At 42.3% G+C, this 72,089-nt stretch overlaps 1 protein-coding gene across 1 annotated transcript; it reads right to left on the bottom strand.

Moving 5' to 3' along the window:
- Window positions 1–25,008: 25,008 nt before the first annotated feature.
- On the bottom strand, window positions 25,009–47,466 carry LOC117517805. The gene is made up of 4 exons (XM_034178960.1): window positions 47,362–47,466; window positions 42,107–42,343; window positions 33,136–33,450; window positions 25,009–25,225 (listed from the first exon to the last, which is right to left on the bottom strand). The coding sequence occupies exons 2-4, from the start codon at window positions 42,339–42,341 to the stop codon at window positions 25,083–25,085; spliced, it is 693 nt and encodes a 230-aa protein (XP_034034851.1). The 5' UTR covers window positions 42,342–42,343; window positions 47,362–47,466; the 3' UTR covers window positions 25,009–25,082.
- Window positions 47,467–72,089: the final 24,623 nt, after the last annotated feature.

The following is a 72,089-nucleotide window of genomic DNA, read 5'->3' as shown; positions in this document are numbered from 1 at the left end:
CAGGACGCTCTTTAGTGTAAATCTTTGACTACACTGAGAACAGCCAAATGCTTTTTGTCCTGTCTGAATGTTAATGTGTTTTTTCAGAGTACCCTTCTGTTTCTGTCTTTTACTCCAATCAGAACAACTAAATGGTTTTCTGCTTGCTTGCCCCTCTTTTTGTTGCTCTGAGTTGTTCATGTGACTGGATACTTTTCCATATTTAGAGCCTTTAAATTGTTTTTCATCAGTGTTGCCTGAACGAACAATACTGGTATTTTTTTGACAGTTAAAAAGTGACAGAAGTTTTCTGGTCTGTTCCCAGTCAAAACTGTCATCAGTCTCAGTTCCAGAACTGTCTGAACTCCTGCCACTGGTATCTGGTTGTAAATGTCTGTTTGGGCCTGAGTGGCTGGCTGGTTGTGGTCCTCCATCAACTTCTGCTGTCAGTGTTCTGTGTACAGATGAGCTGCTGGCTACAGGCTCAGCCTCTGTGCTCTCATCACTTCGGCTTTGATGAAGCTGTGATGACTCTGGTTTGTCATCATTTTCACTCTTCACAGGGACGGCAGTGAAACCAAACTTGGTGAGATCTGCCTCCTCCAGCTGCTGAAGCTGTTCTCTCTGCTGACTTATCCACAGCTTCTATTCTTCTTTAATGTCCCATTCCTGGCGTTCAGGGGGAATTTCTTCTTTAATCACCAACAATGGCTGCATGTCTGCAAAGAAAGAAATTAACAATAAATGTTTGGACAACAGTCATTAAAATAAAAGTAGCAGAGTGGTGAGTTTGACCTGGTGCCAGTAATACCCCCAACACACATAGTAAGAATGTGCACAAAGCAGGCCAACACGGCAAAAATGGCCACAATCCGGATGCAGTCAGGAGGAACGAGACGTGGTCAGCCGTGTCAGAACGCAGCCAGACTGCCTCGTGCACACCTGCATGATGCAGCCCAAAGCATATTTAGACAACAGTCAGATGACACAGACTTCTGTCAGGCGCCACCAACATCATAAAGTGTCCAGTCTGCCAGACTGACGTGGCTGAGTACCACCTGATGTCCAAATATCTGGATGGCAAACACAGGGCCAGCGCGGAAGCCAGCACTGTGTTTGCCCTTTGCACAGGAGCTGTTGGTACTGGACACTGGAGTACAACCAACATTAAAGGTAAGTCCCTTCGGCTGCTCCCTTGTTTGCACTCGGGGTCGCCCCAGCAAATCCATGTTGAATTGGCACAGGTTTTACGCCGAATGCCCGTCCTGATGCAACGCCACATTACATGGAGAAATGTGGCAGGGGTGGGATTTGAACCCGGAACCTTCTGCACTGAAACCAAGTGCATTAACCACTTGGCCACCACCCCTGCGCTGGAGTACATCCAACATATGGACTGAATTTACGCCATGTGTGTCAAAGCCGGCACTGGTACTCAATCACTCACTCATTCACGCCATCACATCTTTGCTTGTCCTCACAGTCCCAGCACTCACTGGCCTGTCATCACGAGGAGGGTGCACTGCCAGGAGTGTTTGTGTGTGTGTGTGTGTCTCTCTCACATGAAGGAGTGCGCGCGTGTGCGTGCGTAGAACCAATGTGTGAGTGTGAAATGGTGACTCAGCTGCATATGTTTATGTTTGTAATGGCAGAATGAGCTGTACGCACACACAAAGGCTGACAATTGTCAGTGACCACCTGCTGTTGTACAGTCCGGCAAAAAAAATCTCTTTTGGTGATTGATCAGTATGCACTGTTAGATTTTATTCATCCGGCTGGACTCTATCAATCAATCAATCAAGTTTATTTCTATAGCACTTTACAACAGTTTTCACTGAACCAAAGTGCTTTCCAATAGCACCAGCTAGAGATAAAATAAAAAGTACGAAAAACACAATAAAACACAATAAGAGCATCCAAAATAGAATAAAAATAGACAAAAAAGTGTCAAAGCAATTATGTGCAAAACGTTGCCCTGAACAAGTATGTTTTTAACTTAGCTTAAAACAGAGGCAAACTATTAATGGACCTCAGTTCAGGAGGTAATGCATTCCACAACTTAGGACCTGCTACTGCAAAATAATGGTCACCCCATTGTTTGGACCTGGACCTGGGAACCTCAAGAAAGTTTTGGTCAGCAGACCGAAGTGCTCTGACAGGGTTGTGTGTTTTTAACAGGTCACATAAATAAGAAGGTGCAATGCCATTTACAGCTTTAAAAAGAAACATTAACAGTTTAAAATCAACTCTAAAATGGACTGGAAGCCAGTGCAGGGAGTAAAGTACAGGAGTGATGTGGCTGTGCTTCCTGGTATTGGTCAACAGGCGAGCAGCAGCATTCTGGACCAGTTGGAGTCGGTTTAGAGAGCCTTGAGTGATACCAACATAAAGTGCATTGCAATAGTCAATCTCTATAACTGCTACTGATCTGTGCTGGCAGTGAGCCAACGTTCCCCATGCGCGCAACATTCTTCAGATGCAGCCAGCAAACTTTTTTTCTTCTTTTTTGTGACGCTTTTTTTTTTCGTCAATCCACTATTTTTTTTTTTTTCCTTTACTTGCGGCCATTTGAGTGAACTTGATACTCATTTTAACAAAACTCTGGTTGGACTGTCGTGCGCAGACAGCTCTTTACATGGGATTTATTTATGCCGAGGTGGATGATACATTTTTGAGCCGAGTCGGGTGAGAAGCTTTTCAGAACATGCTGCAGTCTGTGGCTGCTGTTGGCGCTGTGCTGTCGAACCCTTTTGGGGGCCATAACAGAGGTGATTTGCATGTGTGTTAATACTGTCATGGGCTGGGAAAAAAGTTCCACATCATACCTGCTACAGAGTTAGGAGGTGAACATGTAATAATATGTGAATTAGAGTGGTGTCACCCCGTTCAGATGCATTGCAGGGTGTTGCACTGAATCTCTGACGTGCAAAGACGCACTGACTGGCACAGCGCACGTGCCCGTGGTGTAACGGCTACGACATGCACAAAATTTCACATACATTATCTCTCCCATAGGAGGGAATGGAAATGTATCTGTACTGTAATGACATAATGGATGTAACAACCTGTTCACATGTGCACGCTGTGTGCACTGGGTGATGTTGACCTGCAGTGGCACACAATGATTTCAGTTTGATTGCGCACTCCACTACAGATGGTGAATGCGAGCCACATACATGTTATTACATATCAACATCTCCTTTGCCCTCCCTGGCCGGGGTCCAGTGGAGGTGGGCATACATGGCACAGGCAGGACATGCCAGCAGGCTTTGCTATGACAGATCCATCTCAAAGCTCAATCAACTGCGATCAGATCGTTTCAAATGCTGTTATGATGCCATCAGAATATGTAGACTGCGATCAGATGGCGCACAAACTGCACACAGACTGGTGTCAGATGTACGTCCCATCTTGACAGCGCCAAGTGTTTTGAATATGTGCAGCACACTCGGGACAGCCGAGCGAATGGGACCAACTATGTAGACTGCTCTGAGACAGCTGTCTGTCCATCTTCAGCCCACAACTCAATACTTCCCGCCTGTGGCCGGATGTGTCATTCTCACGCCATTTGGTTTCAAAGGGCCTGTGTGTGACGGGGGTCTAAGTTATTGCACTGATGGAACTGAAAGTGGAAATGTACTTCCGGATTCCTTTTAAATTTTTCAAATTTTAATTCATGTCTTTGTCTTCCACAACAAAATATTGTAATGCTTTATTTTCTGTATTGCCACAAAATAGTATAGGATGTCTACAGATGGTAGAGAATACTGCTGCTCAAGTTTTGATGAAAACAAGAGGTTTGATCAAAGCTATTCTGGCTTCCCTTCACTGGCTCCATGCACCTCAAAGAGCAGATTTCAAGGTTTTGTTTGCTGACATATAAGGCTCTAAACGGTCATGAATTGAACTATCTTGCTGAACTTGTTCAGCCTTATGTGCCTCCTCGTGTCCTTGGATGCAGACTTGCTCTGTGTCTCAAGGGTTAAAACGACATCAGCAGGCTTCAGAGCCTTTTCTTGCTATGCTCGTATCATGGTGTACAGCAGGGGTAGGCAACCTGTTCCAGAAAGAGCCATGAGGGTGCAGGTTTTCTTTGCAGCCACTGACTCCACCAGGTGATTTTACTGATTAATATCACTTTGAGCAGATGGAATCAGTTAATCAGTGAAATCACCTGGTGGAGTCAGTGGCTGCAAAGAAAACCTGCACCCTCATGGCTCTTTCTGGAACAGGTTGCCTACCCCTGGTGTACAGGCTGCCTGGTGGCATTTGAAAAAGGACTTTAAGACTATTTTTAAAACATATTTTCTAAATGGACTGCATTTAGGTACTAGTCTATGAATAATTTTATAGGTTAATAGCAGAACCTTACAATCTGATCTCACAGGGACAGGAAGCCAGTGAAGAGATGCCAAAATTGGTGTAATGTGGCCAACCTTTCTGCTTCTTGTCAAGAGTCTGGCAGCAACATTTTGAACAAATTGGAGACCCCTAATGCTGGACCATGGTAAACCAAATCAAATCCAATCAATTTTATTTATATAGCGCCAAATCACAACAACAGTTGCCCCAAGGTGCCTTATATTGTAAGGCAAAAGCCATACAATAATCACAGAAAAACCCCAACGGTCAAAACGACCCCCTATGAGCAAGCACTTGGAGACAGTGGGAAGGAAAAACTCCCTTTTAACAGGAAGAAACCTCCAGCAGAACCAGGCTCAGGGAGGGGCAGTCTTCTGCTGGGACTGGTTGGGGCTGAGGGAGAGAACCAGGAAAAAGACATGCTGTGGAGGGGAGCAGAGATCAATCACTAATGATTAAATGCAGAGTGGTGCATACAGAGCAAAAAGAGAAAGAAACACTCAGTGCATCATGGGAACCCTCCAGCAGTCTAAGTCTATAGCAGCATAACTAAGGGATGGTTCAGGGTCACCTGATCCAGCCCTAACTATAAGCTTTAGCAAAAGGAAAGTTTTAAGCCTAATCTTAAAAGTAGAGAGGGTGTCTGTCTCCCTGATCTGAATTGGGAGCTGGTTCCACAGGAGAGGAGCCTGAAAGCTGAAGGCTCTGCCTCCCATTCTACTCTTACAAACCCTAGGAACTACAAGTAAGCCTGCAGTCTGAGAGCGAAGCGCTCTATTGGGGTGATATGGTACTATGAGGTCCCTAAGATAAGATGGGACCTGATTATTCAAAACCTTACAAGTAAGAAGAATTTTAAATTCTATTCTAGAATTAACAGGAGGCCAATGAAGAGAGGCCAATATGGGTGAGATATGCTCTCTCCTTCTAGTCCCCGTCAGTACTCTAGCTGCAGCATTTTGAATTAACTGAAGGCTTTTCAGGGAACTTTTAGGACAACCTGATAATAATGAATTACAATAGTCCAGCCTAGAGGAAATAAATGCATGAATTAGTTTTTCAGCATCACCCATTGGTAGGCTCCTTTTTGCTTTAAGACCAGTGATTGTTTGCATCCCTCCCCACACTTCTTTGATTTCATTATGCCCCAGTCGCTTCTGAAGCTTTCTATTGTGTGCAGATCCAACCCCGACTCCAAGTCTTCCTAGCCAAAAGCTAAATGTCCATCAAGAAAAAGAATTATTTTTCTCACTGCTTTTCAAGTAGAATTCCTTCGTGAAGAGGGTGATTTACCTTTCTTCTTCGTCTGAAATTCCTGCAGGCTTTACACCATCCAGCGTAATGCTGCCCTCCACAGGTGATAGCGAAACACTAATTAAATGCTCTCATACAACCCAGAAGAATGAAGGAGTTTCAACACAGCCCTCTCTATAAAAACCGGCTTTTCCCCTGACACAGGCCCTGATCAGACAGATCTGCAAACAACTGATGTCTACTGCAAGAGTGCAATTTGTAGGAAAAAAGCACATGACCCACAGTCTCTGATTCCCCACACTCACACAAGCCATCTGCATGTTTTCCTATTAGTTTTAAACTACTTGCTAAACCACAATGCCCCAGTCTCAGCCTTGTTAAAATCACTTTGTCTTTCCGCCCAAGTTGTACTTTTCCACTTTTTACGCTTTACTGTTGGTTACAAGGAAAAATAATGACAGTCTTTCTGCTCCTGGTTCCACTCATGCCTTTCATTGCAGATGCTAAAGCACTCTCCCTTACCCATTTGTACATTCAGATCTATATTTATTTTTGACAAGGACTCTTTAGCTAATTTGTCAGCAATTTCATTACCCTCAACGCCCAAGTGACCCGGTATCCACACAAAACACTCACGACATCGTGAGTTGTCAATCCTTAAAAGACTACACAAGATCTCCAATATCAAATCAGGACAGGCCTGAGAAGTTCCCTCTGCTAGACCCACCAAGGCAGCAGCAGAGTGTGAGCATGTGACACTGTACTGAGGCTTATTATGCTCTATCCATTCCATTACCCTATAAACCGCCAGAGGTTCTGCTAAGAAGATGGACATGTTGTCTGGTAAATGGCTACTGAAAGAAAATTTCTCATCTGCAATAAAAACCCCAATCCCAGTTTTCCCAGAACCAGGATCTTTTGAGCCATCAGTGAATATTTTAATGGCTCCACTAAATCCATCCAAAAGCATCTTCACATCTTTACAATGACTATTTCTCCCTTCTTCAAGGTGAGACAGCAGAACCTCAGGCTCAACACCCCAGTCACTCCCAGCCAGACTACGAATAATGTTAAGGGGTTTGTATCATTTTAAAATTGCTGGCGCTAGGACGACCAAGAAATGCTTCTGTGTCTCATTTGTGTTCACAAAAAATGGAATAATCTATGTGAGAAACTCAAGGGATGTCCAGATATCAACCAGTTCAAATATTTATACAAAGAAATGGTATTCTCCAGATATAAATTAGATGAAAGTGGCTGAGTTGTGTTATACTTGAACCTTTTCGACTGAAATATGTAACTAGCTTGTATTCGGAGCTGTTTGGGAAATATTTGTTTTCTTTTAATTGTAATTATGAGTTGCTGTTGTTCAGATTTTGTTTAGAAATGAATATTTTTGAACAGGCACATATGTCTGCATGGTTTGATTTGACTTCATGGAGGGGTGTAGGCGTTGATAAGCTTTGCTTCTGCCTGCGCCTTTACGCACCGTGTACATTGGTTATTTTTTCTAACTGTCTTTTTTTCCCTTTGACTACTTTATGAGTTTTGTTGTTGTATATGAGTGAAATTTTGTCTAATAAATTCAATTCAAATTCAAATATAAATAAGCAGGTTGTAATTGCTGGGTTCTTAGTGGTTGATCAATCCAGGTAAGAGTAGGAAGTGTGCTTTCGGAACCAGCAGAAAATAGATAACAGTACTCCGCAGGGGGCGGTTATAAATCCAGTGTTATTAGACTCTATCGGCTTTGCTCAAAAAGTAAATGAGTCCACCCACCACTTTAATCATATTTTAGATCTTGTTCTGACTTATGGTATGGAAATTGAAGACTTAACAGTATTCCCTGAAAACTCCCTTCTGTCTGATCATTTTTTAATAACATTTACATTTACTCTGATGGACTACCCAGCAGTGGGGAATAAGTTTCATTACACTAGAAGTCTTTCAGAAAGCGCTGTAACTAGGTTTAAGGATATGATTCCTTCTTTATGTTCTCTAATGTCATATACCAACACAGAGCAGAGTAGCTACCTAAACTCTGTAAGGGAGTTAGAGTATCTCGTCAATAGTTTTACATCCTCATTGAAGACAACTTTGGATGCTGTAGCTCCTCTGAAAAAGAGAGCTTTAAATCAGAAGTGTCTGACTCCGTGGTATAACTCACAAACTCGTAGCTTAAAGCAGATAACCCGTAAGTTGGAGAGGAAATGGCAGTCTCACTAATTTAGAAGATCTTCACTTAGCCTGGAAAAAGAGTTTGTTGCTCTATAAAAAAGCCCTCCGTAAAGCTAGGACATCTTTCTACTCATCACTAATTGAAGAAAATAAGAACAACCCCAGGTTTCTTTTCAGCACTGTAGCCAGGCTGACAAAGAGTCAGAGCTCTATTGAGCTGAGTATTCCATTAACTTTAACTAGTAATGACTTCATGACTTTCTTTGCTAACAAAATTTTGACTATTAGAGAAAAAATTACTCATAACCATCCCAAAGATGTATCGTTATCTTTGGCTGCTTTCAGTGATGCCGGTATTTGGTTAGACTCTTTCTCTCCGATTGTTCTGTCTGAGTTATTTTCATTAGTTACTTCATCCAAACCATCAACATGTTTATTAGACCCCATTCCTGCCAGGCTGCTCAAGGAAGTCCTACCATTATTTAATGCTTCAATCTTAAATATGATCAATCTATCTTTGTTAGTTGGTTATGTACCACAGGCCTTTAAGGTGGCAGTAATTAAACCATTACTTAAAAAGCCATCACTTGACCCAGCTATCTTAGCTAATTATAGGCCAATCTCCAACCTTCCTTTTCTCTCAAAGATTCTTGAGAGGGTAGTTGTAAAACAGCTAACTGATCATCTGCAGAGGAATGGTCTATTTGAAGAGTTTCAGTCAGGTTTTAGAATTCATCATAGTACAGAAACAGCATTAGTGAAGGTTACAAATGATCTTCTTATGGCTTCGGACAGTGGACTTATCTCTGTGCTTGTTCTGTTGGACCTCAGTGCTGCTTTTGATACTGTTGACCATAAAATTTTATTACAGAGATTAGAGCATGTCATAGGTATTAAGGGCACTGCGCTGCGGTGGTTTGAATCATATTTGTCTAATAGATTACAGTTTGTTCATGTAAATGGGGAATCTTCTTCACAGACTGAAGTTAATTATGGAGTTCCACAAGGTTCTGTGCTAGGACCAATTTTGTTCACTTTGTACATGCTTCCCTTGGGCAGTATTATTAGACGGTATTGCTTAAATTTTCATTGTTATGCAGATGATACCCAGCTTTATCTATCCATGAAGCCAGAGGATACACACCAATTAGCTAAACTGCAGGATTGTCTTACAGACATAAAGACATGGATGACCTCTAATTCCTGCTTTTAAACTCAGATAAAACTGAAGTTATTGTACTTGGCCCCACAAATCTTAGAAGCATGGTGTCTAACCAGATCGTTACTCTGGATGGCATTTCCCTGATCTCTAGTAATACTGTGAGAAATCTTGGAGTCATTTTTAATCAGGATATGTCATTCAATGCGCATATTAAACAAATATGTAGGACTGCCTTTTTGCATTTACGCAATATCTCTAAAATCAGAAAGGTCTTGTCTCAGAGTGATGCTGAAAAACTAATTCATGCATTTATTTCCTCTAGGCTGGACTATTGTAATTCATTATTATCAGGTTGTCCTAAAAGTTCCCTAAAAAGCCTTCAGTTGGTTCAGAATGCTGCAGCTAGAGTACTGACGGGGACTAGAAGGAGAGAGCATATCTCACCCGTGTTGGCCTCTCTTCATTGGCTTCCTGTTAATTCTAGAATAGAATTTAAAATTCTTCTTCTTACTTATAAGGTTTTGAATAATCAGGTCCCATCTTATCTTAGGGACCTCGTAGTACCATATTACCCCATTAGAGCGCTTCGCTCTCAGACTGCGGGCTTACTTGTGGTTCCTAGGGTTTGTAAGAGTAGAATGGGAGGCAGAGCCTTCAGCTTTCAGGCTCCTCTCCTGTGGAACCAGCTCCCAATTCAGATCAGGGAGACAGATACCCTCTCTACTTTTAAGATTAGGCTTAAAACTTTCCTTTTCGCTAAGGCTTATAGTTAGGGCTGGATCGGGTGACCCTGGACCATCCCTTGGTTATGTTGCTTTAGACGTAGACTGTGGGGGGGTTCCCATGATGCACTGTTTCTTTCTCTTTTTGCTCCGTATGCATCACTCTGCATTTAATCATTAGTGATTGATCTCTGCCCCCCTTCTCGGCATGTCTTTTTCCTGGTTCTTTCCCTCAGCCCCAACCAGTCTCAGCAGAAGACTGCCCCTCCCTGAGCCTGGTTCTGCTGGAGGTTTCTTCCTGTTAAAAGGGAGTTTTTCCTTCCCACTGTGGCCAAGTGCTTGCTCATAGGGGGTCGTTTTGACTGTTGGGGTTTTTCATAATTATTGTATGGCCTTGCCTTACAATGTGGAGCGCCTTGGGGCAACTGTTTGTTGTGATTTGGCGCTATATAAGAAAAAAGTTGATTGATTGATTGAATGATTTAATATTATGATTAATGGTATTTTTGAAAATGTTGATAGTAGGTTTGGCAAATCTCTCTTTGCTGATGATGGCGCCATCTGGAGGAGTGGGAGGAATTTTAACTATTTGTTTTCTCAAATACAGAAAGCCTTGGACCAAGATGTGCAGTGGGTAAATAAGTGGGGGTTCAAGTTGTCCACTGAAAAAAGTAAATTTATGATTTTTGGCTTGAAAAGAAAGATTCCATCCGAGAACCTCTCATTGATTGAAAAGATTAAAGCTTTCAAATTTTTAGGGTTGTGGTTTGATGAAAAGCTGATTTGGAAAATACATACAGGAAAAGTAATAAACAAATGTGAGAGAGTAATTAACATCATGAGAAGTCTGTCAGGCAGTGGATGGGGAGCAGAGAGATGTACTTTACTGCAAATTTATAGGGCCATGATTAGGCCCATTTTGGATTATGGGAGTGTAGTTTTTGGGAGTGCTTCCAAAACAATGTTGTGCCGTTTGGATCGTGTCCAAGCCAGATTCTTGAGAGTCTGTTGTGGGGCCTTCAGGACTACACGTGTTCCAGCTCTGCTTGTGGAGATGGGAGAGAGCCCTCTATGGTTAACAGTGTTGCCACAGTTACTTTGAAAAAGTAATCCAATTACTGATTACTGATTACTCCTTGAAAAAGTAACTTAGTTACTTTACTGATTACTCAATTGTAAAAGTAACTAAGTTAGATTACTAGTTACTTTTTTAGTTACTTTCCCCAGCTGCCGACAACAACCCGCGTCAACATGACAATACCTGTTTTGCCAAAACTCACTTTATAGTCACCCTTTCTTGACTTCAATGAAAATAAATACTTGTTTTATAAAAAGTAAAATAAAGACCTCTTTCTTGACCTCATATTTAACTGTTGACAGCACTGTAACAGTAAAACTTGCAATTTCAAACCCACATTGTTTATAAATGTAACTATTAAATTCTAACATTTTTCTAACATTTAAATTCTCTCTAAACATTTTACTTGTCAAAATTATTATTATTTGAAGCAGTATTAGTAGTTGTAGTAAAAAAACGGCTTCAAAACTGGACCTTTAATCTAGGGGTGTTGTGAGGGGGGCACATCCCTGCCCCACGGCCCCATTCCATTCTATCTGCTTTAGCGTTTGAGCACAAAGAATGGATAACATTTATTTATGCAGAAAACATGACCAGATTTACAGGTAAGAAAGTTTTATTGCGTTTTCACATCATGTGGTCCTCAGAAAGAGAGTTTAGGTGCATTTGAGTGGAAAACAGTGTTAGTTGTTGACGCGTCGCGGAGGATCAGCTGTTTTTAACGAGACGATACGGAGCGGCTCAACTAAGAATTCTAAATAAAGGAGGGAAAAAAGTATAAAAATGTCTTTGTAAAGCTCAGTGCAGGTGTGCTGATCACCGCGCTTTAAGAGGTGAGGACGAGTCGAGCAGCTGCAAAAAAATGCGGATGAAAAGCTCACAGCTCACTTAAAGTGGGCAGTTCAGTCGAACCCCGACCTCCTGCCCACAGACCAAGTTTAATGCTGCTATCGACCCACAATGAAAAATAATAGTAACGCACAGTGACATGGAGAAGTAACTTTAATCTGATTACTGATTTGGAAAGATTAACGCGTTAGATTACTCGTTACTAAAAAAAAGTGGTCAGATTAGAGTAACGCGTTAATAAGTAACGCGTTACCGGCATCACTGATGGTTAAGAAGGGTAAAACTGGGGTTGCATTATTAGGTTAGGGTCGCTGGGTCCAGCAGTAGCTTAGCAGCTAAATGTCTCCTGGATGAGTGTGGGGAGTTCAGCAGGAAGCAGGAAAAAGCAGGTTTTATTCGGCATATTGTGAAAGTAGCAGGAAAAATGGGGCTTCAAATGGACACAGTTGTGGGGTTAAGGTGGCCGTCAGTGCCATTTTGGTGCCTGCCTGAACCCGAGGTGAAGGTAGAGTTGCTAGGCATGGATAAGGGAGCTGCTGCTAGACACCCTGAAGTGTATTTAAGTGAGCAGAAGGATTCTATTCTAATTTATACTGATGGGTCTAAAGAGGGACAATCCCAAAAAATTGGCTTTGGAGTGTACATTGCTAAACCACAAGTTAGGCAGAGTGTGCGCATGACTGATAATCTTTCTGTCTTCTCTGCTGAACTTCTTGTGAACTTGTGGGCAGTATGGTGGATAGAAGAGCATCGGCCCACACACTTGATTATCCTCTCTGATTCTGCAGTTGCATTGTTGGCCCTTACACACAGGACATCTAGGCGCGCTCTGACTTACTGTTTGAGATTTTATGCTGTCTCCGACAAATTGAGAACAGGGACTCCAGCGCAATTGTTTGGCTCTATCAGGCGTGGCACAAACCAGATGGACACAAATGCAAGCTCACTAGACTGATAAAGTTCAGATGGTTTAATAACAGGCAGGAGTTTAGGACACAGGAAGTCCAGCAGTGAGGCAAAGGTAGCAGAAAGGCAAGAGGCTAAGACGTGGTCCAATAAACAGGCACAGGTCCAAAAACACGGTGTAAGGGCAATCAGAGGTGTAGCAAAGTCAAGGTCAAAGAACAAGGCAGAGTCAAAATACATGCAGGTAAAATCAAAGCATAGCAAGCGTGATGATCAGTGAAAGTTCTGGAAGGGGGCGTGACTAGTGAACAAAGATACGCATGGGGCAAGATAGTGAAGACAGGAAAACAGGGTGGAGTGATGAAAGAGACAAAGACACGTGAGCAGGTGCAAGAGTGGAAGAGGATGAAAACACAGAGCAAAAAGAGTCATAGTGACAGACAGGGGCAAAAAAAGAAACCATGGACAGAATAAAATGCAACTATAACCAGTATCAGGAACAGAGCATGAACATGAGAACTGAAAACGAAACCCAACATTAAAGTATAACTGAAATCACAAATGAGGGGAGCCAAAATAAACTACTGACAAACAGAGAATAAGCAAACCAGATGACTACAGAATAATGCAATTAATGAAACAAGATAAATGATAAACAGAAATTGCAATTAATAACAAATAGAACATAATCAGATAAGAAACACTGAAGATAAATAGTAACAAAACCCTCTGACTAAAGCATAGTATAATAAATGTGATAAACAGAATGAAACTAAGACTAAAGCAACTAAGGGACCAAAAAGCAAATAATAAACAATAAAGCAAAATAAATGTGTGGCAAAGAGAAGATACACAGAGAATAAATGAAACAAAACCAAACATGACATGAACATGACAATGATAATAAGACATGGCACAGATGCTCAGAAAACGGAAAAAGTTCCAGAATCGTAACCGCTGGCCCCAAAAGGGCCAGACCATGACAGGGTCCCTGGGCATTCTGGTGCTGTAGGAAATAAAATAGCTGAAGCACTGGCCAGAGAATCACTCTGCAGAGGCACTGTTGACCTCCATCTTGCACTGGGAAAGCATGAGTATTATAGTATATGTAAAAGGTATTTCCAAAATCAGTGGCAGGAAGAATGGGAGTGGGAGCATAGGGGTAGACTTTATTTTTCTTGTCGGCCATCAGTTCAGGTTAGTAGGCAGCTCCATGCTTCTTGTCATAGGGATGAGGTTGTCTTTACTAGAATGAGATTTGGGCACTGTGGCCTTGCGGCGTGCTTATTTAGGATGGGTAATAATACAATAACATGCTTTTGGAGGGCGGTATGCATTTTCTGAGTCCCTCCGTCCATGCCCAGTCGCCCAAAATGACAGATATTCGCCCGAGTTAGACGTTAAAAGTGTGTTGGAGGTTAAGCGAGTGTCTGACAGGGTGATGAGTATGAAGTTGGAAATTGAAGGGGTGATGATGAATATCATCAGTGCATATGCCCCACAGGTAGGTAGTGAGATGGAGGAGAAAGAAGATTTCTGGAGTGTGTTAGATGAGGTGGTGGAGAGTGTGCCCAAGCATGAAAGAGTGGTGACAGGAGCGGACTTCAATGGGCATGTTGGTGAAGGGAACAGAGCTGATGAGGAAGTAATGGGTAGATATGGTATCAAGGATAGGAATGGGGAAGGACAGATGGTAGTTGATTTTGCAAAAAGGATGGAAATTGCTGTGGTGAATACCTACTTTAAGAAAAGGGAGGAGCACAGCAAGGGCGGATCTACTGGGGTGGCAACTGCCACCCTAAAAATAGCTCTTGCCACCCCAGTTGCCACCCCAATCAGAAGTGGGTGACATTGTTGGGTCACCTGTTGTGACGCCAAACTTTCCCTAAAAGACACAACGACACGCCGGCACACACGGCTGCCAGGAAAACTTTGCGGATTAAGAAATTAAAAATTGATACATTCACCAAGTACTGTATAAATTAATAAACAATGAGGAATAAGTTTTCAGTGGTATTTTTATTAGCGCGGAACCTCGTTTCCCTCGTCGTTTCAGGTGAACTGAAAACAAGGACGGACGTCAACACTGGTCATATCAGCCGGCAAAACTTTCTTTGTAGCTAGACTTCAGCTTTACTCATGTCTCTCATAGATATTAGGGATGTTTCGTCCAACCTTAAAGTCGTGTTATGTTAACAAAAATCCGTGCACGCATGCGGCAATGTACGCTTTTTAGGTTTCACTTTCATTTCATAACGCGACAGTGGAGCACTTTTTTATTGCTGAGGGGAGAAAACACTTTGTTGTGGATTTAGAGGAACACTGGAAACAAGAGGGTGTGAGGAGAGGAGAGGACAGAAGGATGGACAGAGGACAGAGGGATGGACAGAGGACAGAAGGATGGACAGAGGACAGAGGGATGAGCAGAGGACAGAAGGATGGACAGAGGACAGAGGGATGAGCAGAGGACAGAAGCCAGAGGGATGGACAGAGGACAGATGGATGGACAGAGGACAGAGTACAGAAGGATGAGCAGAGGACAAGCGCTGATACACACACCCTTGAGGTGTGTTTCTGTGAGTCTTCAGCTCAGGTAAGACTCATACAGCTTCTCTGCTGTCATTTGATTAAATATATTGTTTTCTACTATAGTGGTGCATCTTAATCAACAATCAACAGCAGCAAAATCTGGACATACTGCATCTAACGACTACAGATTAGGTCAGATTGTAATTCCGTTACCATAGAATTCCCCTAAAATTTCCATAACAATCATTCAGTTTGTGATAAAAGCATGAAATTTGGCACAAATATTCTAAATTAACTAATATTTATTTTCAGATATGGCGGCATCCTGGAGCTGACCTCTAATGAGCTACAGGGGTCAATAAAGAATTACACAGGGGTCAAACTTTAACAATGCTCCAATCATATTGAAAAGTATACCACATTATTTATCTGATTACACAGCTTCCAAAAAGGTATAGTTTGGACTATCTATGACTGAATGTTCTGGAGTTATGGGGTAAAAACAGCAAATATGGTGACAAAGGTCAGTTTCAGTTTGTACAGGGGTCAAACGTTAAACTTGCTCCAATTTTGGTAAAAAAATTATGCAAATTCTTGGTTTAGTTAATAGTATTTTAAAAAGGAATAGTTTGCACCATCTGTCACGCTAAGCACATGTCATAGAATCCAATGGACGTCAACTTTGTTTGACCTTTACTTTGGAGACCAAGCATTCGACATAGTCAAAACTATTCCATTTATTAATCCTATTCACTCAACCAATAATTTGCATTACTTTTTACCAAAACTGAAGTAACTTTAACTTTTCACCCCTGTACAAACTGAAACTGACCTGTGTCACCATTTTTGCTGTTTTTACCCCATAACTCCATAACATTCAGTCATGGATAGCCCAAACTATACATTTTTGGAATCCTTATGATCACACAAATAGTGTGGTATAGTTTTCAACATGATTGGACAATTTTTATATTTTGACCCCTGTGTAATTCTTTATTGACCCCTGTAGCTCATTAGAGGTCACCTCAAGGATGTCTCCATATCTGAAAATAAACATTAGTTAATTTAGAATATGTGTGCCACATTTCATGCTTTTATCACAAACTGAACAATTGTTTTGGTTATCTGCTGCAATGCTACAGCAATGTTCATTTTGTGATCATGAAAACACAATTTACAGATCTATGACGCCCATTGGAGCGCTTGAAATTACCATTCCACTCACGCATTTTTTACACACATTGTTTATAGTTTTTTCTATATTGGTCTGCAAAAATGTTGTTTTAACATTACATGAAAATTGGTCCGTGGCGCAAAAAGCTTGCGGGCCGCTGCTCTAGGCTATATGAAACTTGGACTCGTGACGCTATAATCCAGATTCCTGACCTATAATAGCATAATACATAAACATTACATTGCCACCCCACATAATAGTGCCTGTCCCTGCTTGCCACCACATTAATTTATCTCTACATCCGCCCCTGCCTTGAATTCTGAAAGTTACTTGCTTATGTTTTACTTTATACATCAATCGATGTATTTGATTTAATAAACAGTGGATTGGTATGATCCCAATAACCTGCATTATGAATTATTCTTAATCCTTTTTCTCTCTCTCTAAGGTTGAATAATGGTTGTGCTGCAGTGTTGTAGTTATTGCCCTATACTTCAGCACCATAAGTCAAGTAAGGCGCAATCAGTGTGCAACACAGAGTATGTAGTGCTTTCTCTTGACTATGTTGGATATGTGCTGTCTAGTTGATCCTGACATCGATGACCACCCCTAACGACTTGTTCTCTCTGACAGGTTCTACATTTACTACCTGTATGTTTAACTGTATTTGTTCATCCTTTTTTATAGTTTCCCAATAACATTATTTTAGTTTTTTAGACCAACTTAGTGACAGTTTGGTCATATCGAACTGAACCAACTCTTCAACTTTATCATCTTTGATCCCAGATCATCTAATAATTGGTACAAATTATCTCCTGAACAAAATTAGTTTGTATCATCTGCAAATTCGCTCTAAACAGATCTGAGACTTTACATAAATCATTGATATACAATATGCATAACTTATAACTTTGGTGCCTACACAGAATCCTGAGGAACTCCACAAACTCTATGTGTTTATTAATCGCTTCTATTGCATCTTAACCTATACTGACTATCATTAAGGAGGTTGCGTTGTCCAATAATCTGTTATTGCAAAGTTTTTCTGCTGTTTTTGAGAAGACACATGCATATAGTTAGTAAAGATGCTTGTCACCAAATTTGAATAAATGTATCCCTTCCTTCTGGTCTGAATTGTAACGTGGTTCATATATTTTTCATACCACCACACAGTAAATGTTACAATCACAGCATTAATTGTCAAAATCATCATCAAGGTGCATAATTTGCATCCTGCTCTGGCAGCAAAGCTCTCCATAGCTAAAACAGTATTTTGAACAACCTGTTGATATGCCTCTCTCATTCCCCCTGTCATGAGGTTTTCTCTCTCTCTCTCTTTTTTTTTTTTTTTTTTTTTAGGGACAGAGAGACAGACAACGGTTCTGGTCTTGAAGATGTCTTCTTTCTTTGGTGACAGGTTCAATTTGTCTGGGCTTAGGGGCTGAAGGTGACAGTTCACAGTCTCAGTTCTGTTCGGCAAGGGACTGAGGGAATCTGGAACTCTTTTTATGTTAGTTCCCTTCAGCTATAGTGCATAAATCTGTACTATCATCAGTATGTGTAAAGCATGTTGCAAGTGGAATTAAAATAATGTGTCATGTACTCTGTCCTGTGCCCTGTTCTTGACGTTTTCTTTAAACACAGGTGCACAGGAATAGAACAGGATTGTCTCCCATTCTCAAAGATGCAGTTTCGTCTGCTTCTTTTCTCCTGGTCTGGTCATGTCAGTGCTCTTATTTCAAGCTTGTAGTACGTCTGCTTCTTATCCTGGTTCAAGTTGACAGGCCTTCCCTCGGTCACAACTGGTTACTTGTCTGCTTCGGGACCCTGGCACCTGCTTCAATCTCTGGTCTTTGTCTTTGTTCACTCCTGGTCACTCTCTGTCTCTGTTGTGACGCACTTCCAGCCAGTACTGGGCCTATAGGCCATCAGCCGTCACTGTTACACGTCGCTCCCCTTGTCTTGTTTGGGATCTTTCAGGTATCTTTGTCTTTTGCAGTGGGATAGATGCACCCAAGATGATCTCTCTGCGATTTTCACTGCAGTGGGGGTGGTTAGCAGCACTTGGAATGGACCTTCCCACCTTGGAGATGACCAGTTCTTCCTCTTAATAGTCTTTATCGGCACCCAGTCGCCAATCTGGATCTGATTCTCAGGGCTCTGCACAGAAATAGGAGAGTCTGGTATCGTGTTAAAATGTATGAGATACGAGGTCTGTTAGAAAAGTATCCGAACTTTTTATTTTTTCAAAAACCATATGGATTTGAATCACGTGTGATTGCATCAGCCAAGCTTGAACCTTCGTGCGCATACGTGAGTTTTTTCATGCCTGTCGGTTGCGTCATTCGCCTGTGAGCAGGTTTTGTGTGAGCACTGGTCCACCCCTCTCGTCGTTTTTTTTATTGCGAATAAATGTCTGAACGATTTGGAGCTTTGCTGCATCAATTTTTTTCCAGAAACTGTGAGAGACCTCCAGGTGGACACCGTTTGGAAAATTAATATGGCTTTCAGGGACGATTTTATGGGGATTATACAGATTAAGGAGTGATCCAGATGGTTTAAAGACCGGCCACAACTGCTGAGAGCGCGCCGTGCTCCGAGCGCCGATGGACAGGCTTAAACCCCGCTGAAACAACCAGATCATTTCCAACGTGAAGGCTTTGTTGATCCGGGACATCGTCTAACTTTCACAAAAAGGCAGAAGGCGTGGACATCAGCACTTTTTCGGCACATTCCACTGTTACAGGAGTGAAAAGAAAAGCAGAGGGACGCGCCACGGAGCCGTTCATTACGCGGCACAAAACCACCTCCGTGTTGGTCTCACAGGACGGCTTTCAGGTGGATTTCAGACAGCTGTCGGTTGCTTTTTAGTCATGTGACTATCCGAGAAATTGAGCATGAGCTGGACATGCCCCAACATGTCCTGTGAGGCTTCATCATGGCGTTGCTTTGCGCCATGCGGCTCCACCGTGATGCGCGGAACTCCTCCGCACGTCTGTTTCAATGTGCCGAAAAAGTGCTGATGTCCACGTCTTTTCACAATTCCTGTGCTAGTCAGATGACATACCGGATCAAGACAGCGTCCAGTTTAGAAATGAACGGCACATTCCACTGTTACAGGAGTTTTTGTCATGGAAAGAGGAGCGGAGTTCCGCGTGTCGCGGCGGAGCCGCATGGCGCAAAGCAACGCCGTGATGAAGCCTCACAGGACATGTTGGGGCATGTCCAGCTCATGCTCAATTTCTCGGATAATCACACGACTGAAAAGCAACCGACAGCCGTCTGAAATCCACCTGAAAGCCGTCCTGTGAGACCAACAAGGAGGTGGTTTTGTGCTGCGTAATGAACGGCTCCGTGGCGCATCCCTCCGCTTTTCTTTCCATGAAAAAAACTCCTGTAACAGTGGAATGTGCCGAAAAAGTGCTGATGTCCACGCCTTCTGCCTTTTTGTGAAAGTCAGACGACGTCCCGGATCAACAAAGCCTTCACGTTGGAAATGATCTGGTTGTTTCAGCGGGGTTTAAGCCTGTCCATCGGTGCTCGGAGCGCGGCGCACTCTCAGCAGTTGTGGGCGGTCTTTAAACCGTCTGGATCACTCCTTAATCTGTGTAATCCCCATAAAATCGTCCCTGAAAGCCATATTAATTTTCCGAACGGTGTCCACCTGGAGGTCTCTCACAGTTTCTGGAAAAAAAATTGATGCAGCAAAGCTCCAAATCGTTCAGACATTTATTCGCAGTAAAAAATGACGAGAGGGGTGGACCAGTGCTCACACAAAGCCTGCTCACAGGCGAATGACATAACCGACAGGCGTGAAAAAATTCACGCATGCGCACGAAGGTTCAAGCTTGGCTGATGCAAGCGCACGTGATTCAAATCCATATGTTTTTGAAAAAAATAAAAAGGTCGGATACTTTTCTAACAGACCTCGTACTTATGGGACATTACTCGTCTCATGTAATCAACTAATTCCTCATCCTCGCTATCAGACCCAGCTATCTTCTGTAAATCTGGTATTCTGTAGGGCCTGCCATACAAAATTTGGAATGAGTTAAGGCCAGTCGCTAGTTTGCTAGCAGCTAGTCATGATCTGGGTGTTATATCCATGTACAATTTCACCAAATTAAAAAAAAAAACCCCAATAACCTCAGGTTTTTTTTTTTCTTCCACAATGCATTTCCCTGAGCTCACTTTTAATTGTTCCATTTGTTCTTGCCACTAAACCTGCACTTTGAGGATGATTACCACAATTTGTTTTTGCATTTGTTTCCAAATGTTCTGTCAACTGTTGGATGATTTCATTTGCAAAATGAGTGCCATTATCACTGTACATTGTTTCGGGTAGCCGATGTCTTAGAATTATGTCTCTACAAAGTATCTTCGCCACTGTTACAGCATCTGCATGTCTAACAGGGAACACCTCTACCCATTTGCTATATGCATCAATCAATACTAAGCAATATTTTTCCCTTCACATTGGTTCATTCAATAAAATCCATTTGAAACGGGTATTGCTGTGTTGGAAATTTCCCTCGTTTTGGTCTCTCATTACCCTGTGAATTGTGCTTTGCACAGATTAAACATGCTCCGCAGTAATGCTTTGCATATGTCTGAAATCCAAATGTCACAAAATGATTATTAACCAGTCCAATCATTTCAAAATTGATTGATTGGATGAATGATAAGCATTGATTAACATCGATTAATACATGCAGGCCGATCTTAATATGACAATTCAATTCCTGACAATGATCCACTACTCCAATTAGATCAATACACCACCTTACCATGTAGGCATATGGGCAAATTTGACCCCACCATAGTACCCCAGTGACATCTCCTCATGTCCTAGTGAGTCAGAGCGTCACAGAGACAAGGTCGAGTAATCGTGACTGGGCCTGCCTTAGGTTGTCCCAGGGTTTAAGATGGGATCTTACCCGTCATGGGCTCGCAGACTTCCATACTGGGCAGGGGTTCCAAGGGGTGGGGGAACACCCATTAAGAGGTGTCATGTCAAAACAGTTTTAATTGCACAGAACATCAGACATACAGGATCACTGAAAGTGAATTGAAGTATCTTTTAGCAATTTATCCCAGAATAGATGATTCTATTCTATTAATCCCAGAGTGGATCTGTTGGATTAATCAATGCTTAAACACCAACAATAAATAGAATAAAAATGACAGAATCAGATACACAAACAATATTTGGTTTGCAGGAGTAACTATGGGTCAGAATGGACGATAATAAAGTGAAAAGTTGTCCAACAATCTCTATCCTTTAAGGCCTAACTTAATCTGCATGTATCAAAAAATAATTAATAAGCACTTCATCAGTCATCAATGCTTTGTGAAAGCCTGCAGCTTCTTGTTTGATTTACAACAGGGGTTAGTTGCATCACTTAAGAGTTCACATTAGTTCAATCAAAACACAGGATGATCAAAATATTGAGTTCTCATTATTTGTTGCTCCTACATTCCTGTCAAATTCACCCTCACCAACATTAATGTGTCTAACAGGAGCTCTATAAACATGTTACAATAATCAGCCCAGTCTTACTGTCTCACACACTGTACAACCTTCTGCTCTTCTCTTCGGCTGGAGTGATAAATTACACTTTGTTCCCAAAACAAATCATGCTTCAAAAAATAGAACACTGAATGTATTTGGTAACGTCAATGCAACATAATGCAAAGCAACATTAAAGATGGAATTGATTACATCAAATAAACAACATCACTCTAAGTGTAACAGTAACAAACACTTTTAAAACACTAGTATCAATTACATGTAAAACAACTGTACTTCATGTGTTAAAGCACAACAAAACATTGCTGCAGTGTTTCTCAAATCCTCCCTCAAGTTGTGGGGGTGTGGAGCGGCGGGGAGAGGAGAAGGAGGAGGAGGAGGGAAGTGAGCATTTAGAGCTTCCCTCAGCAGCTGTGTGTACACGCTCCTCCAACACCCCAGACCAGGAACAAAATACCACAACTGCTTACAACAAGCAAAAATAACCCAACTCTTCTCAAATAAAAACCCAAAAACATCCACAGGTCCAAAGAAGACCTGTGTTACATTACACACAACATATTATACACACATGTAGACACGTAGACCTCAACGGAACTATTAAGTACAGCAAACTGATACTTTTTTTTTTTTTTCTTTCACCAACCTTCTGTCAGGTTGTTTGGGACCCGGAGGTCAAGAACCAGGTATGCTATCACAGTCTCACAATTCAGTTTAATAGTCCTCAGAGAATCTACCACAACCACTGCTCCCTGTTATGTGCCATCAAAAAATTAGTGGATCAGTCAATCACAATTTTTCAATCTTTTAGCAGTATTTAATATGTATGCTGCAGAACTGATTCATAGAAATGTTTTATAACCCAAAGTCGTTATTGCCTAGATGAGCCTGTTTCCAGACGAGTTTATGAATACCCGCTGGAACTCATTGATCTAAGTGTTCAGTTCCACAGTAGCTCATTCATGGTTACTGAGGCAAGATTAGCCAAATACTGCAATGTTCAATTGAAGCAGTCAATCTGAATTTTCTTCTTTTTTTTCCCCCCAGACACAAGAGAATCATTTCAAAACAACAACACACAAAGAATATATCACACAACAATAAACCAGTCATTAATGAAATATAATCTTGATCAGCAAAGACAAAGAGTTCACCATGCTTCTGCACAGCACAAACAAATCTGGTGCAACCAGACAGGACCAATTTGTAAAAAAGAAGAAATAACTGGTGCAGCACAGAAATAAGTGCAAAAAGTCTTTAATAAGATGCTGAAAAAAATGTTCAAAGGGACTGACGTTTCGATGTGAGAGTCACATCTTCCTCAGAGTCCTGCACAAACAGAGATGGTACAGCTTAAATACTAATAAGAAGCAGGTGCTTTCAAAAGGGCATAACCATCACTCAAAGGGCACAACACTCACTCAATTAGTAATCAATTCATGATCAGAAACACACTGTCCCAAAACACACATGACTAAAACCAAACTAAAAACAATTATTAAAGAAAACAAGTAAATTTTAGATCTTGATCAGCTTTGCTTAAAATCTGTTAAATAGGTGAAACTAATCAACTTTTACACCTTATCCAGTGTACAAGAAACAACCATATTTTAATCACTTCATCCCAGTTACATGATCATTCAATATGGGAAGTAGGAAGACGATAGTGTTTATTGTCTTTGAGATATCATCAAACCAAGCTGAAGAGTTCTATTTCATCAACAGATCTATTTCAGAATTCTCCCTCAAAATACTCTACCTGGAGTAGATACTAATAAATACTCTACTTTACCCTGGACTCCAACTCACACTCATATACATGTACAAGATTGATTCATGTGCACTTATTTCTCAGTTTCTTAACTCCACATTTTAAAATGTTGGAGCGCCAACACCTGTGACCTTAACAGTTTTATCTAAAACAATTCACAATAATTACACACAATTTGTCTATATAGCGACAACAGAACAAAAGTAAGGAAAAACTGACAACTATAATCCGCTAAAAAAAAAAAAAAAGAGTTCTGCAACCTTATGTACATAAACAAAATTTATGTTGAAAATGGAGAACTTATCTTTGCGAGTGTGTACATTCACGCGCAAAGTGTCCCTTCTTTCCACACTTCCAACATGTCAAATTCCTCTTTATCACACGCTCACAGGCTTTACCTCTGGCTGCTCTGCAGCGCTGACCTTTGCACTTTCCTACAAAATATACTTCTTCCTCTCCAGCAGGTTTAAGAACTGCTATGTTTGCTACAAAAGCATGGTGTGGTGTATTTTTCACTCCACGTCTCTCTTGCCTTTTTGTAAAATCACTGGTCTTCTCTTTTATGGTGTCAAATGACTGTTGTGGAATTTAACTGTAATTTTCCTGAGAAATTAACTGTCTCTCGCCACATTTTTAAGTGTTCAGGTGATGCTGGATATTTGGTCTCCATGTACCTAACATTATTTGACTGTGTGTCATGTTGGCTGTTACCCATTTTAGCTGTTCGTGGGGTTATCTCATAGGGAGATCTAAACGAACAGGCTGTTGTTCTTTTTTCACTGTTTGGTCACCGATCAGTCTGAAAAGTGTCACCACTTTGACCTCTGAGAGGTGGGTGACCTTGCTTAGGGCTTCTTTCCAGACTCGTAGGCTCACAAACAGGTGTGGTGCATATAGGACGCTTACAACCTACTTCACAGACAGGGCTTCGTTTCTGCCAGTGGGTTAATACTGGTGACAGGCCCCCGTGATTCAGTTGAGCACGTCCTCAGTCATAAAAACACACACATTCACACCGTTTTAGCTCTGCTATTATCACGCTTCTGCTTCTTTATATCAGAATTTATATAATATATTTATATAATATATATCAGAATTTTACGGCTCGCCTACCGAAGGTTTCACTGACCTAACACTGTACAGTTTTTTTTTACGCGTTGTTCCGGACCCAAAAGTGGTCTCCTGTTGTCTCTTACTTTTTTAATTGCCAATTGTAACCGCTGCGGCTCAGTCTGGAGCCAACAGCCACATCGAGTGTCTGATACAGCGGGAGATTGCAGCGCGCGCACGCGGCTCCGTACCAGATGGTCTTTAACCGCTGCGCCGCCTGACTTTTCTCTTTTTCTCTCAGAGAGTAAAATTTAACGCTTTACAGCCAGGCCTTAGCCTTACACCTTACAGTGTTTAAGCCAAGAGATGAACCAAGAAAGACATTACAGGGTTTTTTTTTCTGCCGCGATGGTCCCAGCAACACGCGCACACGTGCACGTAAAGAAAAACAATCTCACCCGTGATCACACTCCATCACCACCGCTGTCGTCCGTATGCCTTCACCCCGGTAAGCGTCGACCTTTAGGGAGGAGACCCGTCACCCAGAAAGGGTCTGCAGGAACTGATTCCCGTGCTGTGGCTGCAGACTCCACGGGCGTTCTCCGTCACGGGCCGACGAGTTTCCGGTCTGTTGGCATCCGGCTCGAAGGACCAAGATGTCAGAGTTGTTCAGCGTTAGACCTGAAAAGTTTACACACACAGGAATGATCACGCAAGAAACACTGAATTTCTTTATCCTGTACAAGAGAGGACAAACGAGAAGCTCCTTCAGAAAGAACTGTCGTCCGTCCTAAAGGTCCCGCCCATTTGCCTCTCCTTTTATTGAATATCGTTACATACAGCATATAGGGATGACAATATCTCAAAACAATGGAAAGACACAAAGTCTGGTCTTACATTGATATGAGCCCTGTCTCCTAAGCTTTCCATAACAATGTCCGGTTACAATGCTGTTCTTCAAGGCTGAACCATTAATCAAAAGTACACATCTGCGATTAGCCAATCATGACCTCAGCCAACCAGTCTGACATTCTAGATAAACAATCTGCACACTGAATGGTCAAAGATCATCTGCTCACTGACAGTCTTAATGCACTTGAACCATTCAGCGTATATGATTGCTTTTGACACTAAGTAATTATTTAAAGGAATAATGGTACATGAACGTTCACACATGCATATACGTATATTTCACAGTGTATATATGAAAAATAGAGAACAGAAATCAAAGACATGATTACAGAGAGTACATCAAAGTGAAGACATTAATATTTGATAATACATATATTGACAATATAGAGAAAAACCCTGTCAGTCAGCAAACCAATTTTGGGCAGGGACTGCACGATGAAAGCTCACATTGTCTCATACTACAACGTACTGGTTTCTTTGATCGTCTGCAATGCATCATTCATACGCTCTGGTGATATGAGAATGTTGCGGAGTCTGTCCAGAAATGTGAGAATATGGGCTGTGTTGTATGGTCCAAGGTGCAGGAGCACGCTGCGGCCTCAACATTACCTAAATTCTGGGTCTTTTAGTGAAGCTTAGGGCTAGTGGCCGGCGATCACCTTAGTATTTCCTGTTTTTCTTGTTTAATGCTGACAAATTATACTGTATTTCTTGTCTTTCTGATTGTTTTTTCTCTCTGTTTAAGGTGCAGCTCCATCCAGAGATGGGTGTGGTAGCTACCCTCCTGTCCTGTGCACCAACAGCATTTCCTGTATATTTGTTTTGTGAATGGTTCTGTAATTTATGTCTGTAGCATGGCCCAAGAAGAAGGTCACCCCTTTGAGTCTGGTCTGCTTGAGGTTTCTTCCTCAGAGGGAGTTATTCCTTACCACTGCTGCTCTGGGGTTAGTAAATGTAGCGTGATGAAAGTCCCGGGTCCCAATTGAAAAGACGTTCCCGCTAGCAATCTGGCTGCTTCAATCGCCAGGACGATGGTGGGGGATCGAACATATGCGGCTCGCACCAAAAGACCATTCCTCTACCAGGTCAGCCAAAGGTGAACTCCCCATTAGCCAAGCTAGCGGGAACGTCTTTTCAATTGGGACCCGGGACTTTCATCCCGCTACACATCTCCCCACCATTTTTGACTTCATCCCGAAGTCACAGGTGCATGTTAGCATACTCTGTGATCCACATCCTGTTCGTGATGCCAGACTGAAGCAGCAGGACCTTCGTGGCCGGGACGACGGTGAGGGATTGAACCCACGCGGCTCGCACCAAAAGACCGTTCCTCTACCAGGTCAGCCAAAGGGGAACTCCCCGTTAGCCAAGCTACCGGGAACGTCTTTTCAATTGGGACCCGGGACTTTCATCCCGCTACACATTAAGGTTAGACCTTACTTGTGTGAAGCACCTTGAGGCAACTCTGTTGTGATTTGGCGCTATGTCAATGAAAATAAATTGAAATTGAAAAAAGTTAAAATATCATGGAGGACAAAAATTGGACATTTGTCTCTGTAAAGGGTTGCCATGGTAATATCTGACAAACTTTCAGCCATTTAGTTTGAAACCAAATATGTATTTCCATGTTTCTGGACATCAGAAACTCATTTCTGATGAGTACAACACCCCCAGGGGTCAATATGGGGTCACCAACAAGCTGAAGCAAGTGTCCACTTGATCCAGCTGGCTCCTAACACTGACCCTGGAGATTCACATGCTGCTCTTTGTGAGGTCATAGAGGCAGGGTGACTCTTGAGTTGGATATGCAAGTGCTGACTCTACTTCTGCCTTGGATGTTTGCTCTTGACCACACCCATGATGCCAGGTGGCTCTCAGTCCATGTAAAAGACACGATCCAACTGGCCGATACTCATCCAGACACAGATTCAGAGTTTGTGTCTGGACAGTTTATCGTTTAAAAAGAGGATCAGATGCTTTTCTGCCTTTGTAACTGACCACTGCCGAACCTGTACATGAATTTCTTTTTGGTAAATTTTTTTTTTAATACGATGCAAAGGTCAAAGGTGAGCAGCCCCCACAGAGGCTTGATTGATAACATTTCAATATGATGTCATGGAGCCGCATCACTGTCATGCAGGAGTGTTTTACAAAAGGCCACAGAACACAGCTGACACATTATGGAGGAGGAGCCAACATCCAGCTGACTGAAGCTGTCAGAAACCTGGATCATAGCAGCTGAACGGCAGCGTTGTGAATCTGGACACCCTGTTGTCCTCAGTTCATGTCCGTCTTTTCTGTCATGTTGATCTTCCAGCATTTCTGATGCCAAATTGTCTTCACGACAGAATCAGAAATGCCGCTAATTCAGGAAAAATGTTGTTCACGTTTAAGACACCTTGTTCCACCTCCACCATCAACTTCTGTCACCACTGATGTTTTGACCTCTAACCTTACAGGTATAGCAGCAGATATCGTTCTAGCGAATAACCAGAATTCACCCTGGTTTAGGCGAGGAAAATGATGACATACCACAAATTAAATTCTTTACTAATGCCTGAAATATTTCTTGAATGCTGTCTTGTTTTGGTAAAAAAAAAAAAAAAAAAAGATTCTCTCTCATGCAACTTGGAAACTTGCCCAATTCTGGGTGGATTTCATAGTTTTCATGATCAAAAGTTGGTATTTTGCCCAAAAATTCTGCAATGAAGAACATAACTTCAATGACGCAAACAAAACCATAAAATTTAAAATTGATCATAAACTGGACTCAAAAAGCATTTTAGGTCAATTTTATTGTTTACCAAACAAACGGTATTTAATGACAACAAAAATTCAATATTCTGTGAGGAAGAAAGGTGAACAGTGTTTAGAAGAATTAACCTAAGTAATCTGAATCAAAATAAAAATCAAAGCGAATAAACATTTTGCATAAATTTCTCCTCAAAAATGTGTAATTTCATATTTCTATAAGGAAGAATTGTAAGCAGTGTTTAGATTAATCAAACAAAGCCAACAGAATTAAAATCAAACTGAAAGAGAAAACTTTTTTTTGGTGAATTGTTTTCACGAAAAAAAAAAAATCTACATTTTCATAAACAACTGAAAATTTTAATATTTTGTGAGGAACAACTGAACAGTGCTTTGATGAAGGAAATAAAAACAATCAAAATCCATCAAGAAGTGAAGAAGGAAAAAATTGGCACAAGTTTCAGTATTTACCAAAACAAATATTTCATATTTTCCCCAAAATTTAAAATGTCAACACTCAAAGAATCAAAGTATCCCAGCATGCAGCAAGACTCCTGACACAGATGGCATCTCACACCTCAAAGACAGCAACACCTTGGTGACAAATAAAACACCATGAATACCTAAACACTGGAGGTGATGGTCTAGTGGTTAAGCACTGGGCTTGAGACCAGAGGATCCTCTGTTCAAATCCTAGCCTGACTGGAAAATCACTAAGGGCCCTTGGGCAAGGTCCTTAATCCCCAAGTTGCTCCCAGTGTTAGTGCACTTGGGTCACCGGGGATTGCCTCAAGGTACAGTTGTGCTCAAACGTTTACATACCCTGGCAGAAGTTTAGTTTTTTGGCCATTTTTCAGAGAATATGAATGATAACAAAAACTTTTTTTTTTTTACTCATGGTTAGTGGTTGGGTGAAGCCATTTATTGGCAAACAATGTTTACTCTTTTCAAATCAAATCAATTTTATTTATATAGCACCAAATCACAACAAACAGTTGCCCCAAGGTACTTTATATTGTAAGGTAAGAGCCATACAATAATTACAGAAAAACCCCAACGGTCAAAACGACCCACTGTGAGCGAGCAAGCACTTGGCGACAGTGGGAAGGAAAAACTCCCTTTTAACAGGAAGAATACTCCAGCAGAAGCAGGCTCAGGGAGGGGCAGTCTTCTGCTGGGACTGGTTGGGGCTGAGGGGAGAGAATCAGGAAAAAGACATGCTGTGGAAGAGAGCAGAGATCAATCACTAATGATTAAATGCAGAGTGGTGCATACAGAGCAAAGAGAAAGAAACACTCAGTGCATCATGGGAACCCCCCAGCAGTCTAAGTCTATAGCAGCATAACTAAGGGATGGTTCAGGGTCACCTGATCCAGCCCTAACTATAAGCTTTAGCAAAAAGAAAAGTTTTAAGGCTAATCTTAAAAGTAGAGAGGGTGTCTGTCTCCCTAATCCGAATTGGGAGCTGGTTCCACAGGAGAGGCTTTCAAATTATAATGACAACAGAAACTACCCAAAAGAACCAGATCAAAAGTTTACATACCCCTGTTCTTAATACTGTGTGTTGCCCCCTTCAAAATCAATGACAGCTTGGAGTCTTTTGTGGTATTTGTGGACGAGGCTCTCTGATGGTGAAGCTACCACTGAATATGTTTCAGACTTTATTTACATCAGGCTTACGTGGCTGTGATTGGAGAAATTATGCACAGTGCAAGCTTTGCATTTTGTATCACCAGTTATCCATCTTCATGATGAAGTGGTATAGAGGAGGATTTTCTTAAAAAGAAGACCTGAAACTTTAGCTACAAATTGCCAGAAGGTACATCTGAGATGCAAGCCTGGATTTGATCTGTTTTGGTGAAAGAAAATCCTTCTCTGCTCTACTCCACTATGAAACTAAGAGTAGTGAAGCAAAACGCAAAACTTGCACTGTGCAGAATTTCTCCAATCACAGCCACACAAACCCATAACTTCTCCTGAATTGTCTGGGTGTCTTGGTGGCTTTCCTCACTCTTCTCCTTCTTGCACAGTCACTCAGTTTTTGAGAACTGTCTACTCCATGCAGATTTACCATAAAGTGCCATACTGTTTGTATTTCTTCATATTTGATGTAAATAAAGTCCGAAACATATTCAGTGGCAGCTTTACCATCAGAGAGCGAAGCAACAGTGCAAAAGGGATAAAAGAGGAACTTAACAAAACTGAAGCTAACGATCTCAACGCTTTAAACAAAATGCGCCTGGAGCCACAGCTGGAGCAGTGTGTGTCTGCATCTCTGAGTTCCAGGACTCGGCGCCGGGACGGAGCTCATAGCACCTGAATCCTGGAGAAACTGCAAACAGATGCTGTGGAGATCTGTGTGCACATCGGTGGACCACCTGCTTTGGTTTCTCATCCAGAACAAAAGAGGGATCATCTCCATGATCAGAATCCACACTGTCTGACGTCATGCTACGCGCTACATCTTGCTCCAATTTAAAAAAAAAAACCTCTGGTGTGCTGTGGTCACTGCTGTATCACTGTATTCCTTTACTAAGCCATATATATTGATTTATAACAGAAAACTGTCAAAAGGGGGAATAAATATGTGTAAAGATGATTGAATATATGAGTAAACTGATCAGTCTGTGTGAACTCGCATTGACTCACGTGCGGTTATTTCAACCAGCTGCAGCTGATCCACAACGTGAATTCTGCTTCCACAACAGCTCTTTATATAATCTTTTGAATTATCTACCTGTTGCAAAATGTACGTAAGGGCTGGATTGTCATTCCTACACTCATATTGTTATATTTAATAAAAAATAATAAGCGCATGCAGGAGCTTCCGCTGCTGTTAATGCTGCATTCAAGTACCATCAGAAATTAAACAACTTTTTTGTTGTTTCAAATTCAGCAGTTGCTTGTGGCAAAATAATTAATTGTATCCACACAAAAGATTAATTCTCGCCTATATAAGGTGCCTGAGCCCATTGAAGCTGACCCCGCCACCCAGAAAAAAAAAAAAATCCAAGCAAACAGGCAGAGTCTGCCCTGGAATTTCCGACGGGACATGAACACAGCAGCAGCCTCAGCACTCACAAAGCCTCTTCTGCACTGTGTGAAAACATTCAGCTAGTAGAACGAAGTCCAACTAAACAATAACGTTACAAAAACTAAACAAACGATTAAAAAAATGTCAAGAACGACAGCAAAACGAAACATGGACGAATTGAGGTTTTCGCTGCCTTTCGTTCAAATTTTTCAACAGTTTAAAGATCCTGACGAAGCCCCAGCTGCAGGAACGAAGCTGCGCAAAGGTTAAACGATGCCAACGAAAGTCCAGATTTCTTTTTTCGTCAGGGCTTCGTTGCCCTTCGTTAAGTGCCTTGTGACTGGGCTATTAGTGACTTTCCAGTCTGGCTGGGTCTTGAAGATCTTCTAGTCTGAAGCCCGGCGCTTAACCACTAGACCATCACCTCCCTTTTTTAAGCAGTTTAGGTATTGCTGTTACTCTCGCGCTCATTTCATGTTCATAAATGGCATCAGCTATAATTCCTGTGAGTCATTTATATGTTGTTGTCAGGTAACAGATGGGTCTGGACCGACGTGTTGGATCTTTGCTGTGTTTTCTTGGTCTTTTGGACCTATATGAATTATCATGTGTCTGTTCAGGTTGCACTTATGTCCAAATCTCCGACCACATTCAGAACAGCCAAATCGTTTTTGTCCTGTATGAATTATCATGTGTGTTTTCATGTCACCCTTTCGTCCAAATTTTCGACCACATTCAGAACAGCCAAATTGTTTGTGTCCTGTATGAATTATCATGTGTCTTTTCAGGTCGCCCTTTTCTCGAAATCTGTGACCACATTCAGAACAGCCAAACAGTTTGTGTCCTGTATGAATTATCATGTGTTTTTTCAGGTTGCTCTTATGTCCAAATCTTCGACCACATTCAGAACAGCCAAACTGTTTGTGTCCTGTATGAATTATCATGTGTGTTTTCAGGTCTTCCTTTCGTCCAAATCTTCGACCACATTCAGAACAGCCAAATTGTTTGTGTCCTGTATGAATTATCATGTGTGTTTTCAGGTCGCCCTTTAGTCCAAATCTTCGACCACATTCAGAACAAGCAAATTGTTTCTGTCCTGTATGACTTATCATGTGTCTTTTCAGGTGGCCCTTTTGTCCAAATCTTCGACCACATTCAGAACAGACAAATTCTTTGTGTCCTGTATGAATTATCATGTGTGTTGCCAGGTGGCCCTTTTGTTCAAATCTTCGACCACATTCCGAACAGCCAAATTTTTTGTGTCCTGTATGAATTATCATGTGTCTTTTCAGGTCGCTCTTTCGTCTAAATTTCTGACTACATTCCAAACAGCTAAACTGTTTTTGTCCTGTATGAATTATCATATGTCTTTTCAGGCCGCTCTTTCGCCCAAATCTTCGACCACATTCCGAACAGCTAAATTGTTTGTGTCCTGTATGAATTAGCATGTGTCTTTTCAGGGAGCTCTTTTGTCCAAATCTTCGACCACATTCCGAACAGCCAAATTGTTTTTGTCCTGTATGAATTATCATGTGTCTTTTCAGGACGCACATTTCTCCAAAACTTTGACCACATTCAGAACAGTCAAATGGCTTCTTTCCTGTCTGAACTGTCTTCTGGTTTTGTGTTTTACTCCAGTCAGAACAGCTAAATGGTTTCACGCTTGCTTGCCTCTCCTTGTCTGAACTGTTCATAGGTCCAGATGCTTGAGAATACAAAAATTGTGTCTCAGTAACATTGCATTTGCTTGAACTAACAATACTGATATTTTTTTGACAGGTAAAATGCAACTGAAGTTCTCTGGTCTGTTTCCAGTCATAATCATCATCAGTCTCAGTTCCACAACTGTCTGAACTCCTGTCACTGGTATCTGGTTGTAAATGACTGTTTGGACCTGAGTTGCTGGCTGGTTGTGGCCCTCCATCATCCTCTCCATCAGTTTCTGCTGTCAGTGTTTTGTGTACAGATGAGCTGCTGGCTATAGGCTCAGCCTCTGTGCTCTTATCACTTTGATTTTGATGAAGCTGCGTCGACTCTGGTTTTTCGTCATCATTTTCACTCTTTACAATGAAACCAAACTTGGTGAGATCTGCCTCCTCCAGCTGCTGAAGCTGTTCTCTCTGCTGACTTATCCACAGCTTCTCTTCTTTAATGTCCTCTTGGTGTTCAGGGACAATTTCTTCTTTAATCACCAACAACGGCTGCATGTCTGTTAAAAAAAAAAAAAAAAAGTATTGCACTGATGGAACTGATGAAGTGGAAATATACAGCAGGACCCAGTTTCATAAAGCAGTCTCACCTTTTAGTCTACTAAACATACTTAGTCGACGACAGCCCCAGTCACAGAGCACTGTCGAAAGACACCAAAGCTCAAATGAAACAAGAAATCTGGACTTATGTTTACTTTTGGAGGCATTGTTTAACCATCGTGTAGCTTCCTTCCTGCAGCTGGCGCTTTGTCAGAATTTTCAAACTGTTGAAAAATGTGAATGAATCCTGATGACAACCTCAATTCATCCGGAATCCGTTTTGTTGTCTGTCTTGATGGGTCCTCATTGTTTGTGTGGTTTCTGTAACGTCAGCGTTCTGTTTGACTGCCGACCAACCTCTCAAGTCCGACGTCTTGCACAAATATTGATTATATCTGAACGGAACAATAACTAAAGCTCCAATAAGCTTCATGTAACATCCTTGCATCGCTGATGACTCTTCCAAGTGTGGGACAAAAAGCAACGTCATACAAACACAATTGTGGTAAGATCGTTTTATCAACTACTTATGCACGTTACAACTGTTTGTGGCTGGCCTGCGTGTGCACGTTGTTGTTGTGACGACAAACATCTCTCCTGTTGTCAAGACAACCAAATCCCGACCCTGCAAGTGCTACGGACATGAGGACAAGGCTGGCTGTGCTCGTTCTCATACCCGCTGTCAGTCACGTCATCCTGAATGTTTCATTTTGATTTCGTTTAAAGTGTCAAGGTCGATGTTCACTTCATTTTCTTTCATTAGTTTCAGTTTTGTTCCTTTTTTTGCTCCTGATTTGCAGGCTTTTCGGTGATGGGAAAGGTGAAGGATCATCATCGTCCACCTTTTCTCAACAATTTGTGACTGACTTTTTTCCTTTGTTCAGCTATTGCCGTGTGCCCGGGTCCTAAGGTTAGTGACCCAACATTAGCTGTCTAATCTCAGTTTCACATCAACAGCTAAACTTGTAGATTAGCCGTCTAACGTTAGTTGATGTTTTTCACAGGTTGTTGCCATGAAACGCCTCTAATGCAGAGAATTTTGTTTACTTCCAGGTTGGACATCTGCTACAACCATGGCTGAGTCTGCCACACAAGAGGAGAAGCACTCCTGGAAAATGGCCCCCATGTTCTCCAAAGTGGAGAAAGTTCTCCTTTTGGAGGAATACAAGCAACATGGGATGATCTTAAGATGGGCTGCCAAAAGACCTTTCAGATTCAATCTTTAGCAGAGAAACTGATGAATATAAAATAACTAACATAGTTCATAAAATAAAGGGGGAAAAAAAATCTACTAATTGCGATCATTTTGATATGTTTTTGATAAAAAATATTATTGATTGTGCTGTTAAACCTTTAACTTATATTTGTAATTTGTCATTAATGACTTGGAGATTTCCTTCCAAAATTAAAATAGCTAAAGTGATACCCGTGTTCAAATCTGGTGACAAACAGTGTTTTTTCAAACTACAGGCCAATCTCACTGTTACCGCAATTTTTAAAAAATTCTGGAAATGGTATTCATTAAGAGGATAAATGATTTAATATCCAAACATCACATACTAAATGAGCAGCAATATGGAATGAGAAAAAAATTGTACCACTTCATTGCTGGTAATTGATTTTGTGGAACATACTGCAAATGCAATTGAAAACAAGCAATATACTGTAGGGGTTTTTCGACTTACAGAAAGCATTTGATACCACAGAGCACACCTTATTATTGGATAAATTATGAAAGTATGGCATCGGGATTAGATCACGACTGGATAGCAAGTATTATCTGCACAGTAGGTATCAATGTGTTCATATTGGTGGGATAAATTCTGAATTTTTGAAGTGCATTTTTGGGGTGCCCCAGGGCTCAGTCCTTGAGACTGTTGTTTCTTTTATATATTAATGACATATGTTTGGTTTCTAAGTTTGTGAGTTGCATTTTATTTGCTGATGACATGACTAAGTTTTGTAGTGGGGATCATTTGGGACAGGTTCTGGGCATGATGGTGAGGGAACTACAGACATTCAAAGAATGGTTTGATTCAAACAAGTGTACTACATATGGAAATAAACCCAGGAATTTATGTAGAAATTTACAAGTACACGATATTGAAACTGAACTTGAAAATGAAAGAAAATTTCTTGGAATTTTCACTGATGATAAATTGAGTTGGAAAACATATAAATTATGTTAAATCAAAAATGTCAAAAGCCATTGACATTTTGTATAAAGCACAAGACATCCTCTCCTAACACTCAGTTACCTTTAACAACATGTCCAGTACCTGTTCAAATTGAGGGACTACAGTTGGCGAGGAACATTATTGTTTCAAAAATCAAAGATTCAAACTACTGCAATAAGTCCTTGTGTTTTTGTTAAAGGTGTTAAGATTTGGAATTTGTGCCCGGATAACAAAATTACTCAGTAACTTGGTTGGCTTTAAAAGGCTCTACAAAAATCATTTAATTACTTGTTATTGTGTGATGAATTAGGTTTCTTGATTTTGTTTTGTTTTTGGGTTTGTGCATGGTGCACTGCTGTTTGTGTTTTGAAATTTTAGTTCAGTGATTCATTTCTACTTTGTATTAGTTATCATAGGTATATGTATACTTTTATATACATATGTATTCATTTTGACTTTTTTGGTTAATGGGGGGTGGGGGTTTATAAGCTTTCCCTTCTGCCTACACCCTTTCGGGTACATGGGTGCATTGTTGGATTTTGTTTGTGAGTTTACGGTGTTATTTTGGGTATCTGTGCCAAGAAAATTCATTCATTCATAACACAATTCACATTTCACTCATGGCACCAATAACATGACACTTAACTAAAGTGATTAAACCAATTGATCTACAAAACTTTCTGAAAGAATTGTCATGCATTGGCTCAGACTGTTTTATCTTTTACCACATTCAGAGCAACAATTTTCTCTTCCGCATGAATCCTTTGCGTGTTCAGATTCTCATTTTGTCTCCACCTTTTATGACACTCAGGACAGTGGAAAAAAGACTCATGTTGATTTTGTGTTGATGTGAATAGTTCATGTAATCAAATTTAGCCAATGCATATAGATAGTTATGCGCTGCCAGAGGGGGTGCACTATTTGTTTCTGTTTGAATTTAACAAGGTTTCAAGATGTTTTTACCAAACAATAAGCCAGATTATTCCAGGTGTTTGTAACAAAATACTCCGAACAGACACAGTCTCCACGACCAGCTGCAGTCAGGGCAAAAGAGGAGAGGAGACAAGATTCAAACACTTTATTGATCCCTAAAGGGACAATTCATATCACACCCAATTCCCTCAGACAAAAATACAGCAATTACTCCACAATTATTATTAGTTGAACGTAATAATGGCACACATCAGAATTAAAACAACTGCACATATGCATTTGATTATTAATGTATGCTAAACTTTGAAACAGTCCATCATCTGAACTGAGGCAATGTGAGTATGGGCTGCAGCAGCTTTCATGTCATGCAACCGAGCTTGGGGGTTGGAGGGGAGGTTTCTGCAGCCGAGCCGCGCGGTCTCCCAGAGGGGGAAGGAAGTGGCAAGTGCGGAGGCCGGGGTGGGGGCGTGCATCCTTGTGTGTAGGTGGTTCATATCAGTCTATGTCCGTGTGTGCGTAGAGTCTGTGGGTGAGGGCAGATGAGAAAGGGAGCCGTGTGCATCAGCAAGGCCGTTGAAATCTTCTGGAGGAAAAACAAGCAGGGCATTTTGACCTTCGGTAGCTGATAAGGCTAGGCAGAGAAGCACAGAGCCAAATGCGGCGTCTCTTACCTGTCCAGATCCAATTGTGTAAATGAGTATTCACTGGTCTCCAACATCAATGCCTTTGCAGAGCAGCCAGCTGCTCCGAGATGAATTCCAACTTGCATTCCAGTTTAAGAGTCAACGCAGTCTGAGACTCTACAGTAGTGATGGCAATTTCGAGGCCTCATGAACCAATGAGCCACTTCAACACAACTGGCTGAAAATCGACACACTGCTTCGAGGCGTTAGTTTGGACATGTCTATCTCTCCACAAGTTCTCTTATACTCACTCGATTGGTAATGTTGTGTGGGCCACGGAAGAGGAGATACTGCTGGCCCACCACCACAAGATGGCGCCCTGCTTGAAGTGCGGGCTTCAAGCACGAGAGGGCGTTGGAGCGACCGGGAGTGACAGCTGTCACTCATCATCCGTACCAGCTGTCACTCATCCACTACACATCACCACCACCATAAAGGCCGGACTGCAACTCCACCTCCCCGCCGAGAAATCAGCTACCATTCAGGTAACTTCTCTGCTGAATCTTGATCGAGCATTAGTCTGATCTCTTTTGCAGCTGTTTTCCTGGGACGGATTCCTTGTCTGCTGAGTTGGCGTTTGGTGTGGACTGCGACGGCTTCGCCTCCCACCTCACCCAGATAAGTGGTTGTCTCAGGAGCTGCACGAGTGTGTGATTTGGAGGTGGAGGTTCTCCCTCCTAACTAAACACTGACTGTGGGATTACTGAGTGTGCGAACTCACACTCATCAGTACTGTCTCTGTTCTCTGCCAGCAGTACCGGGTCTGACTGCTGAAGACAGTGGCCACCTGGGGCGCAGGGCTTGGCGGCTCCGGTGTTCTTCAGATCTGTTGGTGGTGGAAGCTGTGTGGGATCCGGCTCTTCTCTCGCCAGACGTCTTCTATTGTTGAGCCTGCCCACACGTCACCTTGTGTATAATTGACATTCCACCATATTGTTATTGTCTGTACTTCGTTGTGCGATTCACAACATTAAACTGTTACTTTTTGGCTTATCCATTGTCCTTTCATTAACGCCCCCTGTTGTGGGTCCGTGTCACGACACTTTCACAACAGGTAAGCACTGAAAGCCGAGATAGGCATGTCCAAACTTGTCCTCTAACACTCCAAAACAGAGGTGTTCCTTTGTCTTGTCGGTCGTGACGCGCGAAGCCTCTGCGCGGCTTTCCATGACAAAATCTCTTGTTAAAAGTGAAATCTGCCGGAAAATGGCTGATGTCCAGCTCTTGTGATAACCAGAGAAAGAGCACACGACGGTCTCGTATCCACAGAGCCATCAGCTTAGTAATGATGCAGTGGTTTGTGCCGCGACGTCGCAGCTCGGTGCACCGACCGTCCTTAAAGGGGTCCTTAAAGCTGTAGTTAAAGTCCTTATTGTCTGTGAAGCCCGTAAAATTTTCACCAAAAGCCAGATAACTTTTTCGAATGGTTTCCAGGTGCCAGTCTCTAACAGCTTCTGAAAAAATTCTGATGGAAAAAAAGTCCTTTTCATTCTGCCATTTCCAGACAATGAAAATCCGACAAGGGGGCGGGACCACTCCTTCCACAAGGCGTGCTTACAGGCGAATGATGTCATCGACAGGCGTGGAAAAACTCACGCATGCGCACAACGGTTCAAGCATGTCTGACGTAAAAACATATGAATGAAATCCATATAGTTTTTAAAAAAAATAAAAAGGACCGTTACTTTATGGACACACCACGTATGTAGCTAACTATACTAAATGAACTCTAAACTAGACCTAAATATAAACTAATGCTGTCCCTGTCACGTAGTAATTGGCAATAACACTGTCGCTAGCAGTCTCCTCCTCTCACAAACCCACAGTTTGTGCCGCGATTCAGATCTCATTTAAATACTTGGCGGGTCGTATTGACATGCCCAGATTATTCGACTTTCCCGCGAAGCTCGACACGTGGTGTGACGTAACGAGGCCTCGCTTGCAGTGGTCACGTGATGGGGGCGTGCTCGAAACGCTGCTCACCGACACTTCTGGTTCACAAAGCTCGATGCTGTGTCGAGCAGCATGACTCGAGCTTAACATCACTACTCTACAGCCTTGCCAACCTCGATAATCAGACGCTTCGCTTCAGAAGGGGGGGGGGGGGGGGGGATTGCTACATCACACTCTGGCTGTTTCCACAACCTGAAAAAAGTTGAGCTATCACCATCTTGAATTTGCATCGGCTGAACCACAAAAACTACTACTTTTCTGAGTGACGCCGATCGAGGGAGGACCAACGACTTGGTGGGATATCGATCGAACCGCGACAGAGGGCCTGACCTTCATAAAGAAGCCGGGGTTCAGGCATCATCCATGGGCAGAGTGAGGCAGGCAGCTGGGGTGATGGAGCAGACCCACTCAGTCTGAAATCTCCTACTTTTTTGGATATATGCAAACTCTCAGTTTGACCAACGGAGCTTAGTTCTGCAGCTTTATCAAGGTGAGAATAATATTAAATTAAAATGTGATGTTTACTGCACTGCTGTGAAGGTTTAATGATCGGCTAATGTTAGCTTAGCCTTTTAGAACAGTTGATCTGAGTGAACACTGTTAATGTGTAAATGGTTCTTTTTTTAACCAAATAAAGCTACAGCTTTTTTCAGAGACCACAAAAGCTTAACTTTAAATAACTTAGTTTTTTCAGGCGTTTTATTTCCTGTAGTTTTTTCTGTTTATATATATACAGTATATAAACAAATACTGTAGTGTTTCTTTATATTTTAAGAAATATTTTATTTGTCCCAATCAGGAACATTTGTTGTGCAGACAACCTAAATACAGACGTGCTTCAAAAACTTCCATTAATGAAATGAACACCAAGAAGTCCAGTCGGAAGAAAACATCTCTGCTCTTCAAAATAGGAGAAAAGTGTCTTCAACACCACCACAGAAGAGAGCTTCATCTGGTCCCGAGAATCCAGCAAGCATCACCTGCTTTTAAACAAAAGGCTTTTTAAACAGCAACTATTTTATTTTATTTTTTTAAAAGCTGTTTCATTTTATATTTTACAAATAAATAAATGGATCATTAAAAATGTCCATGAAATCAAAGTCAAAAGACATTTGCACAGGTAGAAGCTCTCCACTTATTGTGCTCAATTTTAAAACATTCACAATCACTAGTCAAATTCATATTTTAGTATGCCATGTTTCAGTAGAAAATCCATGCATGTGTTTGTACATGAGGCCCCAAATGTTGATGCAATGCATCCTGGGTAGGGCTTCCATGACTAGTCACGACTACGTAGACTATTGAAACGTCGACAACTAATTTAGTAGTCAACGAGTTGTTTATTTTATTTAAGTCTGTGTTTTTCTCTTAATTCATAGTTTTAGGCAGCGAGCTGTCCTGCCGTCATTTGGAAGTTCAAATTTTGAAAAAGACAGCCGATTAAAACAGTGGCTGTCTTGTTCAAAGCTGTTTAAAAATGCCCAGTTTACTGACTGAGAACCATCAGTGCACGTGAGACAGAGACCGCAGAGCAGAGAGAGGATTTAACCTGAGTGAATATGTTAACAACAACAAAAAAACAACAACAACAAAAACAAACAAACAAAAAAACGTGAAGCTGCCTTTACTTCTCTCTGCACTTTCTCTACCTGTGCGGGTCCGACGGCACCGCCCTGTTCACACCATGTGCGCATCGTATACTGAATTTATTTCATCTCATGATCTCATAAACAGTCAAATATTCTTAAAAAAAATCCTTAAAAAATGAGAATATGTAAATGAACTGAGCAAATTTACACATACACGGGTTAAAAAAAACCCTGCTGTTGAGAAGCTGTGCAGTGATGTTCAGAAGCACAAATCACAAAAAGCAGGTGAGAACTCTAAACTTTAACAGCTGTAATTTTCCAAAGGTATGTATTTGTTCAATCTTGAGCTTAATGTAGTGTTCAAGCCCAAACGTGACTGTTGAGGAGAATAAAAGGATGACTTCATCACACTAAAATGAACTGGAGTCAGAATAAAAATACAAGCTGCTGATTTTTGTTATTTTTCAAAGTTATTAAGCTGCAGCTATATGTTTTATTCATCTCAAAGTGAGTTACCTCTTATTGTATTCTGATTTATTTATATAAAAACATGGGGAGTCAAATCAGCCTGCATTGTTCTGTTCAGTTCATATCAAAGTTTTCCTGCACATGTCTGTGTATTTTTTCCTTCTTTATAAGAGTTTGGTGTTTGCGTTTGATCCACAAAGTTTTAAAACGCAATACAATGTTCACACTTTTCTTTATCGCAGTTCAGTAATTTCAGAAATGCAACAGAAACAACCACAAATCAGAAAAAGTTGGGACTATATGTAAAATGAAGATAAAAATAAAGATGTTGCACTATTCCTAGTTTCTACACTCACAGAAGCCAAAAGTTCTTCCAGAGTTCTCTTGGTGGCTTCCCTCACTTGTCTCCTTCCAGCATGGACATTTAGTTTTTGAGCACTGCCTACCTGACACAGATTTACTATAAAGTATCACACTGTTTATATTTCTGAATGATTGATGTAAATGAAGTCTAAGAAATAGTCACTGATTTGGAAATGTTCATGTTTTTATCCCCTGACGTTTCTTGGAAAATGCTGCAGGCCTTAAAGTTAGGAAATTCTGTATAATCCAACTAGTCCACTAATCGCAAAAATAATCGTTGAGTAGTCGACTATCAAAATAGTTGTTTATGGCAGCCCTAATCCTGGGTCAGTTTTTCCTGTATGTGGTCGGGAGAATTCCTTTTCCATACTCAGAGTAATTAAATAGTTTCATAGCAGTGGAACACCTGCTCCCACTAACAGACGTTTCAGAGTTTTGATCAATTCATACCTGAGTTTTGGAGAACCTGTGATGACTGTGGCATTTCATCATTATTTTCAGTCTTCACAGGGACACGGGCAAAACAGAACTTGGTCTTCTCAGTCTTCAGCCAGTAAAGCTGCTGTCCATTGTTACTTTTCCAGACTTCCTCTTGTACCTGTTTAACATCCTTTTGGTCGACACTTAGATTCAGCTCCTGGTGTTCAGGGAGCATTTCTTCTTTAATCACCAACTGCTGAAACATGTCTGCAAGGAAGCAAATAACATGAACATTTGTCAGGGTAAAGACAAATCAGCAGCGCTGTCACCGTCAAGTTACTGCACTGATGGAACCATACATCAAGTCTCCTTGGTTTAAATTTTTCCACATTCTTGATCTGGACCCAGATGATGCTTTCACACAACCCAGAGGTTCAATCCAGTTGAAGAAATGCTTGATACTTGTTAAAGTTTTATCATCGTCACCTTGGTTGTACAAAACTTGACAAATGTGCCACGAACAATCACAGCCGAGCGCAGTCTGCCGTGAGCTGCACTTTTTCTGGTCAACTGCAGCACAGAACACTCTCAGGTCCTGAATGAGAACCACCCCGACAGACAGCTGGTCCAACCACCCCATCAAAGTAAGGATCTGATCTCACTGGGCTGCGACATCCTGCAAAAGGCAATTGCGAGAGAAATTGCTTTATTTTGCTGGGTGGTGCTCTAACTCGCAGGGTGTTGCATTTGTATTCTAGTGAGGTGACAAGGCTCCTCCCAGTTTTCTCTCAGATCTGTTACTGGTGTTGTGCGACCCTGTACATGCTCTTGCTTGGACTCCTCACATAACACATTCGTGAGAGAACCGGGGGGGAGATGGGCCACACACTGCTGTGGGAGCACACCAAAACAGCAGAGATGATCGGAGAGGAACAGCCACTTTTGGAAGTGACGGGGCTGTTGCCAGCCTGGCTGTAGTTGCAACAGACATTAGGACTCCTGTTCAAACTTTATGGACTTTTGCATTTAATGTTTTTTTTTTTCCCAGAGCACAATACTGCAGGAGTGAGTGCACAGTGTTGTTTAAAAATTTTTTAATGTAGAGGGCTCTCTCTCTCTCTGTGTGTCTTGTCCCCCCTACTCTCTCTCTCTTTCCCTCTCCCTCCCTCTAAGGATGTGTGGTGGGAGTTGTTTGATGTGCTCGTTGTGAGGATGATACATGATCAGTGAGGAAATATGATGACATGCTTTCATTAAATGGCACTCTGCTCAATTCCAGCTCCAACAATGTTCATTTGTCTTTAAACTGAGAAAATCCTTCTGCTACATGCCGTGCCATAGAAATGTGATGACATCTGTCCATCAGAGCCAAAACGCATGAGGGTGGAGGCTGTATCTGTGCCAGATCAACGTGCAGGTCCACCTCGGATCTGCTGAGGAGACCCAGAGTGGGAAAAAAACAGCCAATTGGATTTACGTACAAAGTCATTGCTGAATAAATCAAATCAAAGGACGGACACCCCTGAAGCGCTGCGGGACATCGCTGCATAACAGAGAAGAGTCACTTGAGTTGTGAGTCGCTTTTGTGCAGATTAAAGACAATAACCAGTAGGGATGTGAATCATACAACTCCCGATTCAATTCGATTCAGATTCTTGGGGTGAAGATTCGATTCAGAATCGATTTTCGATTCAAAGAGCTCTGAGAAATAGTTATATTATTTAAAAATGTTTATGTTAAAGAAAATGCAGCTTTACAACGTTAATCAAGTGATTCTAGATGTAAATTTACTTATCTGCTTTGCTCGTTCGGAGTTGGCTGGCAGTTTAGCGAAGCGCTGGTCAGTAGTCGGCAGATACCGCTGCTCCCCTCTTTTAGCTCCGGGTGATGGTGTAGCATGTGGGCTTGCAGATTTGAAATGTTTCTGAAGTACTTGACTTTCATTTTGCAGATTTTGCACACTGCATAAGTCATGTCAAGCTCCTTCTTACGCAGCAAATAATAAAATCCAAAATGTGCCCTAACATTTGCCTTCAGCAAAGACAGTGCTGGCTGAATTAGCTCTTCGTCTGCCATACTAAGCTGCAGCCACTGAACTCTGCAGCTTATGAGTGTTTGAAGCACGCCGGAACCCCCCTCGCGGGGACGCTGTAGTACGGAAGCCATTGTCTGACAAATAGTACACACAGCAAGCAAGCAAGAAAATGTTTTAAAAAATGCTTTTTAAAAATCAATTCTTGGACATTTTGGATCGATTCAGAATCGTAATAAATAAGAACTGCGATTTGGACGTGAATCGTTTTTTTCCCGACACCCCTACAACCGGGGACTCCTGCCTTGTTGTGAGTTCGGTTCAAACAGCTACATACGCTGCGCGGCTTTCTGCCGAGCGAGTCACGTCAGAAAGATAGAGTCGTCCATAAATATATGCAGGTGGCAGGACTGTGACCAGAACCTGAATTCTGAGATTCACAGATTGCTATACGCATTTGTGGATCTGTTTACACACACACACCGATCAAAATGTGCACACAGAATGCTATAAGCATTTGTCGATCTGTTTACATACACACAGATCAAAATGTGCACACACAGATCGCTATACGCATGTGTGGATGTTTACACACACAGATCAAAATGCGCATAGACAGAATGCTATACGCATTTGTGGATCTGTTTATACACACAGATCAAAATGTGCATTAGCAAATACTTTTGCTATAATAATGGCCCCACATGGTATCCTCCTCTCCCCTGTTGAGGTGGTACCCAAATCGCAGGGGGTCCAGTGATGATTCAGTGATTGTGCAGAGGTGCTTCAGGATGAGCCACTCAAGTGACTTCAGGACATGGGATGTTAGGGTCACAGGTCTGTAGTCACAAAGTCTGTTGGGATTCTTCTTCTTGGTCACAGGAACTAGACATGAGGTTTCCACTGCTCAGGAACAATCATCTGGCTCAGGCTCGAGTTGAAACGTGCTGGAAAATTTCAATTTCAAGGTACTTAATTTTCTACCCTATGGTGGCCAGAATCTGTACGTGTTCCCATGCCACAAGCCCTTGTTATTAAGTTATATTGTTATTTACCAAAATTTATTGGTGAAATTTCAGCTTAACTTGAACTTTAATTTTTAAATTTATTTTACAAAGTTTGAGAGCACCATGGTGGCTCAGTGGTTAGCACTGTTGCCTCACAGCAAGAAGGTCATCCTTCTTGATCCTTCAGATCGCATCCTACCTGGGGCCTTTCTGTGTGGAGTTTACATGTTCTTCCCGTGTTTACACGAGTTCCCTCCTCCTACATCCAAAGACATGCAGGTGTGATGAAATGGAAACTTTAAGTGTGAATAGGTGTGAATGTGTCTGTCTGTCTGACTGTGTGTGGTCCTGTGACAGACTGGCGTCCTGTCCAGGGTGAACGCCGCCTCACACACCCCAAGACTGTTGGGATAGGCTCCAGCCCCCACTTCAATGGAGTAAGCAAGTCCCGAAAATGGATGGATGAAAGAATTTGAGAAATAAGGCAGCTAGCCTCAACTGAGCAATTTCATTTACACAGAATTTTCATTTTCTGCAACACAGAGTCTTTAGGACCAAAAAAACAAAAACAAAAAACAAACAAAAAACCTAAATATCAGTTATTTGTGCCTGTGTTGTACAAATTAATGTTAACTTTGTTCATAGATTTACATTTGTTCACATTGCTTTTTTTCTCTTGAAGTTAAAAAGTAAGTAATACCCTACCATCAACATTAACACCTGTCTGATTGTCCAGGACAAGTGTAAAATGTGATCGGACAAGCAAAATGCTCTAAATCATTGTCCGACCGGAGAAGTGGCATTTTTTTATGGTTTAAAATGTTCAAATTCTTTATTTTCATCGCTCTGAACCAAAATACCTGATCGCTGCCTTTTTATTTTCTTATTTACATCACGTCTTGTCTTGCACCTCTCAAGAAAGCGTCTTCGGTTTTTCCCGCCACTCTCCACGCAGCGGACAATCGGAAAACACGATATCACAGGGTTCTCCCCAGACAATGGAACAACGGCGCTGAGCCATCAGTGTTATGACAGCGCCGTCACACTCTGCCCTGCTCTCAGGTAGTTTTCTAAAATCCAGCCAGGCTGTTTGTGCTGAACTGCCCGCTTTCCCCTCCCCCACTGACAGGCTGCAGCTCAGAGAGCACAGTGGAAAAAAACTGTCAAAGTCTTCAGATAAAAAAGAGCTCTTTCTGCTTGCATAGCTCCAGAAATTCATTTATAGGCTTTATTTTACAGTTGAAAGCCTTCATGTTTCCAAAGTTTGGTCAAATATGGTGTGAGAGTGAAGAGTCTCTCGTTCCCTGAGAGAGAGAAGAGGAAAAAGTGTGAACAGTAGACAGTACACGCTGTAAAAAGCAGCGAAGCAATTTTAATAAACAATCATCTTCACCACAGCCTCAGTGAAACAGTAAAGTGTGAAAAACTGATTCAGAAAGTTTTTCATCCATTATTTCATCATTAAAAGAGCAAATTTACTCCTTTACTTCTTCCAGAATTATTTTTTTCATTTTCTTTTTATTATTGTTGTTTATGCACTAATGACACCTGATCAAATTACTTGTGAGAACTTACTTGGCAATCAAATCAGTCCAGATTTAGCTCTTGTTCAAACAAGACAATTAGGGGTTATACTGTTTTTTTTGTGTTGCGCTCACTTGTCTGAACAACCAACTTTTCCTATAGGACAAGTATAAACTGCCAGGGTTACTTGTCCTATGGACAAGTACACTAAAAAGCTTAATGTCAATGCCTGATACCCTTCAGCTGCTCCCTTATTTGCACTCGGGGTCGCCACAACAAATCCGAGGTGGATCTGCATGTTGATTTGGCACAAATTATACACCGGTTACCCTTCCTGGCCCATCTCCACATTACATAGAGAAATGTGGCAGTGGTGGGGATCGAATCGGTAACCTTCCGCACTGAAACCACTTGGACATTAACCCTCCAGCTCTTTTCCTACTCAAGTCTGTTTTTATTTATTCCGGGTCTTCTCGAATGTCCGAGGGTTCTGCACGCGACATATGAGCACAGTCTGTCGTGGACGCGCGTCTCTGTGAACGCGCTTCCTTTTGTCCCTTTGGAAAATGTTAACTTTGATCTGTTTAGCTTCTATGCTAACCAGCTCCAAACTAGGCCCGCTGCTAACGTCCTGCTCACAGATTTACTGCTAAACTGGTCTGTTAATGAGTTCTAAGCATCTATTAGCGTCCTTTGGCTCATATACAAATAAAGTGTGTTACCTGCTGAAATGCTCCACTCCACGGACTCGGACAAATGAGGAGAATAAAAGATGAATTTGAAATGTTGGAGAAGAACAGAGAACGTAAACGACCAGACTGTCACCTCCGTCCAACCAGCAGAGTGATTGGCTCAAACACATCAGCCAATCAGAACGTCGCTTCTTGGAGGAGTACAAAAATATAAATCTTTTATTATTATTATTATTATTATTATTATTATTTACACAATGTAATGTACAAAACTTTCGTTGGGAGATAAGCACATCTGAACATTTTCTGAATAAATTTTTCTTGTTAGACGTAATTACTCTATTGTTCCACAAGGTGGAGCCATGTGGCGTGAAATTATGTGTAAATACTATCTTCCAAAACTGCAGAACTTGTTTATGGTATTCAGATAACTTTACAGGCAACTTAGATATTTCAAAATCACATTTTAAAAGAAATTCCAGACCTCCTACTTGATCAAAGATCTTTTTGGGGATGTGAAACCATATAGAATCCGGTTTGTTTAAAAAGGATTTTATCCAGTTCACTCTGAAAACCTCAATCATGGATTCAAAGTCTATTGTTTTTAAACCTCCTTTACTGTAGTTCTTAACTAATTGCGATTTTATGATGCAATGGGTTTTATTACGGCAAATGAATTGATATATTATATTGACTTTGTTTTTTTTTTAATGTTTTGTGGGGTTATACGAGGTCTGTTAGAAAAGTATTGGACCTTTTTATTTTTTCAAAAACTATATGGATTTGAATCACGTGCAATTACATCAGACAAGCTTGAACCCTCGTGGGCATGCGAGAGTTTTTTCACGCCTGTCGGTTACATCATTCGCCTGTGGGTTGGCTTTGAGTGAGGAGTGGTCCACCCCTCCCGTCGGAATCTCTTTGTCTGAGAACGTCCTGAGAGACTGACGCTTTGCTTGATCAAAATTTTTTCAAAAACTTTGAGGCACATCGAAGTGGACATCATTCGAGAAATTCAGCTGGTTTTCTGTGAAAATTTTAACGGCTGATGAGAGATTATGGACTGTTGCTGTCGCTTTAAGGACTTCCCACGGAGCGGGACGTCGCGACACGCACTGAGCCGCTGCTGTCTGCCTGTTTCGAGCTGAAAGCTTCCAAATTTAAGCCTCTGTTGACCCAGGACGTCATGAGAGAACAGAGAACTTTCAGAAGAGGTCGGGATCAGCAGTTTATCCGGACATTCCACTGTTAAAGGAGATTTTGTAATGAAAGAAAGTGCGGACGGGTCCGTGCGTTGGGATGCAGCCAGCGCCGCACACAGCCACAGGAAAAACACCTCTGTTGGAAGCCTTAAGGACAAGTTGGAACATGTCCAGCAGTTAAACAATTTCTCAGATACTCACTCAACTGAAAGCCATCAAAAGCTGCCTGGTTTTTACAAATGGTTATTAATTAACCAATGGACGTGCTTCTTCCTCTCATACCCTGTGTGTGTGTGTGTGTGTGTATTGAATGAGAAGTTTAGATCATCGTGCGTGGGGGTACATGGTGCTGTTGTAGTGTTTACCTTTTCCTATAGCTCCTGGTTTAGAGCTGTGCCCGAATGTTGTCTTGGTTACACTTGGTATCAGAGTGCAGCATTTTGTCTGCTGCGAGGGTCCTGCCTCCTTGCATACTTATGTTTTCTTCTGTTTTTATTTCCTCATGTTCTTGGTATTTCTTGTTATTTTCATATCTGAATTATTTGAAGTAGTGTTTTCTTCTGATGTTTTCTGTCTATAAGGTTTCCTCGTGTGCTCTTACAGGAATGGCACTTTATTCTTAATTTATTCATGACCTGGGTTTATTTTCTATAGTTCATTCATTCATTCATTTCATTTATTATACAGGAAAAAGGTTAAAAGCACAATTGCGCATTACCCTAGGCCTGACTCAGTTAAAACTGTTTTACAGCAGGTTCCAGTTTTACACATAAACCTACACACAAACAATTCATTTCAATCATGTGGACAATAAACCTAACATGTACAGCACACATTCATAAAATCATAAATACATAAATAAAAAGATAAAAAGATCAGACAAGTGAGAAAGGTAGATCAGTGGTTACACGAATAACTATTCAATAAATCATCTCTGTAAGTTTTTTTAAATAGTGTCTCTGAGCTGATAGTTCTAATGCCCAGAGGGATATCATTCCACACCTTAGTATAGATGTAGAAGAATGATCTTTGTCCATAAGTGTTTTTATAAGAAGGGACTTGGAGCTGTTCCGCCGATGTTGATCTGGTGCTCCTTTGAGAGTTTGTAGTTGGTACTAGAGCCAACAGAGCTGGTGGCAGGTTGAAGTTTTTTTAACTGAAAATAGAATCTAATAGCCATACTGCTTATATAGTTGTTGAAGGTCAGAGCATTTGATCTGGACAGAGCTATACAATGGTGGGTCCAACCTGGAAGTTGACAGTGAATTTTAAAAGCTCTGTTGTACAGTCGAGCCACAGGATCAAGAACATCATTTGTGGTGAGAGACCATATAGGCAAACAATAGGAGATAGAGGAGAGGACTACAGCATGGAGGTACGTATGAGAAACAGAGGTTGTCAAATATGGTCTGATTTTGTTGTAGACATACAGTTTTTGTTGCAGTTTCTTGGTCAGAGAGTTGACATGTTCTTTGTAATTAAGATGAGAATCGAAGAGCACACCAAGATATTTATAGGTTGTTGTTATGTGCAGTTTGTAATTGGAGAACATGACTGTGTTGCACATTTGGAGTTGCTTCCTGGGGGAATGAAAATACATACATTCTGTCTTTTTCATGTTAATACTAAGGTGGTGATCCGTTAGCCAATTTTGGAGTGTTTTGAGATCAGATGACAATTTAGCATTTACAAAATTGGGGTTTGAGTTGGAGTAAAAGAGTACAGTGTCATCTGCATACAATAAAACATTAGAATAATTGCATATAAGTGGAAGATCATTAATATAAAGAAGAAACAGTAATGGACCAAGAGTACTCCCTTGTGGTACACCGATATTGTATTTAAGAGGACGAGATTTAGTTTGACCAATTTTGACTATTTGAGACCTGCCACTCAAATAGGATGTAATCATTTCAAACACACTTTGGGACAGCTTAAAGGACTGAAGTTTACTTAGTAAAATGAGATGATTTACTGTATCAAATGCTTTATGGAAATCTATAAAAACCGCACCTGTAACCTGTCCTTTGTTTAATGCAGAGCGTATATGTTCAGTGAACAGTAGAAGAGCAGACATAGTGGAACGCTTGGACCGAAAACCATACTGAGAGTCACTGAGCAGGTGGTTGTTCTCCAGGAAGTTGATAAGTTGATTATACAGAGTCTGTACTGGTCTGTAATTTGAAATGCATGTAGGGCTGTCTGATTTAAATATGGGAATGATCAGGGCAGTTTTCCAGGAAGATGGGAACACAGAGAGTCTAATACATAAATTGATCAGATGGTGAAACAAAGGTACAAAGCTTTCAGAGTGTATCTTCAGGAAGTTCGTTGTTAAGCCAGTGACATCCCGTGTGTGAGAGTTGTTTAAGGATTGAAAAGTGGCAGATATCTCTTGTTGGGAGACTTCTGTAAAGGAGAACAATGGTTGAAGACCTGTCTGCACTGTTGTAATATCAGGAGATGTGAAGACAGAGGATAACTCCTTTACAGAGGATATAAAATAATCATTAAAAGCACTTGCAATCCTTTCGTGTTCCGTGACAAGGTTACCATCAATATTAATTTGAATTTTATTTAAGTTATTCTTTTTATTGTTTCCTGTTATGTTGTTAAGTACTTGCCATAGCGTTTTTGGATTTGAGCCAGCTTGAACAATTAAGTTTTGAAAATATGTCATTTTGGATTTGTATAATTCAGCCGTGCATTTACTTCTAATTTGCCTGAATTGATATTTACTCTCTGGCGTTTTGGTTTTTCTATATTGTTTCAAAGATGTAGCTTTTTGTTTAAGAAGTTTAATTATTTGGGAGTTAATCCAAGGTAATTTATTTTGCCGTTTTATCGTTCGGACAGTTGTATATTTTGTAATTACAGTTTCGATTTTCTCATGAAAATTAATTAAGATTTGATCAGTGTTTCTAAGTTGCATTTCATCTGACCAGTCATTATTGTCAATCTCTTCGTTTAATCGTGGTAAATTAGAGTTTAGTACTTTGGTCACAGTTGGATGACTAGCATGACCTTTTTTATTCTTGGCTTTTTTCCTGATTACATATGTAAGGAAATTATCAGAAATAGCAGTTTCTACTATACCAGAGAGAGTGAATTTGGAGGGTTGAGAAGTAAAGATGAGATCAAGCACAGAGCTGCGTGTTTTTCCAATTCTAGTTGGGTTTTTGATTAACTGAGTAAGTCCAAGTTTGGTTGCAAGAGCTTTTAATGGTTTAGATGAGCTGTCATTCCAGTCCAGATTTAGGTCTCCAAGTAAAATCAATTCCTTTGTATTCACTAATTTTAATATATCAGAGAGTTGAGACACATATAGGTTCAGATTTACATTTGGAGGTTTTATCCGGCTCGGTGTTGACAACTGGCTGGACACAAATGCAGAACACAAACTCACTGAACTGTAGGCTTAACTCTTTTACTGGGTTGAGTAGCAGGGGTCGGTACACGGTAAGCCAGTCAGACAGGAGCAAAAGTACAACAATCATCAGGCAAGAGATGTGGTCGAGAAAAACTAGCAGGTGGTCAAAAACACAATGAGGCAACACGAAGCAAGGCAATGGTACAAGAAAAGGCTGGAAAGAAGGCTCTAGGCACATCGATCTGGCGAAGGACCAGAGCAAAGAGAGAGTCTTAAATCCACCCAAGTGACGAGCAGCAAATCAAGGACAGGTGTGAGGGGACGTGACTAGAACAGGGGTGTGGTCAGACAAAGGGAAACGCCCACCACCAAAAGAAAGACAGAGAGAACCCAAGCAGAAAGCAACAGGCAAAGAGCCGACAACCCCCCCAAAAATAAGACAAAATACACAATAGAACAGAGCACAAACCCAAAACCTGACAGTACCTCAAGGGCCGACCCCCGATGGCCCAGGAGCAGAAGGATGAGCAGCATGGAAGTCCCGGATCAGAGCGGGGTCCAAAACAAAACGGGAGGGAATCCACGACGGCTCCTCTGGGCCGTAACCCACCCAGTCCACCAGGTACTGGAACCCCCGGCCCCGCCGCCGAGAGGCCAGCAGGCGCCACACCGCAAAGGCAGGCCCACCATCCACGAACCGAGCGGGAGGCGGGGGAACGGCAGGAGGGCACAAAGGGCTGGACCTAACAGGCTTGAGATGGCTAACATGGAATGTGGGATGAACTCTCATAGACCTAGGGAGACAGAGACAGACAGACACAGGATTAATAACCCTGGACACGGGAAATGGACCGACAAACCTGGGAGCCAATTTGTGGGGCATGCCACGAAGAGGCAGGTGATGCGTAGACAGCCAAATGCGTTGACCCACGGCATAAGCGGGTGCCACAGACCTGCCCCGATCAGCAGCCTTTTTATACTCTGCAGACGAACGGAGAAGTGCCTTCCTAGCCCTAACCCTAACCCGGGTTTGTCTGCATCGCAGGATGAGACTCAGGGCGGATGGCACCGGGGAGTGCAAGTCTGTGGATGAAAACAAAGAAGGTGGGTGACCATACACTACGTGAAAAGGAGAGAAACTGGAAGAGGAAGTGGGGAGACTGTTATGCGCCAATTCTATCCAAGCCAATTGTGATGACCAGGTAGTGGGATGCTGAGATGAGAGGATCCGGAGTCCCTTCTCCAACTCCTGGTTAAGGCGTTCGGTCTGCCCGTTGGCCTGGGGATGGTAACCAGAGGTGAGACTGGCGGTGACCCCGAGCAAGCGGCAGAACTCCCTCCAGAATTGCGAGACGAACTGAGAGCCGCGGTCAGACACTATGTCTTGTGGAAGACCATGCAGTCTAAAAACATGAATTAACAAAGCTTCAGCAGTGTCTTTCGCGGAAGGTAGCTTGGCCAGGGGTATAAAATGAACCATCTTAGAGAGTCTATCCACTAGTGTCATTATCACTGTGTTGCCCTTTGAGGGCGGTAAACCGGTAACAAAATCTATGGTTATGTGTGACCAGGGGCATACAGGCATGGGTAACGGCAATAAGGTGCCCACAGGGGGGCGCGTGGATGTCTTGTGCATAGCACACACTTGGCAGGCGTTAACATATTCAGTTACGTCGGACAACATACGTGGCCACCAAAATTGTTTCTTGATCATGTACCCTGTTCTCTTGATACCTGGGTGGCACGAAAACCGGCTGTCGTGCGCCCAACAAATTACATCACCCCTAAAAGCTGAGGGCACAAATAATTTACCTGGTGGACACCCGGGGGGGGGGGGGGGGGGGGGGGGGGGGGCACGGTGCATCGCCCTGCGCTGCTTTAACCCTGGATTCAATGTCCCACGTAATGGCGGCCACAAAACATTTATCCGAGAGGATGGTATCGGGGCCCTCGGGCATGTCAGAGGTGTCCCACTGCCTGGACAGTGCATTCGGTTTACCGTTCTTTGATCCTGGGCGGTACGACAAAACAAAATTAAATTGGCTGAAGAAGATGGCCCAACGGGCCTGCCGGGCATTTAATCTTTTGGCCGTGCGCAGGTACGCAAGGTTTTTGTGGTCAGTCCAGACCAAAAAGGGTTCTTGTGTCCCCTCCAACCAGTGGCACCACTCCTCCAAGGCCACTTTTACCGCCAGCAGTTCGCGATCACCAATGCTGTAGTTGCGCTCAGCCGAGGTAAGCTTCTTAGACAGGAAAGCACATGGATGTAATTTAGTATCAGAGGCCTTCATTTGGGAAAGCACTGCCCCGACTCCCACATCAGAAGCATCAACTTCGACCACGAACTGCCGGGCGGGGTCAGGAAGGAGTAGCAGGGGGCCGTAGTTAACCGTTGCTTTAGGTTTCCAAAAAGCTTGGTCACACTCGGGGGTCCAGAGGAATGACCGCAGTGAGGAAGTTAAGTCATGTAACGGGGCTGCAATCGTACTAAAGTTACGAATAAATTTGCGATAAAAATTCGCAAAGCCCAGGAACCTCTGTACGTCCTTGCGATTGCTTGGGACAGCCCATTCTCGAACTGCCGTGATTTTCCCAGGATCCATCTGGATCTCGCCCTCCGAAATTATGAAGCCCAAAAACGAAACTGTGGTGCGGTGGAATTCGCACTTCTCGGCTTTGACATAAAGATTATTTCGGAGCAGGGTCTGAAGTAGAGCACGTACGTGAAGCTTATGGGATTCATTATCGGGAGAAAAGATTAAGATGTCATTGAGGTAAACAAAAATGCATTTATTCAGATACTCCCGTAGCACGTCATTGACTAAATTTTGGAACACTGCGGGAGCGTTAGTCAGAGCAAAAGGCATCACCAGATACTCGTAGTGACCGGAAGGAGTATTAAACGCAGTCTTCCACTCATCCCCAGAGCAGATTCTCACCAGGTGATACGTGTTCCGCAGCTCGAGTTTGGTGAAGATCTTGGCCCCCTCTAAAAGTTCGAATGCGGAGGACACGAGCGGCAAAGGATACCGGTTCTTTACAGTTATTTCATTGAGGCCCCGATAATCTATGCAAGGGCGGAGGAATTTGTCCTTCTTTTCAACAAAGAAAAACCCGCCCCCGCCGGTGAAGACGATGGACGGATTAAACCTGCCTCGAGGGATTCTTGAATATATTCATCCATTGCAGCACGCTCTGGAGCCGAGAGGGAGAATAATTTTCCCCGTGGAGGAGTAGCCCCCGGAAGGAGCTCTATTGCACAATCGTACTCGCGGTGGGGGGGCAAGGATTTAGCTTTAGATTTGCTAAAAACAGCGCCTAAATCATGATAACAGTCAGGAACACCTGCAAGATCAGGAGTAGTACTACACTGAGTAGGGACAGGCTGTATCAGACAGGAACTCTTGCATGTGGGCCCCCAAGCCTCGACTTTCCCCTTGGTCCAGTCTAAACTTGGCTTATGGCATTGTAACCAAGGATGCCCCAAAATTACCGGTTGAGTCATATTGTCAAAAATATGGAAACTAATGGATTCTGAATGGTTTTCTGACATAATCATACAAACTGATTGGGAACAGTGAGTAATTTGGCCCAGCTCATGGCCGTCCACCGCATGCACTGCCAAAGGGCGTGAGAGCTTATATAATTTAAGGCAGAGGGACCTGGCAAAAGAAGACAGCAACATGTTAGCATCAGAGCCAGAATCAATGAATGCAGGAATAGATAATGAGGTGTAATCAGAAACCAAATTAACAGATATCTCATTCTGTGGGGAGGCAGAGGAAATAGAATTTTGACTCACCCGCAATACCGCTTTCGGCCGCGTTGGGGCACCCTTTACAGAACAATTGGTGACCAAATGACCTGACTGTCCACAGTAAAAGCAAAGTCCCTCCACTCGGCGTTGCTCTCGTTCCTCAACTGTCAGGTGGGTCCTCCCCAACTGCATGGGCTCCTCCAGACCACTGTAGGGCGAGCTGGAGCTGGCCGGGTTGAGAGTGCTGGCGCGAACGGGAGGTGTAGACGAGTGCTGGGCGAGGAGACGCGCCTCCCGGCGTGGCCGGTCCGACAGCCGTCGATCAGTCCTGATGGCAAGCGCGATGAGTTGATCCAGATCTTCTGGCAAATCGATTGCGATTAACTGATCCTGGATATGGTCGGCCAACCCCTGGATGAAAACGTCGTGGAGTGCCGCCGGGTTCCACTCACTTTTCGCCACTAGGATGCGGAAGTCTATCGCGTAGTCGGCCACCCGGCAGTTGCCTTGTTTCAGCCTCATCAGAGAGTGCGCCGCCTCGCGCCCCGGGGAAGTATGTTGGAATACCTGCTGTAAGGCGCTGGTGAATGCTGGCAGAGAGGCGCAAGCGGCTGAATTATGGCTCCATTCTGCCGTGGCTCGACCAGTAAGGTGAGAAATCACAAACGCTATTTTTGTTCTATCTGTTGGAAACATGGGTGCCATCAGTTCAAAATGTAATTCGCACTGAGTAATGAACGGCTTCACGTCCCCGGACTCTCCGGAAAAATGTTCTGTCCGGGAGAGCTGGTTGCAAAAACTCGGAGTGGCTAAGGAAGCTGATGGGGCGGCGGACAGTCCCGTAAGTGGTGGCAGTAATGGGAGCCGCATCAGTAGAAGCCTGATGTTTCATGGTTGCTAAGAGCTGCTCCATTTGCAAGCTCACGGAGGACATGAATGAATCCTGGCGCTTAGCCAACTCGCTAAACCCAGAGGCGAAAGCAGCAAGCTGGTCCTCCTGCTGAGCTAACTGCTTACTGTGGTGGCGAACCACCAACTGGTATGCGTTTGTGTCTGCTGCGTCCATTGTTGGCCAGATCAGGCTCGGTGTTGACAACTGGCTGGACACAAATGCAGAACACAAACTCACCGAACTGTAGGCTTAACTCTTTTACTGTGTTGAGTAGCAGGGGTTGGTACACAGTAAGGCAGTCAGACAGGAGCAAAAGTACAACAATCATCAGGCAAGAGACGTGGTCGAGGAAAACTAGCAGGTGGTCAAAAACACAATGAGGCAACACGAAGCAAGGCAATGGTACAAGAAATGGCTGGAAAGAAGGCTCTAGGCACATCGATCTGGCGAAGGACCAGAGCAAAGAGAGAGTCTTAAATCCACCCAAGTGACGAGCAGCAAATCAAGGACAGGTGTGAGGGGACGTGACTAGAACAGGGGTGTGGTCAGACAAAGGGAAACGCCCACCACCAAAAGAAAGACAGAGAGAACCCAAGCAGAAAGCAACGAGCAAAGAGCCGACAATGCCCCCAAAAATAAGACAAAATACACAATAAAACAGAGCACAAACCCAAAACCTGACAGGTTTATACGTTACTATAATTGTAATTGCGTGTTGATTTGTAAAATTTATAACTAGCTGCAGTGACTCCGAAGCAGTTTCAATTTTTGATATGGAGTGCGCATAATTTTGACTTACATAGAGCGCCACTCCACCTCCACATTTACCAATACAGTCTTTCCGATACAAACTATAGTTTTCAAAGGCGAGAAAACAATCAGAAATTTCTGGTGTTAGCCAGGATTCACTGATTGCCATTACATGGGCTTTAGTTTGTGCTAGTATAATTTTCAGTTCACCTATTTTTGGTGCAAGGCTGCGTATATTTAGATGACAGATTTTGAGACCTTTGCTTCTACTAAGCTGGTATAAAGTTTTTGGATTTTTCCTGGAATGACAAACTCATTTACCCTTCTTTGGATTGGGACCTGGTTCTGTACTATAAAAAAGGGAAGTACAGGAGCAGAGTCCAGTTTTATGAGGGGGGCACAGTGGTGCAACAGAGTGGGAGTAGGAAATGATAGGTTTGGAGGTGTACATTCTGTGATAGATGTGTACATTCCAGCACTAGTAAGTGTATAAAAGTTGACATAACTTAAAAAATACATAAAAAAAAGTGGGATAAATACATTTGAGTCAGGACCTGGGTTAATTTCAACATTTCCAATAAATAAGATAAATAACAGTAGTCTAGAAGCAGTTGTATTGCCTACCAGCGACACTGAAATAAGCTTAGATTTGTATGACTTACTATGTTTAAGATCAGTCACCCACTGCTGAAATAGAATAGTATGTGTGGAAAGGGATACTGCCGGGAAAGAAGAGGTTAGTCCAAGTGTAACCCGTCGGCCTTCGCTGCAAACTCAGGGCCAGAGCAGTGATTGAAAAGACTGATAGACTAGGGGACACATAGCCTTCAGCGCATCCTCGTCGAGGGCCACCTCTCCGGTGTTGGTTACTAGCGGTACTAACTCTCCTGTTAGCTCCGCTGGTGTTGGGAGCCGCTGGACTGCTGGGCACGTAGCCTTCGACGCGACCCCGTTAAGGGCCGCCTCTCCGGAGCTAGCTGTTAGCAAAGCTAACTCTCCTGTTAGCTCCGCTGGTGGTGAGGGCCGCTGGACTGCTGAGCACGTAGCCTTCAACGCGACCCTGTCATAGGCAGCCTCTCCGATGCTAGCTGTTGGTGGTGCTAACCCTCCTGTTAGCTCCACTGGTAGTGGGGGCCACTGGACTGCTAGGCACGTAGCCTTCGGCGCGACCCCGTCGAGGGCCGCCTCGCCGGTGCTAACTGTTGGTGGTGCTAACCCTCCTTTTAGCTCCGCTGGAGGTGGGGGCCGCAGGACTGCTGGGCACGTAGCCTTCGGCGCGACCCCGTCGAGGGCCGCCTCTTCGATGCTAGCTATAAGCAGTAGTAGTTCGTCTGTTAGCTCCGCTGGAGGTGGGGGCTGCAGGACTGCTGGGCACGTAGCCTTCGGTGCGACCCCATCGTGGGCCGCCTCTCCAGAGCTAGCTGCTAGCGGTGCTAACGCGCCTGTTAACTTTGTATCGCTGACTGGACTGGGGGACCAGTGTAAATTCCCAGAAAGTAACAGGAGTGTCCACCCGCTGAACACTTTCGAGGACGGCGAGTTGTAAATTCTCGGCTTTTGGCTAGTGGCCATATAGCAGGAGGTACTTGAAAGCAGAACATAAGTGACAAGGACTGCAGCTACACCGGTGTCTCCAAAGACCACACCGGCCGCCATCTTGACTCTGGCCTCTTGACTCAGTTGTTTTCTTGTCTTTTGAGACTACTGTGAGCCTGGGTTTATTTTCTGCGTTTTCTGTGTTCCTCACATGCTTTGGTTCTTCCTGATTACTCACACCAGAGTTCAATTAACCCAAATGTATTTAATCACATTTGTTTGCTCTTTGTGGGCTGTTTGTTTCTGAGAAGCTCAGTTTTCCAGTCGCCTCATCTCCAATGGTTTGTAAGTGTCCTTGCTGTCTCTTTTGGACAGTAGTTTTATGTTATGGACTTTTTGCACTCTGTCTGTTTTTGTTTTTGGTCACTTGGATGTTTTTAGTTTTTGTCTTTGATGACACTTGTTTCTGGTGCTGAGATTTTGGAGCCTCTGTTTGTTACCTCTTTTTGAGAAGAAATAAAGTTTTGTTTTTCACTTAACTTTTGTGTCTCAGCTACACTGCATTTTGAGGTCCAACTCACTTCCTGAGGTTTAAAACCATAACAATAGGTATATGATAAAATCGCTATCAAGTTGTTTTACCAATGAATATGGCTTTATACACCCTTCAGAAAACCATACGTAAAACAACTTGATAACTGATAATATCTCCCCACTGTTGCTTCCAAAATTTTTCATCATCTTTGCTAGAGTGTGTTTCTTGTAGAAATAAAATATTGGCTTTAATCTCCTTACAAAATAAAAATATGACAGTGTTTAACAATATTCTTAATACCTTGAACATTTAATGAACACAAATGAACAGACATACCAAGCTTAACTTATTATACAAGGTCTCTTAGATAATAAACCGACCCTTTTATTTATTTTTTTTTAACTATATGGATTTGAATGACATGCGATTACACCAATCATGCTTGAACCCTCGTGCGCATGCGTGAGTTTTTTCACGCGTGTCGGTGACGTCATTTCCCTGTGGGCAGGCCTTGAGTGAGATGTGGTCCCGCCCTCTCGGCTGAATTCCTTTGTTTCACACGCTGCTCCAGACGGAGCGCGTTGCTTTATCAAAATTTTTTCTGGACCTGTGAGGAATATCCGAGTGGACACTATTCGAAAAATTAAGCTGGTTTTCTGTGAAAAGTTTAACGGCTGATGAGAGATTATGGGGTGTTTCTGTCGGTGTAAGGACTTCCCACGGAGCGGGACGTCCTGCAGCGCTTCCAGGCGATGTCGTCGGCCTGTTTCGAGCTGAAAACATCCTAATTTAAGGCTTAATTCACCCAGGACATCGTGAGAGAACAGAGAAGATTCAGAAGAAGCCGGCATGAGGAATTTATGCGGACATTCCACTGTTTAAGGACATTTTTTTAATGAAAGACGTACGCGCAAATTCGCCGAGTCGTTTCTGTGACGACTCGGCAAATCTGTATGCGCCGCGACAGGAAAAACACCTCCGTGTTGAAAACCATTTGTAGAATTCAGGCGGCTTTTAATGGCTTTCAACAAGTGAGTAACTGAGAAATTGTTTAACAGCTTGGGCATGTTCCAACTTGCCCGTTAAGATTTCCAACGGAGGTGTTTTTCCTGCCGCGACCGGCCGCGGACATGCGACTCTGCCCGCACGTTCTTTCATTACAAAATGACCTTTAACAATGGACTGTCCGAATAAACTCCTCATGACGACTTCTTCTGAAAGTTCTCTGTTCTCTGACGACTTACTGGGTCAACAGAGCCTGAAATGTGGAAGTTTTCAACTTGAAACGGCGAGACGCTGCCGCCTCGAAGCGCAGATCGCCGTCAGGCGCCGTGGACCGTCCTTAAAGCGACACTACCAGACCAAAATCTCTCATCAGCCGTTAAAATTTTTACCGAAAACCAGCTGAATTTATTGAATGGTGTCCACTCAGTTGTGCCTTACAGTTTTGAAAAAATTTTTATCAAACAAAGCAACAGTCTCTGAGCCATTCCTAAACAATGAAAAAAATCGACGAGCGGGTGGACGACTCCTCACTCAAAGACTGCCCACAGGCGAATGACGTAACCGACAGGCGTGAAAAAACTCTTGCATGCCCACGAGGGTTCAAGCATGTCTGATGTAATCACACGTGATTCAAATCCATATGGTTTTTGAAAAAAATAAGGTCGGATACTTTTCTAATAGACCTCGTATACCTTGAATGCAAAAAAGAATAATAATACGATAAGCAGGAATGAGCATTTTGCCCTCGAACTTAAAAAAAAAAAAAAAAGACAGCAACCCTTTAATTTTCTTTCTTTGTCAGAAAATGAATGTAACCTTGGCATTATTTAACCCTAAGTGCCATTAAAGTGTTAAGAACAATAACTAACTCATATTTAACCAGTTTTCATGGCTCAACTCTTTTACCGTCAATAACAGCATAACCCTCCTTTAAGAAAGCTCTTTTTCCCCGGCGTCGTGCCTCTTCCACTGCTGGCCACAGCTTTGCCCTCGCCTCTCGATCCTCTCTTGAAAAGTCCTCCTTGAATCTGATGTTCATTTCTTTGCATACTCTAGCCTCCTTTGATCTTCTCCAGATCTCGTCCCTCGTCGTCCTCATGTTGAACTGGATGATGATCGCACGTGGTGGTTTATTCGTGGCTGCATCATTCTTCCGTCCCAATCGGTGCATGGTATCGATTGTGTCCCGTAGTTTGTCCACGGACACCGGAATCACAAGTGTGAGGATGCCTATCACAATCTCTCGTGTATTTTCGTTTTCCTTCTCTGGCAGCCATGTAAGTCTAAGATCCCAGCGCCACCGGTACCTGGCGCTCTCCAGGCACTTGTCCCTCAAATCTCTACTTCCTTTTCTCAGCAGTTGTACCTGTGCTTTTATTTGTTCCACGTCCTCTTTATTCTCTTTGGTAGCTTTTTTGTTGGTTTGTATGCGCAGTTCAATAGTCTCAAACTTATTTTGGAGCATATCCCATCTGTCATCCATCCGTTTTGATAGATCTTTGATCGCCTCAAGGACGCTTAAGATGCCCATCTCACTTTCTTCATCTCTTTTTTTTTTTTTTTCAGTTTTTTGGGATTGGGGCTTTGTAATGGAGTGTGGTCATTCTTGTCTTTTGCTGCCGCTAACTCCATCTCTTCTACATCCTCCTCTCTATATTCCTCTTGCAGAGCCAAAAGGTCGTAATTGTGGCCGGGGGTGCTAACTGCTAGCTTTGAGTTAGCCATTTTTCCATATTAAATTTTTTTCACGTTTCACTTTCAAATTTCACCAAAAATTGATGTTATGTTCCAACTTCTCTTAAAGTCTCACCAGGAGTGTAGTGTTCAGAGTGTAGTTTTACGTGTTCTAATTTTGCATTATCTTTTTCTCACAAATATACGTTTATAATCTCACAAATTTGTTATTTCTTGTAAATTTATTTGTTTATTCTTGTATATTTGTGACTTTAAACTCAAATGTAATCTCCCTTTTTTTTTTCCTTTCTCTGAATGGCCCAAATATGCCATCGCAAATATGCGAGAATGAACATGCAAGTTTACAAGAAATAACACACAAATTTGCGAGATTAAAAACATGCAAATATACGTAAAAAAATTAACAATTTTACGAAAAAAAGTAGTAAATATGCTACACAAATTTTCAAGATTAAAAGTTGCAAATTTGCCACAATTGAACACATAAATTTGAGACTATAAATATGCAAGTTAAAAGCAGCAAATTTGCCACAAAACATGCAAATATGTGAGAAAAGCAGCAAATTTGCAAGAAAAATATAGCAAATTTGCCAGATTAAACACGCAAATTTTTGAGATTCTAAACATGCAAATCTGTGAGAAAAAAGTAGCAAATTTGCTAGAAGTAAATATACAATTTTATGGGTTAAAAAAGTGTCTTTTATTTGTAAGACTAGGCAGAAACAGAAATGACACTAGACTAAGACCATCTTGGGAAGTGTTTGAAGCGAGTGCAGTAGTGACAGTTTATAGAGGGTTTTCAATCTCGTGACTGATTTGCTGCAGGACAGGTGCCGTCTCCATTCTGGATTACAAGGAGGCTGGAGCGTGATAGAAAAATGGAGAGAATGTACGGTTATTATGATGTTTTAAATGCTCGAGATAAAGCTATTTATCATGATAGATGTGTAGCAGTTGGTTCAGTGGATCCATATCTTATACCAGATAGTGAATTTAGTGGTGATGTAACGAACTGGCCGACAGTGTCACACTGCGATATTGTGAACTTTTTGATGTTTTCCACTTCACCATTGTACACCATGGAGGAAGCTGCCGACCAGGTCAGCCTCACTGCCCTCCTTCAGAGCATCACAGCGGAGCTGTGAAAGTGGAGGTTGGTCTTGAAGTCCTGAGCGATTTCTCTCACCAGGCGCTAGAAGGGCAGCTTGCAGATCAGCAGCTCGGTGGATTTTGTAAAGAATAAATGAAAATATATTGTTATGGTCTGGACGCAGGTTGAGGAGCGGTCCAGCATCTGACTGAACCCAGCACTAAATAACCAGAAGCAGTTCCAAAAGAAACAAATTTATTTTCTTCCCATTGTGCTGTACACAAAATACAAAATAAATGAGTCTGGTGGGGTGAAGAGGCGGCGCGCTCTCCCAGCGCCTCAACGGATTGGAGCCCGAACGTTCTGGACTCAGGAGTTCCGCCGACACCCCCCAGGTGGCTTTTCCCAAGACTGTACTCTGCGAAGGAGGAACAGAGGTGAGGTTATTCAGTACTTATATCAAGAAACACTATTTAGAGGCACACTTATCAGCAACACGTTCAGGACTGAGTTCAAGCTTAATTCAAAAGAACAGCTGCTCACAGCTTGTGGAGGATTATCAATCCGCACGCCACAGCTGCGAGGAGCAAACGAGCAATTCTCTTCAATACTTAAATTTAGCTGCGCAACAACGCCACATTATATTCACAGATAAGCTTTTAAGGATAATCACCTCTGACGTGTGCTGACAGCGCTTGCCTCTCACCCTCGTCCTCCTTCACAGGCGCAATGTCAGCTTCTGGAGCGGCCCTCAGCGTTCTCAAACGATCGTCACACCGTCGTATTCTCCGGCCCCTAAGCCCAGATCACTGCTGGCTTAAATGCAGTTCTTCATCTCTTCATTGGTACCAGCTGAGAGTCCTTAGAACTGCACGTGAATGTCACAGGTGTCGTAGATAGTCCCGATTAGAGAATCGCACATGAGTGCAACAGGTGCAGCAGATCACCGTGACAGAGGTGAGAGACTCTTCTGCAGCACATTCTCCCCAGAGATCAGCCCCAAACCACCTGGGAAGGAAAACAAACACAAAAACCGCAAAACAGTGTCCAGCCAAGCCCCCCAACACACAACATATATGCTATTTTACTCACAATTAGCTTTGCATGCTAACAATGCTAAAAGGTTTTGTGTTCATTATTTTCAAAAAGTAACAAATGTTTAGAAGTATGCACACCATGCTGGTTTAAATGAAGTAGGTGTATTGAATGAATGAAGTTGAATAGAAGAATGAATGAAGTTGAATTGTGTACACTTGTGCCATAATGTGTTTAAGGGTTTATCATAATATCAAAGGAATGAAAATGTGTATGCCTATGCTTTGATAGGTGTTCAGTTGATTTATGGTGGTTTTGGAATAATACAATATTATACGGTTTGATTAATGATTGAAATATGTGTCATGCTTGACCCCTGGGTTTAGGTCCGGGTTTCGAATTCATGTCCTATATGGTTTTCTGGTTTTTGTTTTCATATGTTTATACTTTCTCATGTAAATCTCAGTTTGGTTCTGTTTATTGCTTTGCTTTGATTTGATTTCTAGGAAGTCACTGGTTCCATTCTTTATCTTATAATTTTGTTTCACATTTATTTATTCTATAGTTGGTTTTTGTATTTGTTCAGTCATTGTTCTTTAGGTTTCTTTAGTTTTAGTTTTGTTCTGTTAATGGTTCTGTTTAATTTGTTCTGTAGAGGCAAGCAAGCTCTCTTGCCTACCAACTCACTCTCCCACTGCTTTTGCCACTTCTGATCACTCAACTCTTTAAAAATACTAAAACAATCGACCTTTCCCAAAGGGATATTAACATCAACTTTATTCTTCAGAAGGGACTCCTCGCCTGCATGGGCTATCATCAATTGTTGTGTTGTGAGGGATCAGATCTTGCTTGCCTCTACTGGTGGTTGGCTCTCACTGCGGTATTGTATCACTTCCTGTTCCGGAGCACAGCGGTGTTTTGCTATATCTGTTAGCTGTTTAATCTGCACAGTTAGATTGATCTAGTTAACTAGATAACGATTTGTTTCACAGTGTAATCATCACGTGCCTTAACTAAAGCACTCCCTCTGCTGAATCACCTCTAAATTATTTACACATTATTCACTTTGTGTGTTTTTAGGAATCCGCTAGCTTAGCGCAGCTACTAGTTCTTAGCCGGTTTAGCATGGCGGCTTCTCCTGTCTCTCCTGCACTTTTCTGCTCTGGGTGTGAAATGTTTAGTTATTCCTCTGCCTCCTTTAGCAGTAATGGTACTTGTAATAAGTGTAGCTTATTCGTAGCTTTGGAGGCCAGGCTGGGCGAATTGGAGACTCGGCTCCGCACCGTGGAAAATTCTACAGCTAGCCAGGCCCCTGTAGTCGGTGCGGACCAAGGTAGCTTAGCCACCGTTAGTTCCCTTCCAGCAGATCCCGAGCAGCCGGGAAAGCAGGCCGACTGGGTGACTGTGAGGAGGAACCGTAACCCTAAACAGAAGCCCTGTGTACACCGCCAACCCGTTCACATTTCTAACTGTTTTTCCCCACTCGGCGACACACCCACCGAGGATCAAACTCTGGTTATTGGCGACTCTGTTTTGAGAAATGTGAAGTTAGCAACACCAGCAACCATAGTCAATTGTCTTCCGGGGGCCAGAGCAGGCGACATTGAAGGAAATTTGAAATTGCTGGCTAAGGCTAAGCGTAAATTTGGTAAGATTGTAATTCACGTCGGCAGTAATGACACCCGGTTACGCCAATTGGAGGTCACTAAAATTAACATTGAATCGGTGTGTAACTTTGCAAAAACAATGTCAGACTCTGTAGTTTTCTCTGGGCCCCTCCCCAATTGGACCGGGAGTGACATGTTTAGCCACATGTTCTCTTGAATTGCTGGCTGTCTGAGTGGTGTCCAAAAAATGAGGTTGGCTTCATAGATAATTGGCAAAGCTTCTGGGGAAAACCTGGTCTTGTTAGGAGAGACGGCATCCATCCCACTTTGGATGGAGCAGCTCTCATTTCTAGAAATCTGGCCAATTTTGTTAAATCCTCCAAACCGTGACTATCCAGGGTTGGGACCAGGAAGCAGAGTTGTAGTCTTACACACCTCTCTGCAGCTTCTCTCCCCCTGCCATCCCCTCATTACCCCATCCCCGTAGAGATGGTGCCTGCTCCCTGGTTACAGCAGGATGAATATGTTAGTGTGAGTCAGGGGTGTTGACTCATTTAAACTAACTGCCAGAATGCTCGTAGCACGGGCCGAGGGGGAGGATTAGCAGCAATCTTCCACTCCAGCTTATTAATCAAAAACCCAGACAGAGCTTTAATTCATTTGAAAGCTTGACTCTTAGTCTTGTCCATCCAAATTGGAAGTCCCAAAAACCAGTTTTATTTGTTATTATCTATCATCCACCTGGTCGTTACTGTGAGTTTCTCTGTGAATTTTCAGACCTTTTGTCTGACTTAGTGCTTAGCTCAGATAAGATAATTATAGTGGGCGATTTTAACATCCACACAGATGCTGAGAATGACAGCCTCAACACTGCATTTAATCTATTGTTAGACTCAATTGGCTTTGCTCAAAATGTAAATGAGTCCACCCACCACTTTAATCATATCTTAGATCTTGTTCTGACTTATGGTATGGAAATTGAAGACTTAACAGTATTCCCTGAAAACTCCCTTTTGTCTGATCATTTCTTAATAACATTTACATTTACTCTGATGGACTACCCAGCAGTGGGGAATAAGTTTCATTACACTAGACGTCTTTCAGAAAGCGCTGTAACTAGGTTTAAGGATATGATTCCTTCTTTATGTTCTCTAATGCCATATTCCAGCACAGTAGCTACCTAAACTCTGTAAGTGAGATAGAGTATCTCGTCAATAGTTTTACATCCTCATTGAAGACAACTTTGGATGCTGTAGCTCCTCTGAAAAAGAAAGCTTTAAATCAGAAGTGCCTGACTCCGTGGTATAACTCACAAACTCGCAGCTTAAAGCAGATAACCCGTAAGTTGGAGAGGAAATGGCGTCTCACTAATTTAGAAGATCTTCACTTAGCCTGGAAAAAGAGTCTGTTGCTCTATAAAAAAGCCCTCCGTAAAGCTAGGACATCTTACTACTCATCACTAATTGAAGAAAATAAGAACAACCCCAGGTTTCTTTTCAGCACTGTAGCCAGGCTGACAAAGAGTCAGAGCTCTATTGAGCCGAGTATTCCTTTAACTTTAACTAGTAATGACTTCATGACTTTCTTTGCTAATAAAATTTTAACTATTAAAGAAAAAATTACTCATAACCATCCCAAAGACGTATCGTTATCTTTGGCTGCTTTCAGTGATGCCGGTATTTGGTTAGACTCTTTCTCTCTGATTGTTCTGTCTGAGTTATTTTCATTAGTTACTTCCTCCAAACCATCAACATGTCTATTAGACCCCATTCCTACCAGGCTGCTCAAGGAAGCCCTACCATTAATTAATGCTTCGATCTTAAACATGATCAATCTATCTTTATTAGTTGGCTATGTACCACAGGCTTTAAGGTGGCAGTAATTAAACCATTACTTAAAAAGCCATCACTTGACCCAGCTATCTTAGCTAATTATAGGCCGATCTCCAACCTTCCTTTTCTCTCAAAAATTCTTGAAAGCGTAGTTGTAAAACTACTAACTGATCATCTGCAGAGGAATGGTCTATGTGAAGAGTTTCAGTCAGGTTTTAGAATTCATCATAGTACAGAAACAGCATTAGTGAAGGTTACAAATGATCTTCTTATGGCCTCAGACAGTGGACTCATCTCTGTGCTTGTTCTGTTAGACCTCAGTGCTGCTTTTGATACGGTTGACCATAAAATGTTATTACAGAGATTAGAGCATGCCATAGGTATTAAAGGCACTGCGCTGCGGTGGTTTGAATCATATTTATCTAATAGATTACAATTTGTTCATGTAAATGGGGAATCTTCGTCTCAGACTAAGGTTAATTATGGAGTTCCACAAGGTTCTGTGCTAGGACCAATTTTATTCACTTTATACATGTTTCCCTTAGGCAGTATTATTAGACGGCATTGCTTAAATTTTCATTGTTAGGCAGATGATACCCAGCTTTATCTATCCATGAAGCCAGAGGACACACACCAATTAGCTAAACTGCAGGATTGTCTTACAGACATAAAGACATAGATGACCTCTAATTTCCTGCTTTTAAACTCAGATAAAACTGAAGTTATTGTACTTGGCCCCACAAATCTTAGAAACATGGTGTCTAACCAGATCCTTACTCTGGATGGCATTACCCTGACCTCTAGTAATACTGTGAGAAATCTTGGAGTCATTTTTGATCAGGATATGTCATTCAATGCGCATATTAAACAAATATGTAGGACTGCTTTTTTGCATTTGCGCAATATCTCTAAAATTACAAAGGTCTTGTCTCAGAGTGATGCTGAAAAACTAATTCATGCATTTATGTCCTCTAGGCTGGACTATTGTAATTCATTATTATCAGGTTGTCCTAAAGTTCACTGAAAAGCCTTCAGTTAATTCAAAATGCTGCAGCTAGAGTACTAACAGGGACTAGAAGGAGAGAGCATATCTCACCCATATTGGCCTCTCTTTATTGGTTTCCTGTTAATTCTAGAATAGAATTTAAAATTCTTCTTCTTATAAGGTTTTGAATAATCAGGTCCCATCTTATCTTAGGGACCTCATAGTACCATATCACCCCAATAGAGCGCTTCGCTCTCAGAATGCAGGCTTACTTGTAGTTCCTAGGGTTTGTAAGAGTATAATGGGAGGCAGAGCCTTCAGCTTTCAGGCTCCTCTCCTGTGGAACCAGCTCCCAATTCAGATCAGGGAGACAGACACCCTCTCTACTTTTAAGATTAAACTTGAAAACTTTCCTTTTTACTAAAGCTTATAGTTAGGGCTGGATCAGGTGACCCTGAACCATCCCTTAGTTATGCTGCTATAGACTTAGACTGCTGGGGGGTTCCCATGATGCACTGAGTGTTTATTTCTCTTTTTGCTCTGTATGCACCACTCTGCATTTAATCATTAGTGATTGATCTCTGCTCTGTTCCACAGCATGTCTTTTTCCTGGTTCTCTCACTCAGCCCCAACCAGTCCCAGCAGAAGACTGCCCCTCTCTGAGCCTGGTTCTGCTGGAGGTTTCTTCCTGTTAAAAGGGAGTTTTTCCTTCCCACTGTTGCCAAGTGCTTGCTCACAGGGGGTCGTTTTTGACCGTTTGGGTTTTTCTGTAATTATTGTATGGCCTTGCCTTACAATATAAGGCACCTTGGGGCAACTGTTTGTTGTGATTTGGCGCTATATAAATAAAATTGATTTGATTTGATTTAATCACAATTATTGTTTATGCTTAGTCACAGGTTTTTATTATTTATCATTGATGGTAAATGGACTGCGTTTATATAGCGCTTTTCCATCTGCATCAGATGCTCAAAGCTCAAAGCGCTTTACAATAATGCCTCCCACTCACCCCGATGTCAGGGCGCTGACATACAAGGCGCTCACTACACACCGGGAGCAATAGGGGATTAAAGACCTTGCCCAAGGGCCCTTAGTGATTTTTCCAGTCAGGCTCTTCTGGTCTCAAGCCCAACACCTTAACCACTAGACCATCACCTCCCCCACCCCTTTGATGTTGCTTATCAGTTTATGTTCCATTTGTCGTTTATTGTATTATTCAGTTGTCACCTGTTTTCTCTTCTGTTTAATCAATAGTTTATTTTGCCATTTTTATTGTACCAGTTCCATTCCAGTTTTAGTTTTAATCATTAGTTTTCTGTTTTTCCCATTTTTGATTTGTTACAGTAGTTATTAGGTTTCGCCCTATTTTTTTTTTTGCTCATATTCATTTTTGAACGTCATGTTTCTCCTGTCATTCACTTCTCTTGTTTTGACCACTTTGTTTTGCCCTCTCTTGCCTTTCTTCTCTCTTCTTTGTTCACTTCACCACACCCCTTTCCAGAACTTTCCACACACCTGCTTCACATCCGCCTGATTAGTGTGCTCCGCTTTAAAACCCTCATAGTTCCACAACTCACTGCCTGTCAGGAGGAGCTCGTCCTGACCTCGTGCTAGAGATTCTGTCTTGTTCCAGCTGCTTTTAAACATGCTGTGGTTCGACCTCTTCTTAAAAAACCTCACCTGGACTCATCAGTTTTATCCAATTTTAGACCTGTGTCTCTTCTGCCATTTCTATCTAAGGTTTTAGAAAAGGTTGTCTTTTTACAGTTACAATCATTTTTAGAAGACAATCTCATCCTTGAAAAATTCCAGTCTGGGTTTAGATCGCGACACAGCACTGAGTCAGCACTTTTAAAAGTTCATAATGATTTTACTCTGTCGGTGGATGCAGGGAATCCTGCTGTGCTGGTTCTGTTGGACCTCACAGCAGCCTTTGATACTGTGGATCACACAGTACTTGTTTCCCGGTTGGAACATTTTATTGGCATTCATGGTACTGCACTTAAATGGTTTAGATCATATTTGGCTGAAAGGAGCTTTTCTGTCATGATTGGGGACCTTTCCTCATCAACTGCTCCTCTGTGCTGTGGGACTTTCAATTTGGATGGACAAGCGTAAGAATCAAGCTTTCAAATGAATTAAAGCTCTGTCTGGGTTTTTGATTAATTAATAAGCTGGAATGGAAGATTGCTGCTAATCCTCCGCCCCGGCCCATGCTACGAGCATTCTGGCAGTTAGTGTGACTCGGGGGTGTTGACTCATTTAAACTAACATATTCATCCTGCTGTAACCAGGTTTCTGTAAGGCAGAATAAATCAATATTTTGATCAATTATTATATCATTTACTAACAGGGACTTAGAAGAGAGAGACCTAATGTTTAATAGACCACATTTAACTGTTTTAGTCTGTGGTGCAGTTAAAGGTGCTATATTATTTTTTCTTTTTGAATTTTTATGCTTAAATAGATTTTTGCTGGTTATTGGTGGTCTGGGAGCAGGCACCGTCTCTACGGGGATGGGGTAATGAGGGGATGGCAGGGGGAGAGAAGCTGCAGAGAGGTGTGTAAGACTACAACTCTGCTTCCTGGTCCCAACCCTGGATAGTCACGGTTTGGAGGAATTAAGAAGATTGGCCAGATTTCTAGAAATGAGAGCTGCTCCATCCAAAGTGGGATGGATGCCGTCTCTCCTAACAAGACCAGGTTTTCCCCAGAAGCTTTGCCAATTATCTATGAAGCCCACCTCATTTTTCGGACACCACTCAGACAGCCAGCAATTCAAGGAGAACATGCGGCTAAACATGTCACTCCCGGTCCGATTGGGGAGGGGCCCAGAGAAAACTACAGTGTCCGACATTGTTTTTGCAAAGTTACACACCGATTCAATGTTAATTTTAGTGACCTCCGATTGGCGTAACTGGGTGTCATTACTGCCGACGTGAATTACAATCTTACCAAATTTACGCTTAGCCTTAGCCAGCAGTTTCAAATTTCCTTAAGTGTTGCCTGCTCTGGCCCCCGGAAGACAATTGACTATGGTTGCTGGTGTCGCTAACTTCACATTTCTCAAAACAGAGTCGCCAATAACCAGAGTTTGATCCTTGGCGGGTGTGTCGTCGAGTGGGGAAAAAGTTAGAAATGTGAACGGGTTGGCGGTGTACACGGGGCTTCTGTTTAGAACTACGCTTCCTCCTCACAGTCACCGTCGGCCTGCTTTCCCAGCTGCTCGGGATCTGCCAGAGGGAAACTAACGGCGGCTAAGCTACCTTGGTCCGCACCGACTACAGGGGCCTGGCTAGCTGTAGAATTTTCCACGGTGCGGAGCCGAGTCTCCAATTCGCCCAGCCTGGCCTCCAAAGCTACGAATAAGCTACACTTATTACAAGTACCTTTACTGCTAAAGGAGGCCGAGGAATAACTAAACATTTCACACCCAGAGCAGAAAAATGCAGGAGAGACAGGAGAAG

Source organism: Thalassophryne amazonica, chromosome 9, assembly GCF_902500255.1.
Source record: "Thalassophryne amazonica chromosome 9, fThaAma1.1, whole genome shotgun sequence".
NCBI classification, from domain to species: domain Eukaryota; kingdom Metazoa; phylum Chordata; class Actinopteri; order Batrachoidiformes; family Batrachoididae; genus Thalassophryne; species Thalassophryne amazonica.
This window is presented reverse-complemented; position numbering and strand designations above follow the sequence as displayed.

Coding starts and splice junctions, on each gene's coding strand:
- LOC117517805 (XM_034178960.1), bottom strand. CDS start 42,341: ATGTTTCAGCAGTTGGTGATTAAAGAAGAAATGCTCCCTGAACACCAG. Junction 33,451..42,106: donor ACAGGTTCTCCAAAACTCAG/GTATGAATTGAT, acceptor TTTTTTTAACAG/ACATGCAGCCGTTGTTGGTG. Junction 25,226..33,135: donor ACAACCAGCCAGCAACTCAG/GTCCAAACAGTC, acceptor TAAACTTTTCAG/GTCTAACGCTGAACAACTCT.